The sequence below is a fragment of the Pseudochaenichthys georgianus genome, chromosome 6 (assembly GCF_902827115.2).
Source record: "Pseudochaenichthys georgianus chromosome 6, fPseGeo1.2, whole genome shotgun sequence".
Taxonomy (NCBI): Eukaryota; Metazoa; Chordata; class Actinopteri; order Perciformes; family Channichthyidae; genus Pseudochaenichthys; species Pseudochaenichthys georgianus.
Genome location: NC_047508.1, coordinates 11,261,397 through 11,322,918, shown reverse-complemented (window position 1 = coordinate 11,322,918; position 61,522 = coordinate 11,261,397). Strand labels below are relative to the sequence as shown.

The following is a 61,522-nucleotide window of genomic DNA, read 5'->3' as shown; positions in this document are numbered from 1 at the left end:
TATTGCAATGGTATAATTTTTCGAACAGAACATTCTTAATTAACCAAAGGACAAAGATCCCTTGTCATATGCAAATGTAGATTGAGACTGAGACATCATCACCCCATACATGAGAGTGTACACACACACACACACACACACACACACACACACACACACACACACACACACACACACACACACACACACACACACACACACACAGCAGCATATTTCAAAATCATCAAACCTTCTTCCCCTGGTGCCACACCTCACACTGGCACACACACAAACATGCTCACCCCATGATCCATACACAAGTGCCAGATACACACTCCAACAGCCAAACATGTTGATAATTAGAGCCTTGTTATCGGAAGGTGTTATCACAACAATTAACACCCTAATGTGTGTATGCATGTGTGTGTGATGGCGCTGATGGGAGGCAAGGTGCTGGTTGTCATCTTTGTGTGTGTGTGTGTGTGTGTGTGTGTGTGTGTGTGTGTGTGTGTGTGTGTGTGTGTGTGTGTGTGTGTGTGTGTGTGTGTGTGTGTGTGTGTGTGTGTGTGCGTGCGTGCGTGCGTGCGTGCGTGTGTGTGTGTGTGTGTGTGTGTGTGTGTGTGTGTGTGTGTGTGTGTGTGTGTGTGTGCGTGCGTGCGTGTGTGGTGTTGTGTGTGTGTGTGTGTGTGTGTGTGTGTGTGTGTGTGTGTGTGTGTGTGTGTGTGTGTGTGTGTGTGTGTGTGTGTGTGTGTGTGTGGGTGTGTGTGGGTGGGTGGTGTGTTTGAGCAAACTTTCATGTGACGCTGGCTGCTGAAGAATTGTAGGTGCATTCCATTAATTCTGCCACGCACGGACAGACAGACACACACACACACACACACACACACACACACACACTGTCACACATGCAGCGAGGGTTGGATATAACAATGAAACAGTTCCTCCGTTTGATGAAGTTCCTGTGAATTCTGACACAATGGCAGCAGGAATATTTGGAGTGATAGATTCTGATTGATATCCAGTGGGGAGAAGAGAAAGGGGAGGAGGGGAGGGCTGGTGGGGGGGGGGGTGAAGGAGAAGATGAGTAGGTAAAAGGAGACAGAACTATATATGGAAGTTAGGAGGAAAGCTGGACTATGCAGAACAAAAGATGGAGAAGCAGAGATCATTTCATTGTGTTTCTAATGTAGGGTGTGAAGTGTTTTCTACTGGTTATCTGGTTTCTACCTAAATGGCGCGGCAATGACTGGAGAAGTGAGGAAGTGGAGGAGGAATTAAACAATGATGAAGGTGCAGACAGAGGTGGGAAAACAGGAGGAACAGTGTTGGCACGGTGGGGAAGCAGAGGAGGGGATGGGAGGTTGGAGACAAGATGTGAGGGGGGGGAGATTTGGGGGTTTTAAGTTTCAAGACCATTGATTTAAGTGCCTGTTTTTAAAGGTTTGTTTATCCACACAAAGAAACATCCTTATGTGTTATTGTGATGTTTTATTTTTGTACATAATAACTGTCAGATTTTCTTCTTTTTTTAAAAGAACATAAATTGCTGCATTTTAGAAAAAAAATTCTTAATCATTTCCATTTTTAATCAAACTAATCTGCTACAGTATAGAAGATAATGTTCTGACTGGTTTAAATATGGTCTGTTTTGATTGAAACTCACTAATTAGGAAAATAAGTAAATGATTATTAAATGATAATTTGTATCTTCATTTGCTGTAAAATGAATTTGTGTCACATTATTTAGTTCTTGACAGGTCAAATCTGACGATGAGACGGTGGAATTAAGTACATTTCATTCCCTACATTTTTAGGGAACCATATTTTAGATTTGAGTTGAAGAAAAACACACTGTGATAGGGTCATATTCTAAGAAGAAAACACATGTTAATCACAAGGTAGCAATGCCCTTAAGAGTTTCCTGTGTTATCATCAATTGTACTCAATATTTCAACATTATATCTCAAATAAATGTCATGCCATGTTGAAGCACACCATATATATTCATTGAGAACATAAACTTGTAAGGGAATGTTTACTAAGTTACTTAATAAGGAGAATAGTAAGGTAATTATTTTCATAGACTTCTGTACAAACTTATTTTTGCACACCTTGGAGTTTCCCCTGCTGGACAATAGAGAGAATGCAGGTGTATAATGAATAATAATGAACGCCATGTTGGCTTCCCATTTTAGAGCCAGTTTGCTGCTTGGTTGTGGTTCAGTCATCCTGCCTGTCAACACAGTGACAGTAGGCATGCTGTTGGTTCGTAAGTGTATCAAGCAACTCTCTGAAAGTTGATGTTTGTTCCACAGTTAATGGAAAAACTCTAAAGAAAGTACAAATGTTCAAACAAAAAAGCATACCAAGTAAATGACAATAAATCACTGCCTGATGATTTAATCAACTTGAACGCTCATGTGAACACTTTTTTCCAAAAGAAAGATAAATGCTTCACTTAGGAATCTTACTTGAACACTAACGGTATGCTGCTGTTGTTTTACCCACAAACAATCCCCTCACACACACAGTGTCCAAGCAGAGAGTGTGTGTGTGTGTGTGTGTGTGTGTGTGTGTGTGTGTGTGTGTGTGTGTGTGTGTGTGTGTGTGTGTGTGTGTGTGTGTGTGTGTGTGTGTGTGTGTGTGTGTGTGTGTGTGTGTGTGTGTGTGTGTGTGTGTGTGTGTGTGTGTGTGTGTGTGTGTGTGTGTGTGTGTGTGTGTGTGTGTGTGTGTCTGAAGGCTGGTGTAATGAGGTGGAGACAGTTGTCCATTACTTCCTGAGTTGATGGGCTCCTCTCAGCAGTGCGCCCACAGCTGGAGGAGAGGAGGAGGCACCAACAAGGAGAGAATATCAGACACATGCACTCACCCTCAGTGTGTTTGTCTCTTTGACTCCCACTCTCGCTTAATAACAGCAATAATTATAATATGTATTTATGTTGCAGTTTTCAGAGAAGTTATTTAGAGAGAAAAAACATGGAAATATTATAGAAGTAAACTCTATGACACCAAATATTTCACTGCAATACTTTTATTGTTCCATAGTTGTTTACCATTGAAAATATACGCCTCCTTAAGGACACAAGTAAGCAATATCTGTATAAAAGTGCTTAAAATAAGAATGCTTAGACAATGTCTTAGTCGTGCAGCGTTCACACTTTTCTTCAAGTGACTCTACAGTTTAGAAAAAATATATTTTCATAGCTTGACTTGATAGATTGTTACTCCTATTACAACACTATAAAAAACGTTCAGCTAATATCTGGAAACTCGCAATTAAAACATTTCTAAAATGCAACAAAGATGTTTGCGTTATGGTGAATGACTGAGAACAATTTTGTGTTGAAGGAGGATATGATGCTTTTATTTTAGTTTGGGAAGCAGGATGGTAAGCAGATTGGTTATCTAACCCTAACCCTTTTTTTTAACGTTATCCCTCCTAATATAACACGATGAATTGATATTCCAAAGAACGGCTCCTTCATTAAACCTCTCAACCTTTTTTTGTACAGGCAAAGATCAGCATAAAAAAAGGTTCAAATATGAAAAATGTGAGATCCTGAAAATATGAAAAACAGTCTTATGTTTAAACGGATTTAGAACATTTAACAATTACATACGTGACATGTATGCACTTGTATATGTTACCCTATTAGTGTAAATGTAAAAAATGTGATACATCGTGTAAATTGTAGAATAATGTCTGTTTTTGTGATGCAAGTTATATTTGCTTTTTTTTAACAAAAGAAGAATGATTTTTTTTTTAAAGAATCCATACATAGGACAGAATGAGCAGTGTGAAATGTGTGGCTCCTTAAGTACAATACAAATAGACAAAGCCTCATTGGGAAGCTCAACATTTTGTCAGATTAACCTAAATGCAAAAAATTAAATAATCATTTAAATAAAGTGAAGGATTTTCCCCTGAAAAAAAACCTAAATTGTTTAAGTATAACCAATACAATTATCTAAATAATGATATTATAAATACAAATCATGTAGGGAATAAACTCCTTATACAGTGTGTTTACTTTACTTTTACATTACATTACATTGCATTTAGCTGACGCTTTTATCCAAAGCGATATACAATAAGTACATTCGACCAGGAAGACACAACCTTGAGGAAACTTAACTGTATTGTGACCCAAATACATCTTAACCATTATCTTATTTTGGAGATGTATGCATAACAATATATCAAGAAGTGGAGTTTACTTTAGTTTGATGGAGGATCCTGCTCACTTCAGTCAGGTCTAAGGAGTTGACGACATTATTAGCTGAAATGTTGAAATTCTGTCCGAGGTGTATAAAGCAAAAGAGCAGGTGTACGTCGCCATCTAGAGTTTAAAATGCATCACTTACACTGAGAAGCATTTATCTTCCGCCATCAGTTTTGAGTTCACTTTACCTGTAATGCCCTGTTGTCTATCAGATGGCAACATGGCATTACAGTGTTACAAGGAGTCATTTCATTAATACATGAAAAATATAATTTACAAGTAATAAAGTTGAGATTCCCGAATACTGGGCTATGCTCTCTTGATACACCCATACAAGGATTTTCATCTATTTCTGCTTGATCAGAGTTCCTCAGAGGAGGGTGTGTGGTTGTGTTACGAAATGTGAAAATTAAAGTGGCCACATCTTTTATTATTTTATGACACAGAAAAAACAACAATGTATGTCAAGTTGAAAACAAATGTCTACAACGGATACACGTTTTTTTAAAACACACTATTCCAACACTTTCACTGCTGTCCTTCACTAAATCTGTTTTTATGAATGTGTGTGTTTGTGATATGGTAGAAAAAGTGCTGGTACCTCCCATCATGCAGCTGGTGCTCTTTCACCTTTAGTCTGTGTGCCACTGCTTGTACGGACAGTTAGGCTTCCAGCCTCAGGAGGACATCAGGAAACTGGTTAAACCTGAGGGAAGTAACTTTTATCGCTCATATCTCCAACTGCTGGTTTGGTTAAGGATTGTTTGAATGCCACACTTGTCACAAATCCACCCCTACTTCTTGAAAAAAATAGGATTTCACCTTAATTTGACCATAAAAATTGTAACTGTGATGTATTTTCTTTTTTTTCAATATTTCATTATATACTTTGTCTGTTAATATTACATATTAGACCAGTCCTTTTAGAGCTTAAGCAGTTTTGTGAAGAATGTGAAAACCTAAGTAATTTCACTCACTCGTTTGCTGTCTAAAGTGTCTCTACTGAATACAAATGTGAAGGTGTACCGACTGTTGCCCTTCTGAAAACCCAAATGACATTCAGTTCCTTTCAGCATTGTAAAATGTTACATCAGTCAGTAATAAGGGAGTGTTTTTTTATAAATGTATTTTATAATTATTATGCTTACACCTGGCTTTAACAAAAGAAGAAAAACAAAAATATCTTACAACTATTTTAAATAAAGGTTCTTCTCTCAGATAAATTATTTCGGGTGTCTCATCTGTTGAGTTCTGCAAAGAAATAATCTGTAAATAACTTGTCAACACATTCACTAATGAATACAACATTTAAACTGATTTACAGGGTCAGGGAGATTAATGTAACTGCTGGATAGATGCTTAATGTGAACTAGTATTGCAAATTAATATTATCAATAACAACAAAATCAGCCTATTCTACAATTTCTAGTAATGGGTCAAAATCTATTAAGAAAAACAGCACAAAGGCAGAACAACTACAATATACCATTGTTTTTCTTCTTAACTAAAATAGGGCAGAATGAATCTAATCCCAATACATGACAAATCTCTTCTTTTATTTTTTGCTTTTACGGAAATTCAAACAGAAAACTCTGATATGTTGACCAACCAATATTTGTCTACTTAAATGTTGCAACAACTACTGACACAAATATTACCTTTATATTATTTAAAGTTCTCCTGTCAAACATTACAAGTGGCCTCTTTTGCTTTAATGGAATACAAAATGGCCAAGTTTTATTTTGGATGCCAAACGAAGTGTCCGTACTCTCACTTGACAATAACAATAACCCATTGGTGTGACTATAAAGACCAAACACGTGATGTGTAGTGACATTAAATGTAATAACCCATAGAAGATTCAACTATTTGTTTAGCCAAATATTGTAAAATGGAATTTCAGAAAAATATCATATAGTCTTTATTACCATCTTTTCAATTATGAAAGATTGATTTAAGACACTTTAATACCAATTAAGTCAATATCATATTCAACCCTGATTATACAAGCTCCACAAGTACTTTTTTAAAATCTTTTTTCATGACAAAATCTTAAGCACCATCTTGAAGCACCTTATACAGCTGGTAGGCTACTTGCTTTATTCATTATATACAAAAAAATAAAAAGTCAGTCGACGTGTATCCTATGCTGAACCTTAGACATCAAGTGTATGGAGTCCACAAGGGCAGACGAGATTTTTTTTTTTTTTGGGATTATAAAAAATTACATGAAAAGGGATAACAGAGGGATCTTGGGAACTTAAAAACATAAGTCATTAGAATATGTTGTCATCATTCAATCCACAAGTACCTAATATTTAACAATTACGACCATTTTAGCATCTAATCAAATATGTTTGTTAATTATTATTTAAAAAAAGATCAGGGCACGCAGCCGCCAGGAGTCATCTGGTCTCCAGTTTGGTGAAATGTTCAAAACACTGCTGGTACTAGTAGCCTCCGTGTGTAACAGTGTGAGTGGATGTCTATGTTGTTAGTGTCGGGGGCCACCAGGTCGCTGAAGAGGGCCACCTGATCAGGAAGAAAGGGGAGAAAAAACTAAATAATTGTTACATGATTAAATCAATACTTTTTTCCTATTTCGTTTTTCCGAAAACAAGACAATAAAAGCTGGACTGTAGTCTACTATTTAAACCTACATCTTGTAAAAAGTGACAATCATTTAAATTCTAAGGTAAAAAGAAAAAAGTCACCCACCTGGAGAAGCGAGAAGTGGAGGACGTGAACTTTTTAGAGAAGGCGGGGCTCCTCTGCCCATGTGAGTGCCTCTGGGGCCTTGGTGGTATGGGGGAACGTGGTGGAGAGGGGGCCCGCGAGGGGCAGAGGGGCCACCGTAGGGATTGTGTGAAGACAGCAGGCCTCGTGAAGATGAGCCCCCTAACGACGGACCGTTAGGTCGATGCAAGGACAGTAGAGGAGGAGGTTTGGTTTTGGGATAAGAGCCTGAGAGTAAGAGACAGAAGACAATGATTGAGAAACATAAAGATCTTTCTGCAAGGCTAATTCCTCGTACGTGCAAACCTACCTGGTAATAAAGCGGTTTCTGATTGATTTTCTACTTCATTGTAAAGTAGAAACAAGTTAACCAAGAGAAAAACATTTGGTTTTTGTGTTGTGCTTGTCGATTCCCACAGAAAATAAGAAAGTACAGTTTGGGCCTTGCTCTTTCCTACAGCCCCCTTAGCCAATTACATTTTTAAATAAACGTGCTTTCCTTTTATTCACTTTGCAACCAAAAGCAGGCTACATTTTAAAAAAGACCGATAGTTTCATTCTGATTCAGACTAGCTAAACAAGGTGGACAAAGTTATTTTTTTAATGAACAGTAATTTGGTTCCTCCACCCTTTAATTATTAAAACATTAAAAAGACTCTTTAAATAGTCAGGTAAGTGTTAACTCTGCCGACTAACCTGGTGAAGACAACAGAGGAGCGGGAGAGTGGTCCATCATGGGCCCTGCTCCGGCTGAGGACTGGGGTTGAAGCAGCCCCGGTGGAGTGGGGAGCAGAGGAGGGGGTTTCCCCAAACCTGGAGGCAACATGTTACCCCTCTTCCCCTCAGCGTGGGAAGCTGAAGGCAGAAACAAACATTTAAAAAACGCAAGAGACAGGAAAAGTGTGGCCCAAAGAAAACTCCACTCAGGATTAACCCGTTTCCTGATGAAAGAACACATCCCACACATTAGGGTTGCCAGAAACTGACCATGATCAAAATCGATTATTCGGCAGCCCTGGCGAATAATAATCGATTATTCGACCGTAAATACCGATACCGATACCGATTCGACCGATACAGTAAAACAAACTGGTGGTGTGACCAATGACCATTTACAATTATTAATACTATTACTATTATTAGCATATATATATTTTGGTTGAAACTAAGCCAGAAAAAAAAAAAAAACATAAATAATAATAAAAAAAATATATAAATAAAATCGATTTTTAAAAATAATATTCGATTATGGAGACTGTAGCGAATATTCGAATAATCGCTGGCATCCCTACCACACATGCAGCGTCTTTAGGGCCTACAAGAGGCTGGGTCTGTCGGGGGCTGGGTGTGTACTCTTGCCTCATTTCAAGGGCTACGAGGCAGTTTGTGCCTGACCCCGCTTAGAGACCATAACCAGATTACTCGCGAGACCGTATCTTCTTCCAGGCGTTGTTTTCTAAGTGTGTATTCAAATACTATCCATAAGATAGCAATGTGTTGCTGGGAAATGCTGTTTAGGTCTCTGCCATGTGTGTTTGCTGGACAAAAAGGTATTTGAAACAAGTTTCCAGAGAATATTAACGATCGTTTCACATTTTAGCAGCAGTGCTCATAAAATGTATATAGTGGAAACACTGAGCAGATCTAAAGCTATGGGGAACATTGGCCCTGCACTAACACGCCCCATCATATCGAATGTACGAAAGAAAGACATGACATCGGCTGGCCTGGCTGTGGTTAGCTGTTCTTCATCACATGATGAGAATTACACACAGGCAAGTCGCACTTCTTTCCACTCAAGCAGCATACTTTGCAAACTGGTCCAGCCGGGAAAATAGGCGCTTGAGAATGATTGCGCGATGGTGATGCTCTTGCCATTGAGCGAGCCTTTCGCGTGTCTTCATTAAAAAAAATGGGATTTTCAGGGTGCAAAGTGTCTCGGCATGTGTATGGCCCCCAATCATTCAAAAGGTCCATTCCGTCATATTGACGAGTACAAACACCAGTTCATTTAGCCGCCCACCTTGTGCGTGCTCCTGCCGGGAACGGACGTACTCCGAGATGGTTCCCAGCTCTTCGTGGTAGAGATGCACCCCGTCGGCCAACAGCAGGAGGAGCTGGCGGGGTTCAAGGGGAACGGTGTGGCGATCGATTTTTTCTCGTTCCAGGAAGTCATCCAGCAGCTGTGACGCCTGTGCTGCAGTCTCCGCGGGATCTCTTCCTGGGCGCTCTTTGACGAGTCCATGGCTGTACTCGGCTGTAACAAAGTCCATGGCCTGGTCTTTGGGCATGTTGCGATGGACTGAGTGGGGGGGAATTGGAATGTTAATGGTGGTGTGTCAGGAGACTGAAGGGGAATAAAAAGGTGACATAACAAGCCAAAAAACGTAGAAATAGCAGTAAAATCAATTATTTACACGCCAATTAGGATATACTGATATTCTGTTTTGTTTTAAAGTGATGTTGGGTTTAGCAAATTCAGCTGATACATTTGTAGTTTGATAGATAGTCATTTTAAATGCAGGTTGTGTTTTTTGTGCAAGAGGATGGGCATACTATGGGGCAGAAAATATCTGACTTGTAAGATTTGTTTATTTTTCCAAATGTGCAATCAGACACGAGAACAATAAGTAGTAATTAAATATATACATTTTATATATTTTTATTGAAATGATTGGTTGCAATAAATATTGCCTTTACTACATTAGCTTCAAAACTTTCAATTTCATTTTGGTTGCGTTGGCAATAATGTATTTCCTTTTTAGTTAAACAAAGTAACATTAAACCACTGCACAGTTTTGATGTTCTTGTTTCATTAAATGTGTATTTGTGCAATTTGTTTTATGCATAGGTTTGTATATTGTGGACTATTTAAAATATGCGGTTCTACAATATAGAAAACATAGTTCTGCATGCTATTATGGATTGTTTTTAATCCGTTTTTTGCATATCATGGTATAGATAATGTTTCAAAATGTGAAATACATATGGTTTATATAGGATCTTTAAAAGGAAATGCTTTATAACAACTAGGGTTCTTTTCCATAGCTTTGGCCATTAGGTATGATGGTATCCGTCTAACCTTAATAATTGCTGAGGCGAACTGTGTAGAATGAACAATGAACAGTCTGATGATCATGCGCTCAGACTTTTTCCAGATTAGAGTCATTTATTATCCCTCATTGAACAGGAAAACATAATGGTGCCTTAATAAGGCAACTATGATATATTTAGCTTGAAATGTTTACAACAGATAGTAAAGGTCACAATTCTTTAGTTTACCTTTTGAGGTGGACTTTGGAGGCGTTTACAGACCTCAGCAGCTACTTTCTTGAGTACAATGTTATCATACACAATAAAGGCATGGCTTAAGCTATGAAAAGAACACGTTGACCTTAACTTAAATGTTCCTTTTAATTTAAAGTTTGAACCTGTTTTACATACATTCTTTTTAACTTTAAGTTTGTTTATTGTGTACTGTTATGTAATGTAAATTAGTCATGTCAATGTAAGCCAGTAAATGAAGTGCCATTGACAGAATGAATATTAATATGTACTGTAGTATACTTTGTTTTCTTCAGTCGATTGAGAATTGTAGCTTTAGGATTTGAAATGTTTATGTTTTAATGGGTGTATTTCTTGTTTTGTTTTTTCTTTGGTTTCATGCTAAATGTTCTTCAAGATGTGAACTAACTGAGGTAGTCTGGCGCCGTTTGAAGATATGAGGGGCAGGGACTTACTTTTTAGGGATTCTGAAAATATGATAACCGTGCAGGAGGACAGAGCTACGTTTGTGTGCTCCACCAGAATACATAACGGCGAGCCGACTGCTCGGACATCCTGCAGAGCCCGGGTCAGGCCTGACTCCGCCTGAAGGTAGAGCATTTCCACTGACAGGCCACGCTCCTGCAAGCACTGGCTTAGCGATTTGGGGTAATCCCTTTGAGAGGAAGAGAAACATTTTGTTAACTTGACATTTCTATATTAAGTGACATGGCATGTAGAGAAACCGAAAGTTTAACTCCGAGAGTGTGATTGACCAAAATAAATGGATTTCATTACTTTTGAGCGGTGAAATCTGTTTGTGTGGAGCTTTAACTCGATGCAACCAAGTGTAGCGTTGCGTAAAGCTTTGTGTGGGACCAACATAGGCTTTAGGCTCTCTCATAGATGTATTTATTGTTGTAGAAGAATGTGTTTAGCTAAAACATAAGGTAAAACAGAGGGTCTTATTCATCTGGGAGACTTGAGTGAATTTGCTTTGAATTTGAAAAGAATGGTGGTACTTCTGTCCAAAAGTGTTGTAAAATACCGATGGTAACCCTAACCCATCAATCGACGAGTCGGGTGTTTGCGAAATGTTGCTCCAACATTCAAAAACCAAAGGTGACATTTGTTAAAAGAAGCAGAGAAACCATTTCAGGTAAATGTGGGGAAATAGTTATCGACATAGAAGTAGGGAAAGTTGTTTGAGAAAAATTGGGTAAACAAAGACAACAAAAACAATATTTGCATGCCATTAGCATTTGTTTTCACCGATATCCGTAGCTTGATAAAAAAAAGTGAGCATTTGGAATGTACCAAGCACAAAAAGGAAAGAGGAAAAGAGTTTTATGTTGCAGGTTATGTTTCAGATATGTATGACATAGTGATACCTTCATTGGAATCAGTCAATGCAACCAATCCAACACTTTTTAGACCTACAGAGGTTTAGTGTTAACAGTTTTCGAAAGTAAAATGCCTTTAACACCCGTTTTATATATTTGATTTTGAAGATACCGTTTTCGTATGGCAGGAAACCCTGGCTATTGTTCATTAGAGTGGCCTTTGGAATGAATACGCTCTGCAATGTTACTGTGTCACCATTGGAAAATGCAGCCACATTTGGCAGAGATTTGTAGTCCACATTTGCATATTAGTATTTTGAATGTGAATTATTTGTATTGTTGCATTGTGTAATCAGTGTAAATGTTTTATGCACGATGATCATTACATTGGTATCACCCTTTGTCAGTGAATTGGAGAAAGGTAGGTCACTTTAATGGGGTGACGTTATTGGTTTAGTACAACAGCTGAATCATTATCAAACATGTTGCTAACAGATCATGCTAAGTATTGCCTGTTATGAGGATAAAGTGTAACGTGTAATTGGTCCGTAATAATAGTAGACTTCCAAAGAATAACGTTGTATTAAAAGATTGTGTTTGTGTAGTTCATGTCATTCTTCATGTTCTGTAGAATTAATAGACATGTTGTTTAATGGCATTTCAAATCAGAATCCAATAACTCTGAAACTTTGGTGGATGTAAATACAATAATGATACACACGTGTGGATTTGACGTCAAGTATTAGAAGTGTTACATGTGAATAAAACTATAAAATGTTATTTATGAGAAAAGGCTGTTAGGCCAATGTGCAGAGAGAAAAATAAGACACAGCTCTTAATGTTTTACCTTCTTCATATGAGCATGAATGCCACATGTATTTTCAGACAAATAATTGACCAGCTCCCTGTCAAATCCCACAATAAGACCAACGGTTCTCAACACCTTGTGGACATAAACAATCCAATGGTTCTGATTGGCCAAAGTATCAAAGTGAACTTGGATGCAAGTGTTGCAGCAATAAACATGGACAAGTCAATCAAATCAGCATAAAGACTGGCAGACTGCAGATTAGACTAACATGTGGGAGCAAATCTAATTAAATATGAAAAGTATTATTGTTAAGATTAAACTTAATACAATCCCTGTCTCAGATAAGCACAGAAGCTTTCCATACAATCATCTCGAATGGGGGAAAAAAAGGGGGGAAATAGGTCCAGCTGTAAAATGACTAACTAACCATTGGTACTGTATGCACAAGGACATGTTTTGTCTTCTTTCATCATTAAACATTATATTACTACAGAAGGGTCATATGTCTCTTGCAGGTAGGATTAAATACACTTGCCGAATGCTAATGGTTTCACCAAACCCCCCCCAAAAATGGACAACTAAACAATATTCCGAAGTTTTGTCTCTGCGAAGTATAAACGCTGCCATTTCTACTTAAACTAGTTTATTAATCATTTGAATTGTCAGCAAAAACATTGTACATTTGAATTGTTGAGGTTTAGACCATTGTTATGAAGTACTCACATGCACCGGTTGGTGACAGAGAGGACCACGCAGTCGGCCGGCATCTTGTCCTCCTGCACCTGTCTGTAGAACTTCTGGTACAGGGCTTTGCGTCTGTCTGCTGGAGTGCAGCCGTCTGCCTTGGCTGCTTTGGATGGCTTTGCTATTTAAAAGTGTAAACCAATGGGTTACCGGTTATTAAGGAAATGCAGTTTTATTTAAAATGTGCAAAGTTGCAGCACACTGACAGAGCATGAATTATCATAGAGCATTTTTGTAAGTAATAATGAAAAATATATATATATATAGAAATGGTATCTTGTGCAAAGTTTCTGGGAGCTTCATTAAAACTTGTTACGGTGCTTTTTGTGATAAATATAAAGAAAATGTCTCACCATTTTGCTGATGCTTGTACCCCTCGTACTTCACATTTCCACTGTAGTTTTGGATTTGCTCTAGTTCTTCATAGCTGAAAGAGAAGCAGTGTCTTAAATATAGTAGTAGTAGTAGTAGTAGTAGTAGTAGTAGTAGTAGTAGTAGTAGTAGTAGTAGTATTGAGTGTTGTTGTGCTGTATGTTTCTGTCCATTATTTGTGGAAATGTTACTCTGCTGCCCATAATTTACTTAATTCAAATAAAGCCAGCTGGATTTTGATCCACGTAATATCCATCAACTACCACTAAAACAAGTCAGACTGATGTTATTAAACAGACTTTGTTTGAATGTTAAGGTAGGTACCTGTCCAGGGCATCCTTCAGCTCCTCGCCCCTCTCCTCTCTGGAGTAAGGTGTTGCTCTCCGAAACAGACGCAGTTGTTGAGAACTGCACAACACAAAACAACATGTACCGACGTTAACATGTATGTTGAGCCTACACCGTTTTGTTTTCTGCCTGCTACCTAGCATATCCGCTGCTAATGCTAAACTTGCTACAGAGAACACTCGGCTTACCTTCCATTGGGGTTAGCTGCTTGCCGTCGGGCAGCTGCGGACGACTTCGCCCAGGACGACATATTCTCTGGACTGCAACTTCAGCCAAACACACGTACGCTTCTTAAGCTTTTAATAACAGTGGGAGAAAAAAATATTATGCTATATCTACGACAACCCTCCCTGTAGTGGGGAGGAGACGGAGGAAGAAGAGGAGGAGTAGCTCTTCTTCTGGCAGTCGACTGTCCAGCTTCAGGCGCATCAGCGCCCCCTAGTGGTGCAGTGGACGTTAGCTGCGAATTTAAACAACAGACTGGTTATATCAAATCGATGCTCTCCCGTAATGCTGACTGAGTTCTCCCTGACCCCTAATTCTATACATTATATGTCACCCATCTGTTATTTCCCACAACCCCAGACACATGTTGGAAAAAAAGAGGTAACTGTACTTTATTTGAGTATTTTCACAACTTTGTACTTCTGCTTATGCTTCATTAATATTTATAGTAGGCCTATGTTGTACTTTTTACATTTGTTTTACGGATTCAGTCACTGGTCTCTTTACCGATTTAGATTATTAATACAACATATAAATCAAATGCCCCATATTACTGTATATTTTAAATAAACTACATTTCTAGAAATTGCCCCATTGAAGTGATGAAATTCTACTAGTAGGCTACTTTTACTTTTGGCAGGCTGCTTAAAGTATATTTTGATGTAAATACTTTTGTCCTCTTTCTAAATACAATTTTTAATGCAGGACGTTTTGTAACTGAGTATTTTTACACAGTAGTGTACTGCTCCGTTTGCTTAAGCAAATTCGAGTAGGCTACTTCTTCCACCTCTGCCAACAAAACGTTTTAATATCTCAATATCTAATCATTTAGTTTTTTGATTTCAAAAGCTGAAGTTTAGAGATTGTGTGGTCCAGCTTTCTGGAACCTAATACTAGAAGAATTAATGCTTAAAAAACAACCTTTTGTAATAGCCTACTGAGATCACTTGAGGCAGGACAGCAGCATGACTACCCTTTGAGATTCTGTCAAACCAGTGTTATAGGAAAATGTCTGGTATATGTAAGAGCATTACAGTGCACAGTCCAATGCCAAACAGAAAACTTAGGACATGAAACAATGCAATTGAACCCATAGTTATTTAGGCAGGCGTGTGATTTGTAAAAAACGACAAGGGATTGCTGTTTGCAATGGGAGTGAGCATATTTTGTCAAAAAGAGCAGATCATTCTGTTCAGCAACATGGGCAACAGCATGTCAAATCATATCCTATTGATTAAAGTTTAGAGCAACTATGGAAAAAGCTTAATTGGCGTATTTATCATGTATATTATAAACCTACATGTTGTTGTACTATAGCTTAGATTAACAGGAGATGTGCATGATATTTTAACAGTTGTTTCAAAAATGATGTGAGAGCTTATATCTATTTCATGTGTCATGCTAATGCATTTCATGTAAAAAAACAGTAGCACAAAAAAAATGTTGTCCTGTTGTTTTCCTGAATGTTACAAGGTTCATTTTGCGTTGGTATGAAGAAAAAACAATAAACATGATTGAATTTCATTATCTAGATTTAATAAAACACGACATTACTAGATTGCATGCAGCACTGACCCAGGTGTTTACTGCCGACAGTGCCGAGCACCTTGCGTTTAGGTCGCGCGGATAAGCTCACGCACTCTTCTCGAACTCGACCCGTGAGCGCGCCGCGGTGGTGACAGTCGCCATTTTATTTTGAAAATCAAACTGAACTGGAGGCAGAGCGACCCTTCCATTTCGTCAAGTTTGTTGTGCGAAACAAGAAGGGATGAACATCTGAATTACTTTCTTGGGAGCATGGTGAGATTTACAATATATTTGGTTAACAACCGTCGACATATCTATATTTAACACTAAAGTAACGATGTTGATACGGAGGATGGCCGTTAGCCACCAGTGCGGGGGGGTCTATTTGCTGAAAAGCAGCTGTCATATTGGTTGCATCAAAAAGTAATAATTCATTCATTTAGTAACGTTTCTCGTGCAAAGTTGGTAACGTACTTGTCTAAGACTTTAGTAGTCATATTTTTGCCGGAGAGAATATTCATGTTGACTCGGTGTAACATTTACGCGTCGTTACGGGATAGTTAGCACAGGCAACTAGCACATAGTGTTAGCAATTTCATATATTAGCCAGAGCCCGTTGAAATGAGCTAACGTTAACAAGGTTAATGCTAACGTTAGCTTGCACGATCGCGCAAAACCCATCCGCAATATTTGAGGCCTTCACGCTCACGACCAATGTTTGTGTAACGGCCATGAAACCTTAGTAATCGTATAGCTAGCAAAACTGACTATTAAAAAAAGTAAAAAACAGTGAAACGTATTGTTAATGGGTTTCACCAATTCATACAAACTAGCTTGAAACGGACTCATGTTGCTAATGTTAGCTTCACGTAAATGCTTAGTTGATAGCATTAGCTCGTAGCCTACAGGGAGTTGGTAACATTTCACAGGGGTTAATTTTAGATATTGACGACTTGGGAGTTATTTTGATAAGAAGATATATTACTAAAGTTTGATTTAGTAAAAGGCCGTGTGAAGCAGATTCAACCGGTAACTTTAACTAGTGCTTTTAATGCTTCGGTAAACATGTTTGCTAACGTTAACTCAAACTTCTCTCCTAGCAAGTGTTTATCAGCGTCATGGTAATGTTAGCTTAGGTAGCTAGGTTTCCCGATTTGCCACAGGAGGATGGTCTGCAAAAGGGTTGCTTTGAATCAATTTATTCACATAGCCAGATATCATATGGGTTTTCTGGTAAATATATGACTGGTAACACGTAGGTAACAGATCGCTTGCTGGTAATATTGCTAACTTACATTAGCTTGCTCTTTGTTTCAAGTGGTGATTTTAACTCTCAGTCCATTAGTCAATAGGAATGTCCAGTTGGCCGCTTTAAAGGCTACGTTCTTCTAAATTGCTTGACAAAACTGCGGCATTATTTATGCTTTTGTTAACGGTAATGTGAGTTAGTTCGGTAAGCGGAATCTGTGTACCACATATGTGGGTACACTCGAGGCCTAGTTACGTTATAAGCTATGGGTTCGGCAGGTTTGTAGTTCTACAATATCCCCGTGGACTTACCATACTAACCTATGTAGTTTAAGACTCGTGTGTTGACCCTATATTGGGATTTTATTAACAGATTTATATCTTGGCAACAAACGTACTTTTAGTTGTGCTGCTATGCACGTAGGCCTCAAAGCCTGTAACAAAACATTTTGTTGTCAAATGATTGTAAATATTTTTCTGCATGAAAGTAATACTACAGAACTCATATTTTAGTGCTTCCAACACAGGAATTCCCTTTTTGTTTGCCTTTTTTTTTTCTATTACACAACTGTGTCACTGTTTTTAAATCACATTTAACTTGTTTTTCCCTTTCATTACAGATGCTGAACTTGATTTTAAACTGAAGGACTTTACCTAGCACCGGGATCCACTGATCGGAAAACCCATTTGGACATTTATATATATTTTTACACTTTTGGGGGGGGGGCAGAATTAACCTATCACTGAAGTGACTAAAGGGGAATAATGGTGATTTTGCGCCGTGCTCGGCCGCCTGCTTCCGCCCCGAACAGCAATGAATCTTGACTCGCTTTCGCTGGCTTTGTCTCAAATCAGCTATCTAGTGGACAATTTAACTAAGAAAAACTATCGAGCCAGCCAGCAAGAAATACAGCATGTAAGTGATAGCGTTGGACATCAAGTTATTTTTGTTTATCATTTATCTTCTTGAAGTGTCCTAATATATCTCCATGTGTTCTGGATATTTTGCCTGTATTCTCCCAGATTGTGAATCGTCACGGTCCTGAGGCAGACAGGCATCTACTTCGCTGTCTCTTCTCTCATGTGGATTTCAGTGGCGATGGTAAAAGCAGTGGCAAGGACTTTCACCAGGTAATTTTTGATTAGAAACACATTGTTTTTTACAAAGATCTTTCTTAGTAGTACTGAGTCCTAATTTCCCTGAAAAGCAACAGATTTTTTTTTCAGACATTTGTGAATGGTTTCCTTAGAAATGCACTTTTAGTTTCCTAAAAATGTACAACGGTTGAACAAAATTTGGCAAGTGAAATTAGTTTAGCACTCTACGTGTCTCTCATTTCCCAGGATTTTCACGCAGTTGAGCTGCAGAACTTTCTAGAATTGAATGCTACCATTTTAAAAGTTAATTGGTATTGGACACTTTACCAGTACTATTAAATGGGCTCTCCCACAGAAGACCATTAAGTGAATCCTTTTTTTTAATAATAAGAAAACTGATTACTGTTGGATATGGTTGGAACAAAATTCTCTCTTTTCTGAAAAGGTCTGAAGCGTTCCATCAACTTAAGAACTTGTTCAATAAAAGCTATCGCATATTTGTGAATAACAATTACAATTGATGAAGGCTATACAGAAATAATCAATACATAGAAAGGTCTCATATCCTATGCATTTGTAGTAATATATATATATATATATATAATATTGAAACTTCCTATTGGCTTGTTTGTGGTCCTAAAATAAATCTTATTGAGCAAACACACATTTGTCTCCAACATTCAATATATTAAGATATACAACAGTAATTTTAGACTTTTACACACAAGCTGTGGTAGTTTCAGATCCGATTTCAAAATTGTGTCTGTTTCAGTGATACAAGATGATTACAAAAAACAAACCCTGGTTTTCATAAAAGCCCAATGTAGATTTTAAAATAATGTTAAGTTAAACGGATAACAAGGTACCACCCAGGAAAATATATTTGGTCAGATGTTTTTTTCCCTTAATTATCAAAGTGAAACATTTTCCTATTCACAATGATACATTGTAGTTGTCACTCTCTTGTAGATAAGGAGTACACAGACATGAATGAGCGTTCTATTCTTCAGGTCTTTGGACACTTTATTTTTGTAGGTTGTTTATCCTTCCCAGCTTGGCAAACAAATGATCTCCTTCAATTTCAGGGGACAACGTGTCCATTTAGCCAAGTGAGATAATATGCAAAAGATTGCAGCTGTTGGTATTGTTGCACTATTTTACAAAAAAACATAACTGATACTAGCCAGCTGATTCTTACTTTGTGAGGCCAATTTCAAACTATCATTTGGCTGAGTCTGCTGTTTAACAGAGTAGCCCAGTGTGTCAACTTGAAGTGTACGTGCTTATAAATCACTGGACTACTACAACTATGATCTCTGCGCTGAAATCTTTGAACCTCTGAGATATTGATCATTTTGCTGCCATCAGTTATTACATTTGTGTTGCTCTTAATTCTGGGATTTTTCTGATTGTTTGTATATGAAAAACAAGATGGAAACAAATTGTGTCAATTGGAAGTTTTCATTTCAGAAATGTTTTCATGTACAGAATGTTTTTTTCCCTTATCTTGAATTCATTATAATCTTAACATTACATTTTACTCCATACTGCCAAATGTTTCTTTTGGTTTTATCTAAAATACTTTCTTATCTTATTCTTCACCTGCCTCTGTTCTCTTTTCTCTCTCCTTCTCGATACGTTTCGCTTTTCAACTTGCCCAAGACACAGTTTCTGATCCAGGAGTGTGTGTCGCTGATATCGAAGCCAAACGTTATTGCTACTCTGTGTTACGCCGTTGACAATCCCCTTCATTACCAGAAGGTAAGGAGCAGAAGTCCGAATTTCTGTATAATTACTGCAGTATCCCGGATGTATGACAGATCTTATTGATAGATTAATTCTGAGTTACAAGTTAAGTTAAAACATACAACTTAAAGCAACTACTACCATATTGAGTCAAATGTTGCAATTGGTTGAATTAAAAATCAGTTTGTCAGTTATTAACTTTACATCCCTACAAAAATGCTCTCTTTAAAATGACACTTTGGGCTTTAACTTAGACATCAATGCATGAGTGTACAGACAATTTGCAGGGGTTTCACATATGAAAATGTGTTAATGTGTTTGACACACATTTTCCTTCAGAGTTTGAAGCCATCGGCCCACCTATTCACTCAACTGAGTAAAGTTCTTAAGCTCAGCAAAGTCCAAGAGGTAAGGCGGACCTGCAATGGGCTTCATTAATACATGAATTGGACAATGTACAAACAATGCATGGCTTACATTTGGGGAAAAGGGAGTATTGACTGTCAACACAAGTCACCCCAAGACTATCTGAAATACAAATGTTGATTTAATTAATGTATTTCCCAGGTGATATTTGGACTTGCTTTGCTCAACTCCAGCAACGCAGACCTTCGTGGTTTTGGTAAGTAACTCGAATAAAGCCAAAGATAATCCCAAACGTTGTTTTTAACTAGCTGTGATGTTTACTGTAAAAAGTACTAAACGTTATCAAAACATTTGATATACTGCAGATAAGTCTGACTTTAAAAAAGTAAACAAAAACTAGGATTGCCAAGTCTTTCTGCTGGCATGGTCTTGAAATAAACCATAGCTGAAATTTGAAAGGCACCAAACATCCATTTTTTCCAATAACAATAAGCTTTGGAACTTTAACACATGCCTGTTTTCTGGCATTCAGTTTAACATAATATCACAGTCTTTCTACTATGGGCAACGTATGATTTATTTTGTCCAACCATTACATGACATTGCATTTAGCTGACACTTTTATCCAAAGCGACTTACAATAAGTGCGTTCGACCAACAAAATACAAATTTGAAGAAAACAATCATATAAGTAAATCAGGCTTCATAGAGCAAAACAATTTCAAGTGCTACTCAACTGGCTTTAGATAAGCCAGCCCTTTATTAGTATATAAGTGCTTTGTTAGCAGTTCTATTAACCAGCAATAAATGAACTTGTAGATCACAAATACAAGGCATCTTGACAAAATGGTGCTGAACTCTGATAAATCCAGTTGGGATGTTGCATCCTCAAATGGTTTGCTATAACCATTTCAGTGTCATAATTATAAATTAAAGTTTTGAGTTTCAACCAATCAAATAAGTCAGTCAACTACTACTGACAACTAGTCTTAGATGAAGAAAACGTGGATTGTCTATAAAAGGCAAATATGTGGAAGTGACCAAAGCAAAGATGATAAAATAAACATAAAAACCTTGTTTTAAAGGTGTGCTAATTAATAATTGCATTACCAAAATAGTTGGCCCCCTTTTTTATTTTGGCATCCCTTTTTTGGAGGGAATATTGCTCAGTTGTGATAAAGATTGGTTATGGATGGCCACAACACTCTAGACACAATTGTGTTGGTTCATTATTTGTATACATTGTATAAAAGCATGTCTTTGTTTTTTTTTAACGTTTCCACAGCCTCACAGTTCATCAAGCAGAAACTCCCCGACCTCCTGCGGTCATACGTTGACGCAGATCTCGGAGGAAACCAGGAAGGTGGCTTTCAGGACATTGCCATCGAGGTCTTGCATTTACTGCTGTCCCATCTACTCTTTGGCCAAAAAGGAGCCAGTGGGTTAGGGCAGGAGCAGATTGACGCCTTCCTGAAGACACTCTGCCGAGGTACGGGGTGTCAACCCAAACGTATTCTTCAGAGCCTTAAGTTTATTGAATATGTGACAATGAATAGAAATGGTACAAGTCCTATACTAAAATGTTTTCTGTGTCTTGTATTTAAGATTTCCCCCAGGAGCGCTGCCCTGTGGTGCTCGCACCACTGCTGTACCCTGAAAAACGGGACATTCTCATGGACAGGATCCTGCCAGACTCGGGGGAGTTAGCTAAGACCATGATGGAGAGTTCTCTCGCAGAATTCATGCAAGAAGTCGGCTATGGCTTCTGTGCTAGGTGAATTTATGTTTAAATTCTTCAGTATGGTGTTAAATCTTCAATCAAATGTTTCTCGCAACATGATTTGAACAAAGGTTTGTCTGCCAAGAGCTAGAATGTCTGTGATAATCGTTTGTACTGAGTTTTTCTTTTTCTTTCCAGTCTGGATGAGTGCAGAAACATAATCGTCCAGTATGGGGTGAGAGAGGTGACAGCCAGCCAGGTGGCCAGAGTCCTGGGCATGATGGCTCGTACCCACTCTGGCCTGACTGATGGTATCCCACTACAGGTAAGATTTATTTAATTATATTCTTTCTTAGTTAATGCTTATGTTTAATATGAAAGAGATGTATTGACAAAATCATTGTGAAATATGGGTTCATGCTGGTAAATGTGCTGGCTTGTGGATTATTCTAAGCACACTAATGGTTACATTTTCTATTCTTGCAGTCCATCTCTGCTCCCGGTAGTGGTATCTGGAGCGATGGCAAGGATAAGAACGACGGCTCGCAGGCACACACGTGGAATGTGGAGGTTCTCATCGACGTTGTGAAGGAAGTGGTGAGTGAACCATCAGTTTCCATTTGATGACAAATGTATCCAACATTTCCCAGTATCACTGCATTTATTCTTGCAAATTCTTCACCACTAAATGGGCCAATGCATGCCTTCTGAGGTTGAACTTGTGTTTCCTTTGTCTGTGCCCTAGAATCCTAACCTTAACTTCAAAGAGGTGACCTACGAGCTGGACCATGCAGGATTTATAATCCGGGACAGTAAAGGCCTGCATATTGTGGTGTACGGCATTCAGAGGGGGTTGGGCATGGAGACGTTTCCTGTTGATCTGATCTATCGACCATGGAAACACGCAGAAGGACAGGTAACTGAACAAAATCCGGATCCTGGGATTGGCATGTTTTTAAATTGAGATGGGAAACATGATTGAAATTTTACCTCTTTTTTTTTGTAAAAAAGAGAAATAGATCAATAAAGATGAATGATAATGCAAAGTGGGAATTGTTCTTGTGTTGTTTGAGTGGTTAAGGTTGTATTCCCTCTTTAAATCTCCAATTGCTTTTTCTGTTTTCAGCTGTCATTCATTCAGCACTCTCTGATGAGCCCAGAAGTGTTTTCCTTTGCCGACTACCCTTGCCACACTGTGGCCATAGACATCCTTAAGGCCCCACCGGAGGATGACAACAGAGAGATTGCCACCTGGTATGGAGCTTGGCTTTTAAAACAATTATTTACATTTCTCCTGCATGTCACTCAGCTGTAGTTTGATCAATATGATGTGGTTGTGTTGATTTACTCAAGAGGCGCTTTCACACCGGAGTACTTTTCCCCGTACTTTCCCGCTTAGTTCCGATAGTTCCTGGGATTTTGCGTTCACACCAAAAAGAGAACTTAGTTCATGAGAACTTTTCCCCCCTTTTCAGTCCCTGCTAGAGAGCAGGTACTTTCCTGGGAGAAAAAGGTTCCACTTTCTGATTGGCTGGGCGAATTGCAAACCACGCCCCGCAAAACTCTGAAACATTTTGTGAAGCCGCCATTGTATTTGCTCGCATTAGCATTATTAGCCTTAGCATTAGCCCAGCGCAGAAACGCAGAGAGACTAACTTATGGCAACACAAAAGAAAACATGGGAGCGGTGGAGATGAGGAGATGTCGGCGTTCTGGCGATTTACTCGGAAGGCTTCAGTAGAAGCTGCTGGGACTCCCAGCAGCTTCTACTGAAGCCAGTCCCCAACTCCGGGGACTTCCGGCCGGGGACTTTGGGCGGCAGTATACGCCGTGAAGTTTTTTATGCGGCCTGCCAGTAAACCCAAAGCAGAAGAAGTGACGTCAGCGGCTTCATTTGCCTAATCCTCCCTCAGGGAACATATTCCGGTGTGAACGCGATCTGTACTTAGTTCGGGTACTAAGTGCTTGGTGTGAAAGTGGCTAATGTGATCTAGTGTTTTCGACTGATTTTCTGCTCATCTCATTACAGGAAAAGTCTGGACCTGGTGGAGAGCCTGCTGAGGCTGTCAGAGGTGGGCCAGTACGAGCAGGTGAAGCAGCTGTTCAGCTTTCCCATCAAGCACTGCCCAGACATGTTGGTGCTGGCATTGCTGCAGATCTCCACTTCCTGGCACACACTGCGCCATGAGCTCATCTCCACCCTGATGCCTATCTTCCTGGGCAACCACCCTAACTCTGCCATCATCCTGCACTACGCCTGGCACGGACAGGTTGGTGATACAGCTCTCTGTGCTTACTCTCCTGGTTATTTGTTTTCCTGGTTTATGTATACTCATAAAACCTGGCGTTCTTTTTCCAGGGACAGTCTCCCTCGATCCGTCAGCTTATTATGCATTCAATGGCAGAGTGGTACATGAGGGGGGAGCAGTATGACCAGGCCAAGCTGTCACGCATCCTTGATGTGGCCCAGGACTTGAAGGTTTGTCAGAAAATACTAAATGATCACCTACTTTGACTTCTCTTAAATTAGCCTTTAGGCATGTTTATGTATGTCTGTAAGTTGTTGCTATTGTCGGGACCCCCTTGAAAACGAGAGTGCATCTCAAGGTGTTTATCCCAATGAATAAAACATTTCTATATATAAGCAATAGCAGAATAATGACTCTTTCATTCAATAATGTTCCTCCATGTGTTTTTATTTTTTTCACAGTTTTAACACAACATTAAAATAAGACATTAAAGGATACAGGCCATTTTTTCTGTGCTTGTCTTCATGTAGTCGTAGGTATATTCTTCATGGTAAATAAGACAGTGTTTTTGTTTTTTATGCCCCTCAGTCTCTGTCGATGTTGCTGAATGGTACTCCATTTGCCTTTGTTATTGACCTTGCTGCACTTGCTTCTCGTCGTGAATACCTCAAACTTGATAAATGGCTGACTGACAAAATCCGAGAGCACGGGGTAAGTCTTCAAATTGATTAAAGTAGAGTTGTTTTAAAATATAACGATAAAGATTGTTGGGGTTCTTGTTTGTCTTGGTGTTTTACAATCCTTTTGTGTGTTTTGTCAGGAACCTTTTATCCAGGCATGTGTGACATTCCTGAAGAGGCGCTGCCCATCCATTATGGGGGGTCTGGCACCAGACAAGGACCAGCCCAAAAGCGCCCAGCTGCCCCCTGAGACCTTAGCCACCATGCTGGCCTGCCTGCAGTCCTGTGCGGGGTGAGGAGACATTAGGCTTAGCTTTATCACTGTCTGCCTTTTTAAGAAAACTGTTTGTTGATCTTTGGTTTAATAATGTTTTGTGTCACTCAATGGCATTTCAACGACAACAAAACATATGAAAACCGTGTTTTATAGACGCCAATCACAATATTTTCTAATTGTGTAAATATTTGTTCACATTTTTCCTCAGGAGCGTGTCCCAGGAGCTGTCAGAAACTATCCTAACCATGGTTGCCAACTGCAGCAATGTAATGAATAAAGCCCGGCAACCTCCACCGGGTGTGATGCCAAAGGGACGTGCCCCCAGCACCAGCAGCCTGGATGCCATCTCCCCTGTGCAGGTACATTCACATGACAGTCCTTTAATGCAACACTTTGTAATGCCTTTTCATATTGGGAATTGTTGTTGACAAAACGGATCTGAATAAATCTAAAATAATAATGTCTGTCTTCCTTTTTCTAGATGGACTCTCTCTCCGGCATGGGGTCCCTGAACCTGGGGGGCACAACCACCTCCCACACTCAGAGCATGCAGGGCTTCCCAACCTCACTGAGCTCAGCTTTCAGTAATCCCCAGTCCCCGGCTAAAGCCTTCCCCCCCCTCACCAACCCCAATCCCAGTACACCATTTGGGGGCATTGGGAGCATTGGGAGCCTGTCCTCGCAGCTTCCTGGCATGGACTCTGGTAATATGCCCTTTTTTAATTTGTTCATTTATAAACATCCACAGCACATGTCTAAAGTCAGGCTCCATTGAGCAAACTAAGGCATAGCTTGGGCTTGATCCTGAACTTCAGACAAGAAAAAACTTGAAAAGCATGTTGTAAAGGTTAACACATGGGATGACGTAGGTATGGATTGAAATGACTGATCTTATGTTACTTTCAGGTCCCCTGGGCACAGGCATTGGCTCCAGTATTGGCTCTAGTCTGGGGATGCCGACTGTGAACACCGACCCATTTGGCACCAGGAAGATGAGCACACCAGGCTTGAACCCACCAACCTTTCAGCAGAGTAAGATAAAAGCCTGCAAGTAGTGGTAGTAGTGTGACTGAGAGTGTAGCACTGTTTCCTTTGCAGTAGGGGTGTAACGGTACACGTACCCGTACCGAAATTATTCGGTACGGGCCCTTCGGTTCGGTACACATGTGTACCGAATGAATATAACGTTAAACGTAAAAAATTGAGAACGTGAACAACTTCTTGGAAGTAATCTCAGGTGCTGCGTCGCAGCATTCAGAGTAATTTGCTCCCATTGTGTTCAACGCGTCATAGAGCGAGCAAGTCATTTCATTGGACGAGGTGGTCAGAGGGATGCGTTCAAATGTAGTCAGTAATTTGAGGAACTGGCGAAATGGCGAACGCAGATAAAGTTGAGCTCTAAAATCCTCCAGCATCATTGAAGTCTCCGGTTTGGGAACATTTTGGTTTCGCAGTTACGTACAAGGATGACGGACAAAGACAGGTGGACCGAACCAAAGCTGTTTGTCGGCATTGTTCAACTAACATTGGTTACGCGGCTGGCAATACATCAAACTTGCACACTCATTTGAAAAGGCATCACCCGAACGTGAATATCACCGGTACCAAAAGACTGAAGTGCAAACCCAACTCCCGCTAGCATTTAAGCCTCCACCACTCGCAAAAACTTCAGACCGAGCCAAAGCTATTACAAACGGCAAATATCCTTATGTTGCCATGTTAGCAAAGCGCTACCTGGCTGTATCTGCTACCTCTGTCCCTAGCGAGAGGGTGTTCTCCACAGCAGGAGACATTGTTAGTGCCAGCTGATCTGCCCTTTCGGCAAGCAATGTGGACAAGTTCATCTTTCTTTAAACAACATGAAAATACAATGACAAGCAAGTCATAATGTCAAACTGGCTGCTTAGGTACTAGTACAGTAAAGTTCAAATACAGATTATTTCAGTTCATCGAAATGCTACACCTTAATGTTTATTTTATTATATTTTGCATTTATTTGAGTGAATACATTATTCACAGTTTAATAATAATAAAAAAAAATGTTATGTTGTTGTGATAATTTTATCTGGCTCCTAACCGAACCGTGAAGCCTAAAACCGAGGTACGTACCGAACCGAAATGTTTGTGAACCGTTACACGACAACACCCCTACTTTGCAGTGATGATTTCTGTGTTGATTTGCACGTTTTAATTCTGATGCATCCAAGTCAGGGTGCCTCACACATGCAGTTAAAAGGCAAGGTTCACTAGTATTCACCAAGAGCTTTTTAAGGATTCCTGCAGTGTTTAAGCTCTTGTAAACAATTTTATAAACTGTTTTGGTCATGCAAATCAGTCTTCTGTTCCTTGTCTGATAGCCGACAGCCCCACTTTAATGTAATTTTCAAGCATCAGACAGAGGTTTGACTTTAAATTGAGTACAACAATACTTTTCTCCACTAGCGTTTGATTACCACATTCAAGTAAAAACAGGCTCGGTTAAAAATGTTTTTTTCCTGCTCTTTGTCCCAGCTGACCTTTCTCAGGTTTGGCCCGAGGCGAACCAGCACTTTAGTAAAGAGATTGACGACGAAGCAAACAGTTACTTCCAGCGCATCTACAACCACCCACCTCATCCAACTATGTCCGTGGACGAAGTATGTGGTGCTTTTTTTCCATTCGTCTCTGCAGTTATTGGCAGAAGTTGATTCAACTATTCTCAGAAATGTTGCTCTTTGAATTAACCCAAGCTTCATTGGTACTCTTAGGTACTGGAAATGCTGCAGAGGTTCAAGGATTCAACCATCAAGAGGGAGCGAGAAGTGTTCAACTGCATGCTTCGGAACTTGTTTGAGGAGTACAGATTCTTCCCCCAGTACCCAGACAAGGAGCTGCACATCACTGCCTGCCTTTTTGGTGGCATTATCGAGAAGGGTCTCGTCACCTACATGGCCCTGGGCTTGGCCCTCCGATATGTTCTTGAAGCCTTAAGAAAACCCTTTGGATCCAAAATGTATTACTTTGGAATTGCCGCCCTAGATAGGTTTAAAAACAGGTATGGTGATGGTTTATTTTGGGAAAGGAATATTAATGTAACGTCAGTCATCTTATCTTAAGCTAACTTCTATCTTTTATACTTCTAGACTAAAGGACTATCCTCAATATTGTCAACATCTGGCTTCAATTGCCCACTTCTTGCAATTCCCCCACCATTTACAAGAGGTAATCAGGTTTCCTTAATTTCTCTTTGCTCCAAGTCTTATCTAGTCCCAACTGTGTGTAGGACGGGACTTGCCAATACAGATAAATTAAATCTCTCGCTCTGCTTCTTCCGATATCCTGTGCGTGCAGTATATCGAGTATGGGCAACAGTCACGGGACCCTCCGGTGAAGATGCAGGGCTCCATCACCACGCCTGGAAGTCTGGCACTGGCACAGGTCCAGTCGCAGCAACCCGGGGTCCCAAAAGCTCCACAGCCAGGCCAGCCCAGCACTCTGGTCACCACCACCACCACTACAACCACTGTAGCCAAGACCCCGACCATCACAAGACCCACACCCAGCACCTTCAAGAAGGATGTGCCGGTGAGTTTGGCTTGGTTGATCCCAAGACACCCTAATATGTCAATGCTTTTATTTGATGTTTTTTTTACCACATTAAAGAATTCGAATCTAGTTTCAAAGGTAATAGTTTGTTTTCCTTCCTGCAGCCCTCTATAAACACAACCAACATTGACACCCTGCTGGTGGCCACCGACCAAACGGAACGTATTGTAGAGCCTCCCGAGAATGTCCAGGAGAAGATTGCGTTCATATTCAACAACCTCTCTCAGTCCAACATGACACAAAAGGTAAAGTAAAACGTACAAAAGAGAACTGTAATTGAAGACTTAGTTCTTAGTTTTAAAAGGCAGTGAATTAATCTAAAATGAGACCTTAATGAGATTAAAATGTCTTGAATCAATCTTTGAAAAGTCCTAAGTCACAAACATCATAATGGTCAAAGAAACTTTAAACTATATTTGCTTTCTTCTCCAGGTGGAAGAGTTGAAGGAGACTGTGAAGGATGAGTTTATGCCCTGGGTGTCTCAGTACCTGGTGATGAAGCGTGTCAGCATCGAGCCCAACTTCCACGGCCTCTACTCCAACTTCCTGGACACTCTCAAGAACCCGGAGTTTGTCAAGATGGTCCTCAATGAGACCTATAGAAACATCAAGGTAAATGTGGGGATAACATAAGAATGTATAAATTAGGGATCGCCAATTTTGGGGCCGATCGTCGGAGTATCGGCTGATCCGATCGAGTGGGCGGGGCCTAAATGGAAGATTTAAACATCACTTTAAAACTTCCATTTAAAGTGATGTTTAAACTCAGTTAATGGGGCTCATTCACTGGAGCTTCCACAAACAACAACCAACTTAATTATTACATTCAAATGATGTACATTATTCAAGTTTACATTCACTTTGGAGAATAACACGGGAGAAATGAGCGGAAGCGCTCTCTTTTCCTCTCTCCCCCTCTCCCCCTCTCCCTCTCCTGACAGCCTCTCAGTATCTCACGCAGCTCACTGATCCAGTAATGAGTGACCCGAAGTATAAATATATTTATAATAACTAGTTTAGCTTGTTCCAGAGGTAGATAAAATAGCTAAGTGTGTTAGGTCTAACTCTTGTGTGTTTTGCTCTGCTCACCGGTCCGTCACAGCGGCGGAGCTGCAGGATTTCTGCTTCACACACGTTGCATTCCGCTATTTTACTGTCATTTTCACCTTAAAATAATGCCAGACCGGTGAAGCCATTTTGGCGAGCTTGTTTTGCCGCACAGAGAAAAGGCTCATGTATTTTACGTCATGCGATCGGCATGTTTAGATCGGTGGAGAGTGAGTATCGGCCGATCTCGATCGGTGACCGATCGATCGGAGCATCCCTAGTATAAATTATTGTTTGCCATTTTACACTCGAGTCTTCCATATTAAACCGCTGCATGTCAAGTTTACAGACATTACATCAAGAACTTGGAGTTTCAGGCTCTGCACTTTCCCTCCTCACCTCATACCTCAAAGACCGCACCTACAGGGTTACTTGGAGAGGGTCTGAGTCTGACCCTTGTCAATTAACTACAGGGGTCCCTCAGGGCTCTGTTCTTGGTCCTCTCCTCTTCTCCCTGTACACAAACTCGCTCGGATCTGTCATTAGCCCGCATGGTTTTTCATACCACTGCTACGCTGACGACACCCAATTAATTCTGTCCTTTCCCCGCTCAGAGACCCAGGTCGTCGCACACATCTCTGCTTGTTTAGCTGACATCTCTCAGTGGATGTCCGCTCATCATCTCAAGCTCAACCTTGACAAAACTGAAGTGCTTTTCCTTCCGGGAAAAGATTGTCCCTCTCTTGACCTAACTATCAACATCGGCCCCTCTGTTGTTTCCCCGACTCAGACTGCAAGGAATCTGGGTGTTATCCTAGATAACAACCTGTCGTTTACTGAAAACATCGCTGCTACAACCCGCTGCTGCAGATACACGCTTTTCAACATCAGGAAGATACGTCCCCAGCTGACCCAGAAAGCCACGCAGGTTCTGGTCCAGGCTCTCGTCACCTCACGCCTAGACTACTGCAACTCCCTCCTGGCTGGTCTACCTGCATGTGCCATCCGACCTCTGCAGCTCATCCAGAATGCAGCGGCTCGTCTGGTCTTCAACCTTCCAAAATTTTCCCACACCACGCCGCTCCTCCGCTCCCTCCACTGGCTTCCGGTAACTGCTAGAATCCACTTCAAGACACTGGTACTTGCGTACCATGCTGCGAATGGATCTGGCCCTTCCTACATCCAGGACATGGTTAAACCGTACACCCCAGCACGTGCACTACGCATCAACCAAACGACTCGCTGCACCCTCGCTGCGAAGGGGACCCAAGTTCCCATCAGCAAAAACACGTGGGTTTGCTATCCTGGCTCCAAAATGGTGGAATGAGCTCCCCATTGACATCAGGACAGCAGATAGCTTACACACCTTCCGGCGCAGACTGAAAACTCATCTCTTTCGACTCCACTTCGAGCGATAGAATGACTAACAAAGAACTGCTAACAGAGCACTTATATACTAATAAAGGACTGGCTTAGCCAGTTGAGCAGCACTTGAAACGATTGGCTCTTTGAAACCTGATGTTCTTATATGATTCTGTTTTCCTCAAGGTTGTGTCTTCCTGGTCGAATGTACTTATTGTAAGTCGCTTTGGATAAAAGCGTCAGCTAAATGCAATGTAATGTAACATCACCATGCCAGTTGCATTTGTTTCTTCCTACTTGCCACAGTGGAATAACTAAAATACTGACACTCGTCTGTCATTTTTCAATTCTCTCAGGTTCTGTTGACATCTGACAAGGCAGCTGCCAACTTCTCTGATCGCTCGCTGCTGAAGAACCTGGGCCACTGGTTGGGCATGATCACACTGGCCAAAAACAAGCCTATCCTATACACAGTAAGAATTTGAAACAATTCTTCGGTTGTGTTTAATTTTCTTGTGGGTCTCTTTAAGGCTAAAATGTGCTGTCCTTTTCCCAGGATTTGGAGGTGAAGTCTCTGCTACTGGAAGCGTATGTGAAAGGCCAGCAGGAGCTCCTTTATGTGGTTCCATTTGTGGCCAAAGTGTTGGAGTCCAGTCTGCGAAGCATGGTGAGTAAAATAGGTGTAGACTTGAGCAGTGTGTCAATGACATTTCCTTATACCTCAGCCCAGTAGTGTCATGAAGTCATATTTACTTTCAAAAAGAATGCAGAATTCTTCTAACACAGTAATGAAATTGGCTTTAGCTCACCGGCTGTCAATGTGTTTTCTGTGGTTTCTTCATAGCAAAGGTATTAAATGTGTGTCTGGCATTATAGGTCTTCAGGCCCCAGAACCCCTGGACAATGGCCATCATGAATGTTCTTGCAGAGCTGCATCAAGAACATGACCTCAAGGTAATCAATTATTCTTCTGTGGCAGCTCTTGGAAATCAGTTTGTGTTGTTAAAAAGTCAAACATAAAAATGCATTCAGTCATCACAAAAATAGAAGTCATTGATGCTTTGAATGTTAAAAAGGTTATTCCATACAGACCTAACCTGTATGAGTAAGCAGATACAAAAACAATTTCTCACATTGTCCTCTTGTTCACTGCAGCTGAACCTGAAGTTTGAGATTGAAGTTCTGTGTAAGAACTTGTCTTTGGACATCAACGACCTGAAGCCAGGGACCCTGCTGAAAGACAAAGACAAGCTGAAGAGTCTGGAGGAACAGCTGTCTGCACCAAAGAAAGAGGCCAAGGCTCCGGAAGAGATGCTGCCAGTTTCTACCGGTGGTAAATGCTCCTTTTTATACCCTTTCATTTTAATTTAGCTGCTTTCTACGTACGGTGCATCAAAACTTTGAAAGATTTGAGCTACAAACCAGATTTAAGTTCAAATTGTTCACTTTAAATGTATCGTCCTTCCCTCTACACCAGTAATGACCTGCCCTCTTCAATGATTAAACGAGACCTTATGGTCCCTAGTTCTTTCAGTTCAGCTACAAATCTAATGCCTTTTTTTTTTGTTTTTTTACTTTCTTATGCCGTATGAAGTAATTTTAAGAAAAGATGTTGGACTGAAATGCTTTATTACTTGTTCTTGTTGCTAATTTTTTTTCTTTCTCTTTAGGTTTTCTGGACTTTAATCAAATGCCTGTTTTGCGACCAACAGGGGACTTTGTTCCTTTCGCCGCCCCCCCCTCAACTCCAGCTGTCACTACCACCCCTTGCACAACCACCGGCCCCCCCACCCCTCAGTTTAGTTACCACGACATCAATGTGTATGCCTTGGCAGGCCTGGCTCCACACATCAATATAAATGTCAACGTAAGTGATGGGTGCCTGCAGACCACCGACAGAGACCTTTCTCTCTCTTGTTGCTTTTATCCTTTCAATCATTTTCTCCTTTCTTGACTGTTTCATCTCGTGTTCCCTCTTCAGATCTCGCTGCTGCAGGCCCATCCCCAGCTGAAGCAGTGTGTACGGCAGTCAGTGGAGCGTGCTGTTCAGGAGCTGGTGCACCCGGTGGTTGACCGCTCTATCAAAATAGCCATGACGACCTGTGAGCAGATCATCCGGAAGGACTTTGCTTTGGATTCGGAGGAGTCCCGCATGCGTGTGGCTGCCCACCATATGATGAGGAACCTGACTGCTGGCATGGCCATGATCACCTGCCGCGAGCCTCTGCTCATGAGCATCGCCACCAACCTTAAGAACAGCTTTGCTGCTGCGTTAAGGGTGAGCTGAATGTCCTTAAATACTAATGTTCCCTTGTGCACAAAGAGAAGTAATCATAGCAAGATTTCTCACCTTTTCAATTGCACTATTCCTGCTTTTTTTTACTTTAATGATGTGTTCTTTCAGGCACCAACCCCACAACAGAGGGAAATGATGGAAGAGGCTGCAGCCAGGATTGCTCAAGACAACTGTGAATTAGCATGCTGCTTCATTCAGAAAACAGCTGTGGAGAAGGCTGGCCCTGAAATGGACAAGAGACTAGCCACGGTGAGGCTTTAAGCACATTACCTCAACACTCGTAAATATACATTTATTTCTAGTGCACGAACAATGGCAAAAGTGTCCAATGCCTAACTGTTCCTTTGAACTCTTCTAGGAGTTTGAGCTGAGGAAGCATGCACGCCAAGAAGGACGGCGGTACTGTGATCCTGTTGTTCTGACGTACCAGGCTGAACGCATGCCAGAGCAGATCAGACTCAAGGTAATATCACTGTAACATCGAGACATGCAGTATATAAAAATATGATGTTACCTCACGTTATAGATCTGTCAAACAGACACAGACTCACACAAAGTGTAAAATTCTAACAAAATGCATTTTTTGTGTTTTTAGGTGGGAGGCGTGGACCCGAAGCAGCTGGCCGTGTATGAGGAGTTTGCCAGGAACGTTCCAGGTTTCTTACCCAGTAATGATCTCTCCCAACCCACTGGCTTCTTGGCTCAGCCCATGAAGGTGAGGTTAATTTCCAAGATCACCAAAACTTAAGAACTAAAAAGACTAGGGAAACCGAGGTTTAAAGTAGAGATTCATGGCGCTTTTCCACTGCAGGGCCTCGCTTGGCTTAGTACGGTATAGTTAGGCCTTGGTAGGCCAGGCTCACTTTATGCTGCGTTTCCGTTACAGTTTAGGAACTGGGGCAGTAACTATAGTAACGTGGTGGAGCCGTGACGTCATCTTCAATGCGAAACACAAAACCAACATCAGCTGTTAGCCCTCAGAGCTCACAGCTCCTCATATCTGTTCAGAAACTAGACAAAAGTTAAACGAGTACAAACCACAGACTGCCTGTGTCATGGTGAATACAGTCGCTGGTTTATTTATGTCTGTAGGCCGTTGTTGTGAGTGTGGACGGTCGGAGCATATACTGCGTTAGCTTAGCCGATCTCCATTCAGAAAACACGCATTTTAAAAGGTGTTTCGCCTGCCGTCTGTCTGCAGACTTGTCAAAGCATTAATTCATGGTTTTTACTAACCAGTATCAGTGTGTTGTTACTTCGGCATCATTTTGAAACGTGTATTACTATTAAATCACGGTCAAATATGTTCATTGTGTTGTAGTTTCCAGCAATTCTCTCACTAGTTTAGCATACTTAGCCCGGTTGTTGGCCCGGAAAGAACCTCGATATTGGAGAGCCAGAAAACTGTGAAAAAGTACCCGCTAGCCTAGTGGAAACGCAACCAAAAACGAGCCGGGCACGCTGTAGTGGAAATGTGCCATTAGATGTGTGAATCAAATACATTACACGATGAGGTCTTAAAATGTATGGAAAGGGTCTTAAAAAAGGTCTTGAAAGGTCTTACATTTGACTTCAGGAGTGTTTTTGGTCCATCTTAACCTTTTATTGACTTTGCTTTACCCTGTCATTTCTGATTTTATAAAAGTTTATAAGACACTAAAACTGCCAGAGCATGTCCATGTGTTCATGTCAGCAACATGGTGCCACAGATTGTTTTTGCCGTTTTAAACCTGCAGGACTTAATTTTGTGTATTTCCATTAACAGCAGCAAGCGTGGGCCACGGATGATGTAGCTCAGATCTACGACAAGTGCATGGCAGACTTGGAGCAACACCTTCATGCCATCCCTCCGGCCCTCGCCATGAACCCCCTGACCCAGGCTCTGCGCAGCCTGCTGGAAGCTGTGGCCCTGGCCAGAAACTCCAGGGATGGCATCGCTGCACTCGGCCTTCTGCAGAAGGTAGGACACTTTCACATTTAGTCTTCAGAAATGGTGTGAGGGAGGCAATGTAGAAGATTAATTAATGCATACTATTGCTTGTCTAACTTCAAGGCTGTTGAGGGTCTCCTGGATGCGACCAGTGGAGCTGATGCAGACTTGCTGCTCCGCTACAGAGAGTGCCACCTGCTGGTGCTCAAAGCCCTGCAGGACGGACGTGCCTATGGACCACAGTGGTGCAATAAGCAGATCACCAGGTGAGTCAGAACACGTCTGATTTGAAGCTGAGTTTATCTTCTCGGATCATAGAATCTTGTTTAGCCGGGTCAATTGTTTTAAATCTGGAAAAAAATAGATTGAAGTGATTGAACGTGTTCTGTGTAACTTCAGGATATTTGGTCATATTTTCCCCTGGTGTGTTGATTTACCGTGTTTGTTTACAGATGTCTGATTGAATGCCGCGATGAGTACAAATACAACGTGGAGGCGGTGGAGCTTTTGATCAGGAACCATCTTGTGAATATGCAGCAGTACGACCTGCACCTGGCACAGGTACATATCTATTTACTATTGTACTTATAATTTGGTGTGGTGTAAATTATTCCTATTTGGATCTAGTCAAGTGTTATTGTTTGTTTATCTCTGGTGCAAAAGCATGTTTTTTTTGGCTTGTCATTCTCGACCTTGATCAATAGATTTGTGAATATGTTTATCTGGCCAAGTACAATTTCATGTGCCATTACCATCTTAACGTTGATCCTTATCTTCTTCTAGTCGATGGAAAACGGCCTGCACTACATGGCAGTAGCGTTTGCCATGCAGTTGGTGAAGCTGCTGCTGGTAGATGAGCGCAGCGTCAGCCATGTGACTGAGGCGGACCTCTTCCACACAATTGAGACTTTGATGAGGACCTGTGCACACTCCAGAGCCAACGCACCTGAGGGGTAAGCCCATATAATGATGAATACAACAATATATGTTCATTAGGTGGTTATGTGGAGAGATTGTGGTGCTTTGACAACCAACATGTTATTGCTTTACATTAAAACAAATGTATGCCATAATTCACATAAATACACAAGTGTCCATTGTGTTGAATTACTTCAAGTTTTTTATTTGGCATTTGGAAGTATTTAATTCTCCACCTAGAAATCAATGTTAATCTTTAACACATTTTGAAAATGAAATGACTTATTTAATCTTGCTATGAGACGAGTTAAAACTGATTCTTCTCTTTTTGCCCCTCCAGCCTTCCCCAGCTGATGGATGTTGTTCGCTCCAACTATGAGGCCATGATTGACCGGGCCCACGGAGGACCGAACTTCATGATGCACTCTGGGATCTCCCAGGCTTCAGAGTATGACGACCCTCCGGGCCTGAGGGAGAAGGCCGAGTACCTCCTGAGGGAGTGGGTCAACCTGTACCACTCAGCGGCTGCTGGCAGGGACAGCACCAAAGCTTTCTCTGCTTTTGTTGGACAGGTAAATACCATTATCGGTTGTGCAAGTGATCAGAAGTCGCAGTGCCCCTTTTTTTCCTCATTTTGATCTCCTTTTTCTTTCTTCCAGATGCACCAGCAGGGCATCCTGAAGACGGATGACCTGATCACGAGGTTCTTCCGGCTTTGCACAGAAATGTGCGTGGAGATAAGTTACCGGGCACAGGCTGAGCAGCAGCACAACCCAGCAGCCAGCGCAGCCATCATCAGAGCGAAGTGTTACCACAACCTGGACGCCTTCGTCAGGCTCATCGCCCTGCTGGTCAAACACTCCGGAGAGGCCACCAACACAGTGACCAAGATCAACCTCCTCAACAAGGCACAGCAACAAAAAACACGTCTTCTGCACAAACAGCTGTCAGGCTTTTACAGGCCAGTTCACCTAATTCTGATTTTGCTCTACGTTATTTCAGGTGCTGGGTATCGTAGTCGGGGTCCTGATTCAGGACCATGATGTCCGTCAGACAGAATTCCAGCAGCTGCCGTACCACCGCATTTTCATCATGCTGTTGTTGGAGCTCAATGCTCCAGAACATGTTCTGGAGACCATCAACTTTCAGACACTCACGGCCTTCTGGTAAGACATCTGCATGGATATGAGCATGCCACCTGTGTTCAGTGTTGGAATAGAAAAAGCTCGGCTAGTGCTAAAATTGTGCTCAAAATTAAAATGTTTTTGTCTTTTTTTAACTGTAGCAATACCTTCCACATCCTGAGACCAACCAAAGCGCCCGGCTTTGTGTACGCCTGGCTGGAACTCATCTCCCACCGCATCTTCATCGCCAGGATGCTAGCGCACACACCGCAGCAGAAGGTAAGCAAGAATAAGACCATCTCAATTTGTACATACTTATTATACCTTACATGTAGTCTTGTTAAAGATCCCATGTCATGGCCATTATACTGATCATAATTCCATTGTGTAGAATAGATTTATATTGGTCAATTTTCCAAACTCACATTGGTTTCTCATACAGCATCTCTGTATAGTATGTGTATTCACTCTCTGTCCTAAACGGCTTGTTGGAGCTCCTGCCCCCCCCTCCCTGTGAGCCCACTGTGCTCTGATTGGCTGAGAGGCTCGTTGCTGCTTGCAGCTGTGTGAGCTTCTGCAGGAGCAGACAGGCTTTCCGTGTCGACGTCTCGGCGATACAGGAGAACAAGCTAAACTCATCCTGAGCATGCACAAACACTCACAGCCGAAGTAAAAACAATAAGTGTGGCTTGATATCGAGTAAGAAAAAGGTTTACAACGGTGTAAGAATGGGTCTGCGGAGAGCATTTCTCCGCGATCCCAACTTAGCAGCCTGTACCCATGTAAACAGTGTGGTAGATACCTTGTTTGTTTTAAACATCATAAATACACAAACAACAATGAATACTTACAGGTTGTGTAGCCGAATCTCCCGCTGGTCCAAACAAAGTAGGAACAGCATCGTTCTTCAGTGCCCTACGCTGTACATATCCGGCATGCATCGCTGAAAGGTTTGGGAAGCTTTGTTTCGTGAAAGGCTGGCGAGGGTGTGGCCATAGCTCTGGGCGTGGCTACTGGGCATCCCTATGTAGCTATACCCAGGAAGAAAATGAGAAATCAACAACGAGGCGTTCTGGGGAGGTATTTTCTGTTTTAGAGTTTTACTCGCTACAGGGTGTACTCTGAGGGTTTGTGACTCTGCAGACCGTGTACATGCATGGAAACCTTCATAACACACAAGGGGACGAGTAATAACTGGAAAAGCATGACATGGGACCTTTAAGACATAACTGTTGCTTTGTTCTACATTTGTTACAATGTTGTGTTTTTTGTAATGTTTCTCTAATAAACTGATTCTTCTCACAGGGATGGCCCATGTACGCACAGCTGCTGATTGATCTCTTCAAGTACCTGGCCCCCTTCCTGAGGAATGTAGAGCTCAACAAACCTATGCAAATCCTCTACAAGGTGCGTCTCAGTTGTCGTACATTAACTTGCAGAAAGTACTGCCATGTTTGATAACAGGGAAACTTGTGGTTATATCTGCGTGTGTATCATGACTCTGTCTGATAGCGTGTTGTTTTGGAGCATGACTTGGTAATTATGTGGCTATAGACTTATGTGTACATTTTGAAATAAAACAGCTGAACTTAATCTCTTCTCCCCCCTGTCGGCTGTTTCAGGGCACACTGCGAGTGCCTACTGGTCCTGCTGCACGACTTCCAGAGTTCCTGTGTGACTACCATTATGGTTTCTGTGATGTTATCCCACCCAACTGCATCCAGCTCCGCAACCTCATCCTCAGTGCCTTCCCACGCAACATGAGGCTCCCAGACCCTTTCACACCCAACCTCAAGGTATACACACACACAATTTAAGATCATCTGTTTATTACATGCGCCCTGGTGTTTCTAGGTGTGTTCGAGATCGGCAGAACCTCTTCAGCCTTGTTTGAACTTGTTAAGATTGATAGCTGTTCTCATAAATCTGTGTCTTTATTAACACCCCGGCTGCAGGTGGACATGCTGAGTGAGATCAACATCGCGCCCCGTATCCTCACCAACTTCACAGGCGTTATGCCTTCCCAGTTCAAGAAGGACCTGGACTCGTACCTGAAGACTCGGTCACCAGTCACCTTCTTGTCTGAGCTGCGCAGCAACCTGCAGGTAGGACCAGTGCAGACTGATTGCATTTAGTTAGTCATGGTCTTCAAAAAGGGCAATGTCATTTTCTTTATTGACCTTCTTTTGTCTCCCAGGTGTCTAACGAGCCAGGAAACCGCTACAACATCCAGCTGATCAACGCACTGGTGTTGTATGTGGGCACACAGGCAATCGCTCACATCCACAACAAGGGCAGCACCCCCTCCATGAGCACCATCACCCACTCTGCACACATGGACATCTTCCAGAACCTGGCCGTGGACCTGGACACTGAGGGTAAGGTGGTAGTGGACAAACCACGTCAGTTTCTGTCCAATGGTAGATAAGAGCTAGGTGAATCAAAGCTTTTCACTCATCAGCTTTCTGCTGTCATGTGTTTTTCAGGGCGTTACCTGTTCCTGAACGCGATCGCCAATCAGCTGCGTTACCCAAACAGTCACACCCACTACTTCAGCTGCACCATGCTCTACCTGTTCGCTGAGGCCAACACGAGGCCATCCAGGAGCAGATCACCAGGTAAAAGAATCTCTATATATAAGTAGGCCAGAAAAGAGTTAGCTTTTTACCACTTCTAGTTACCTAGTCTGGAAGCCCTATTGTTAGAGATAAGGTCTGGTTAACACAAGCTTAAGAAATGTTTACTTATTGTTCTACATCATACAAATATGTCTGTATTAGTAATTATTTGAGAAGAAGGAATACATCGAGTCGTCCCAAGGGAATCCTACTCCTAAATGTGCAGTAAGTTCATGCTTTGTCCTTCTCTGCCAGAGTTCTGTTGGAGAGGCTGATAGTGAACAGGCCTCACCCATGGGGGCTCCTCATCACCTTCATCGAGCTGATCAAGAACCCTGCCTTCAAGTTCTGGAGCCACGACTTTGTGCACTGTGCCCCCGAGATTGAAAAGTAGGTTACCTTCTAGACTGGTTGTTCTAGGTCATGGTTGTGTTGCTCTTTCAGAGACATTAACATTCATCTTCTCTCCGCAGGCTGTTCCAGTCAGTAGCCCAGTGCTGCATGGGACAGAAGCAGGCCCAGCAGGTGATGGAGGGCACCGGTGCCAGCTAGCCTGTGCACCAGCCCGCTCGCAGCCCATGGGAGAGATGCCGCGGCCTTGACCCACTCCCCCACCACACACCTCTCTTCACTGTCGGCACTGGATAAACTGGCAACCACAGTCATTTGAAATGTGGATGACTACTGCTCACGGATCTAAAGAGTTAGATTTTTGTTAATCCCTTTGGGGCTGAATTGAGATGGAGAGAATGGATTGGGACATGCTGTTTATTATACTTTTTTGAAGCTTTGATGTAAATATTGGAAAAAAGGGAGAACGGGAGAGTAGATGTGTGGCGAGCAATGCACAGGTCAAATAAAATGTTCCTGACATGTAAAGACATCCAAACATATTTTCACTCGCTACCAAGTCCTTGGTTTGCTTCCCTCCCACATAAATCCTCTTTTTCCTGAATTTTTTTTTGTGCTTTCAGAGGCTGAATGGTAGATTGAAGAAAATCGCTGCCTGATACTTTCATTGATTCCCTTTTTATCCCTGAGTGGGACAGGAAGACGAAGTTTAGTCCCCGGTTGGGGTGGGGTTTCTTCTCCCGGTGTGTCGGTGGAGACAGTTTGCTGGTGGTTTGTCCGTTTGAAACTGGCTCTGGAAGTCTCTCCCTGGCACTTGTATATTGTGCAAAGTGATGGCGACATCGTATCTTTACGATTTGTACAAAGATCCAAATTGAAGAACAACAATAGAAGGACCAATACAGCCCATTTTGTAACATTTTGAATGTTTTGTAAATGTATTGGTCCATGTGTTGTATTTTGTAGTCCTTTCTAGTTTGCCTTTAGTTCTTGCTACTTAACTGCAGTATGCATACATACAGGAAATAAAGCATTCAAACTGCAAAGCATCTGTGTTCATTCAGAGACTGCACTAGTAATGTGATGGTGCTAATATACCAGGTGTTTTAAAAGAACTCATTTGATTATACACATATAATCAAATATACCTTAGAACTGTACATACTGTAACATGAATTAGTTTAAATGTGTTTACAAATTTGTGCACCTACTTTGAAGCAGTGTACTTTTGTTTGTTTTTATTAGGAAAAGAAACCTTTACTTTTATAGATCCAGACTATTAAGTGGCCATGTCTTGAAAGCATTAGAGAATACAAATATATTGCATATCAAAAGATGGATGGCTAAAAGAGCCACCATTTTAATGTTCAACTAGTATTTGCATTGGTTAGTGTCTATTTAAGACACTCAACTTCTATATGGCATTATTTGAATGTTTGCTGTATGTCTGCATCAGGTTTAAATTTGCTCAAATGGGAAACGAATGAAATCATTGTGTAGGTATGCAAAGCATGCATATATATGTTTTATGTGCAAAACATCTATATAATATACACTACCAGTCAAACGTTTGGACACACCTTCAAATTCGAATGTTTTAATGTTGTTCTACTTTGTAGATTAATACTGAAGACGTCAAAACTATGAAAGAACACGTGGAATTATCTAGTAAACAAAAGTGTTAAAAAATCCAGAATAATATTTTTATTTTAGATTCTTCAAAGTAGCCCTGTTTTGCCTTGATGACAGCTTTACACACTCTTGGCTTCTCAGTCAGCTTCATGAGGTCGTCACCTGGAATGGTTTTCTATTAACACACGTGCCTTTGTGGAATGACTTGCCTTCTTACAGGCATGAGAATCACTCACCTTTCGGCGAAATTCGCCGTTTTGAATCCAAAATAGGTAGTTTGTGTGAATCATGTAGATCTGCAATAAAAATATTGTTGGGGTATGGGGGGGTCTGGGACCCGGAGTAATCTGCGGCCGCCAGCTGTTATGTGCGATCATTCATGACACGCATGGTGTTATTTTTTTATATATTATAATGCAGCGCGAGCTGTGTGCTCGAGTCTTCCTGCCTGTCGGCTCTGCTGCTCCGCGATGATGGTCTAGCTTCAGCAGCCACATTAGCTACGGGTGCGTTCGTTAATATTAACTGTGCGGTCCGGAGTCACTGTGGCACAGACTGGACCGCTGGTGAACAGCTGTTAGAACGGGCCGTTCAGAGCAGAGCTCCCTGTCGGAGCGCAGAGCGTGATGTGCACTGAAAAATGTTTCTGTCGCAATATTATCGTTGAGCTAGCTAGCTAGCATACATTGTCACTATCTGCTAACGTTAGCTTTAGCCTTCGTTTTCTAATAGTTTTTTTTTTCATAGGCGATAAACGGAGGTGGTATAAGTATAGATCTTGTACTTGAGTAAAAGTCGAAGCACTCGGATATTGTACTTGATTAAAAGCAGAAGTACTCAGGTCTTGTACTTGAGTAAAAGTAGAAGTACCAGAGTGTAGGAATAGGAATACTCTGTTAGTAAAAGTACTGCATTCAAAATGTTCCTCAAGTAAAAGTAGAAAAGTATTCTCATCAAAATATAGTAAAAGTAGTCGTCGTGCAGATTGGTCCATTTCAGAATAATATATATGATATGTTTTATAATGATTGATCATGAAAGTGTTCTCAATGCTGGTAAAAGTGCAGCTAGTTTGAATGAATTTGTATTCTGCAGGGTAGCTTGTGGATTTACTCCAGGTGGAACTCAAGTCTGATTCACACTTGATTAGAGTTTCACAATCATTCATCCAGATCTGTGAAGTAACTAAAGGTATTGCATACATGTAGTGGAGTAAAAGTACACCCATTTACCTATGAACTGTAGAGGAGAAGAAGAACAAAGTAGCAAAACATTGAAATACTTAAATAAAGTACAGTATCTCAAATTGTACTTGAGTTTATGAATTTAGTTACTTTACACCAGATGCCATAAAGATAGAAAGACTCAGCCTTGCACAGAGGCATGACAATATATTTTCAAATGCTCAACAGTGCTGCCAAAATTATAAACCGACTGCGACACAATTAAAATAAATGCTTTATATATTTCTATTAGATGTGACTCTTTACATTCTGTTGATATTATCACTGCTGCTTTAGTTGTTCTGACTAAATCCTCTTATTCCTCATTTTAAAGCCGATATTCTGTGGGCTCGGGTCCTTGTCACCTTTTCCATACCTGATGAGTTTGCATCCTGATAATACTTAGTAAGGAGGTCATAATATTTTTGACTCATGGCTGAAGTTAAGTTTCTCCAGCTCTCCCCAGGTTGGCAATAAAATGCATCTCATTGATGCTTTAAAAATATGGAATATTCAAAATGTTCTTCCGGGGGAGCATGCCCCCAGGACCCCCCTAGAGGGATAATATCCTTTTCACCCCTTACCCGTTTCATGCCTGCAGTATACATTTACAATGTAGAACTTTTTTTTTTAAATATAGATTTGAAGATGTGTCCAAACTTTTGACTGGTACTGTACATAAGTGTACAAATCATTTGGACATATGTCTTAAAAAAAAAATATTTATTGACAGGTTATTTTAGGAGACATTTTTGGTGTGCTTCTTGATATCAAAAGGAATTCCTCATGTGGTCTGCCTCACTGCTAGAGTCATGACTTGGTGAGCTCCATCAGTCTGTGCAGGATGCTCCTCTGTCCGCAGCGCACCTGAAGGGCACGCTGCTGCCGGCTGCTCAGTCCCTCAGGTGCAGACCCTCCCTCCTCCCAGTCTCCGTAGGAACTCGCAGTCAGACGGGCGGCTTCATGATTAGCCATTTCCACGAAGCATTTAATCCAGGGAGACCCTCGTAAGAGAAAGCAAGGGAAATATCCTCTTCCTCATCTTCCTCCCATCCTTCGTGGTCTTTGAACTCTGAGAACTCCTCCTCTGACATGCACAGCACCTGAAGACACAAAACGATTGTCCAATAAGCCGTTCCTCAAACTTCGTCAACAAAGTGCTCATGTTTTTACAGTTATGGTGTAAGCAAACTGCTCTGTTGCTCGTCTCACCTTGAGCACAGAACGCAGCTCTGTATCTGTAAGGCAGCCCTGCTTGCCAAACACAAAGGTTGCTTTCTCTTGCATCAACTCAAGCAGCATCTCCCACTTCTCCTCCACCAGCTGCTTGGGCCAGATCAGACTGAACACCTGGGGAAAGAAAAGGCAGATGAGGAGGGAGGGTTATCGTTTCCCTCAACGCTTCTTTCTTGTGATACTGTAGTTTGCAAACTCTTGAAATACCTTGTGTTGGCGACTTTGTAGAGGTTGATGATGGGAATGTCAACGGTGTCGTTGCTGTTGCTTTGATGTGGCTCCGTGAAGCCGTACATGTGCAGCAGCTGCCAGTTGGCCAGTTGCCCGTAGGTGTTAAACCCTCCTCGCCCTTATGAATGGGGGCGAACGCAGACCATCTTCAAACTGTCCTGTGAAAATTGAGAGTTCAGAACAATGTTAACGGGGCAGTTAATGCAAATGCTAAACGAATACCCAGGTTTAAAAAAAACAAAAAAAAGTTCGATGGCTCCTCACCAGTGGTAAACTCCAGAAATAGCATTGTGATTAGACACATGGTTAAGCATGTCAGCCATTGGAACCATCATCAGTTGGTATGGGGTTTTCTCCTCCTCCTCATCCTCATCTTTATCATCATCCTCCTCTTCCTGTGGCTCTTGGAAACTACAAAGAGGATCTCAGGGTTACATTTCAAATTTAGAAGGACAAAAAAGAAAAGATCTGGATACTTTACGTACAAGTGTTTTTCGGCTTGTGCTCACTAACCTGTAGGCCATGACAAAGGCCACCAGCTGTGTGTAGAGCTCCATTGTGTGTGTGCCGGGGTTCCAGAGGTCAGGGTGCTTTCTGATGAAGGGAAGAACCACGTTTGTGTATTCCCTCTGGATGTTCACCAGGTCTGTCTCTACAGCCTCTGGAATACCCGTTCCCCTCAGTAGTCCGTCCCTCTCCTCTTTAGACCTGAACGGATGAACTTTGAATTACTGTAAAGATAACTACAAATTAACATAACGTTTTTTATGCATGGTCCTTGTTTATAATAATATCAACTTTATAATGTAATGGTAGCTCCCTTAATTTAATTCATACCAAAAAAGTAAGATATTGTGGCAGCCCTGATCTTTACGATGGAGTTCAGATAGAGATTTAAAAGTTATTTTTTACCAGAACATGGGGTGGTCCAGTGTCTTGAAGTTGGCCCACAGAGACAGGTAGGGTTTCCATTGGGACTGTGAAGATGTATATTCATACAGCAGAGCCAGCAGCAGGGGAACCCAGCCCGACGAGCTCTCCAGAGATGACTTTTCTGTGAAGGGTAAGAGAAGGGGTTACAAACAGAGAGGAGCTTCAATCCTGGGAAAGCCTCTTTGTAATTATATATCACCTTTCTCCAGCATGGCAGAAACCTTGGTTGTTCCTGGTGGAGAACAGCTGATTGGGGATGGTGAATAAAACCTCCCCCTCCTCTATGTGTCTTTAGCCAGCATCCCATACTCTGGCCACTGTTCCCTCTTTACTCACACACACCTACACAGAGAGAGATGCTAAAAACACCTTGCCATGTAGATAATATGAAGAAAAGAAAAATCAGGGAATTAAACGGATCATATAGTTTGCCTGACTGTCAGTTGGCTCCAGAGCTTCACATACCTTATGGCTGAGTCTCAGGCCGAGCTGTGTTGCACCACTGTAGAAAGTTCTGCAGCGGATTCATCTCTGAACCGTAATCCACCTGTCAGCGCATGGATAGATCTTGAGTTATCAATATAAGCAGGTATGTGTGACCTAGTGATACGGTGCTTTTAGTTTGACTTCATACAGTGACAGTCATCTCTACCGCGCCAACAGTGTAAACATTGTAACTGCGTTAATAACTATGGCTAGATAACGTTATGTTAAGTCCATTGAACTTAACTTCACCGTACATAACATTATGAATAGAAAACACAACATGAACCTGAAGCAGCTAACGTTACTCACACGGGAAGCTTGCTCTACGTTGTATGATATCTAAGTTATACAGTTAACCAAACACACATGTACAAACAGCCCAAGATTAATCATCTTTGTTTTTTGGTTTGAAATGATTAAAGTGTAACCTTGGGTCGTTTGGCTCCAGTTGCCATCGTGTTAATATAGTTGAAAACCGAGTACTTGGTAAGCACTGGTCCTGCTAGTGAATTAGCCGAAAGCTACTGGCACATGCGCCTGCGCCATGCGGACAGTGAAACAAATAAAAATAGCGTGGGTTAAGGTAAGACCCGAAAGATGACTTGCAGGCAATTCATTTACATGACATGACAGGTAAACAGAATAGTTTTTACACAATTGTTTTAATGGGGAAGTTTGTATAATATGACAATTGGTATGAACCATCATGAACAAGGACAAGCATTGTAATGATTTCTGACTATTCCAAAATAATTTGATCAGTTTAAAAGCTAAACTGTATCCGTAGGCTATATCTGTACAAATACATGTTGTTTTGATATGCAATTTGATATTGGTCATTCATAAAATGTTTACATCATAGTTATGACTATTGATTCTGAAATGTCCAAGTGATAATTTGCTGTTTACCTAATGACCACAAGGACGCGCTGTTCAGTCAGACGAGCATTTGACCTACAATCTGCCACATCATGACATCATCAGCTGTTGACCCTAACTTCTGGCTCGTTGGTCTACTCAAGGGGTATGATTCTCGCTGTGGGTGCGAGAGGTCCCGGGTTCAAATACCGGACAAGTCCTGTATTTTGACGTGCTTTACTAATTCTGATAGCACACAGTCAGTTACATAACACAGCTTAACTAGCATTGTCAGATGTCAATTGCACAAGTTTAAAATAAGTATGCAGCTCTCAGATTATACAAAGGCACTATACATAGTATTTAAAATATTTTTTTTTACAATTTACATAAGTGCATAGTACAGTATTCAAGTAGAATGTATTGAACACTTTCATTTATGATGAGACTTTATGAAAAGGACAGGCAAAGCTAAAAATGGCTCTGACTTCCTCCTCAAAGGTGTTCCAGGCTCTTAAACAAAATGTGCCCTACCTTTAACATGCCTCCTCATGATATGCATTGGCTTAATTTGAATGGAGAACACATAAAACATTAACAGCATAAGAATTTGGTAAATTCTCTTACATTTAAATATATCCCTGCAGATGTCAATGTTAGTTAGACAAAACAAAATAAAAGATGAAGCACAGCTCTATTTGAGAATGCTGTGAAAGCTGAGAGGAAACAAATGCTGAATAGGTTTTAAAATGCTGTGCTGCTGAGGGTGCTCTTTCACCAAATACATCGTGGGTCTTCCAGCTGCCACATCAGCAGAGAGAAGTTATATTGCATGTCTGGAGGAATGAAGGGTTGAGGTTTTGCTCTTCATTCTTTTCTTCATGGAGAAGGTTCGTTGGTCTAGGGGTATGATTCTCGCTTAGGGTGCGAGAGGTCCCGGGTTCAAATCCCGGACGAGCCCTTCTTTTAAACTCTGGAGTTCAAAGTCACAAGAACTATGATGCAAAGGACATAGCCAACCGTTTTATAGATAGATAGATTTTATGCAACCTACACAATAAATAACAATGTGTTAAATATAAATTGTAACTCACATGAGCTAGTATACAATGGACACAGCAAACAGATTGATGCAGCTGACACAAGAAAATAAAATGTTACATTTAAATTACTCATTGGCAATTTAAGTGTGGGTATTTTTCAAAAATGACTTAAACACTTAACAAAGTTTCAAAGTTTGTATTCGTCCCATTCTCTGCATACATCTCTACATTGAAAAACGTGTTAGCCTCAAGTACTGTGCTTGAAGTATAATTATAATAATATATATAAGATAAGATGTACTTCAGTGATCCCAAATAAGCCCTGAGCCTGTTTTCCAGGTCTCAGGCTCGAAAATGACATTCCCAGAACAAATGAACATAACTTCACTACTAAAAGGGTTAAATTAATAATCGTTTTGCTCAAAGCACTAATAAACCTGTGAGTTGGATGTAGAACAGTCAGAATCAATATAGATTTTTTTTAATTTAAAAGTAAATTCAGATTGAACATAGTAAAAAAAATTAAATGATAGTGTCCGTCCAAAGAAAATAAATTGCTTATAGTGAAAACCACCCTTGAATGATGGGATAGCAGACTAAAAGCTTTAGGAATCCAAACTATAGTATATACCCTGTATCAAGATTGATGCAAAACAAGTGAAATGTGACCTTTTTAAAGAGATTTAGCACAAAAAAAACACTTCCGGGGTCATATGGGTGGATTTGAAAATAGGTTGATCATCCCAGTTTTCATTAAACTACATTATTTTTCAACAGAGTTTTTGATCTCAGCAAGTACTTTTTTGTAGCGTGTCACACAATAGCAAACAGGCCCGGCCTCAGCCTCTCAGCGACTTGGTTTGTTTCCTGCTGTCGCTATAGTGAGTTTGTGTTGTGCATTTGTGTGTGTATCCAATGCTCATTTTCAGGTTATAATAAGTATGTTGTGCCTCTAGTGACATGTTTATAAATATAAACAAAGGTTTTAGGTTAGTGACAGTTTTAGAGTATTAGTGAATTCCCTTTATGTTGGAAGTGTGTCACAAAGAAACTTGCACTGTAACATGTTTTAACAGGTTCATATCAGTATTTAGTGTCTCTACTTGAAAGAGTCCTTTCCTTCTGATGTTCAGAAAGATCTTAATGTTCAAAAAGCTCTTTATTTTGCTCATACTTTCTGTGCTGCAGCACCTCTTTTCACCCTCTGTCCTATTTGTCAAATTAATTACAAAAATTAAATGTTATAATTCGTATGTATATCTGTTGCATACTGTATATTTATGTTTCTACTTGAAAAATAAAAATATTTCAGCATCTGAAGTAACTTCAAGCCTTGATCTCCTTTTATACATTTGGGTGATGTTTAATGTTCTAAATTCAGTCAGTAAGAAGTTTAAGGAAGCTGGGGAACTTGTCATTATAATAAGAGTTAGAAATAGAAAACACCAGTTGACTTAAAGTGGACCTATCATGCTATATTTGAAACATATATTGTAGGGCCATACCTATATAAAGTATATAATATATATATTTTTTCAAAATACCAAACAGATCCTGCATTTTAGCCATGCCTCATTTCACTCTATTTGCTCTTTCCAGCCCTGTTTTTGCAGGGGGCTGATTCTATGAGCTGCAACTGACCACACCCCCCTGCAGGAGAGGGTAGTTGGCAGTTACTTTGGCATTAGGGCAGGGATATCTAGATACTTTCCAAGGTTTGACATAAGGAATTGTGCTACTTTTAAAGCAAGCAACGATGTTTTCAAATCTGTAATCAGAAAGCTCCTCAAAAACACTATCGAAGCAGTTCCTGCCGTTGCTACGTTAGTTCAAACAGTAACAACAGACTATTTTTCTTAGCTGATGCATGTACATTTAAATCAATACATACAACTATTTTTTAAATCAATAAAATCATTTTCTAAATCCATAAAAGCATTTCAATTAATATTGGGAGTCATATCGTTACTTTGTTGAGAATGTGGCCATGTAATAAGCGGGATAATGTGCAGCAACGCGGTCATTATGGGGAAAAGAACACCGACAGGCTGATCAGGAGCCCGACGCGAAGCGGAGGGATCTAGATCGGCATGAAGGTGTTATTTACATATGATTATATAGAGTCATTATTCATTTGTTTTAAAGCAGGAGGCGCAAACCCTTGCCTCGGGGAGAGAGAAAAAGAGCCACAGCGGAGAATAAACAGAAGGGCAACCATGGCAACCATTCGCGGGATGTCTTCTTCGCTGCTTTTGTGGCAGACTACAGCACCACTTACAGGCCTGGCATATGTACTACGGATAATTGACCAATAGCCGTAGCGCCACCGTCCTGACGTCAGGACAGTGTTCAAATCTGGATCAGTCTGTATCAGATCTGTTGCAGCCCCTTTTTTAGAGATTTTGTTATGGAGGAAAATAGAGAGGGTTGTGTTTTCTGACACTTGGTGAGTTCCCTGACACACCGGGGACACATATTCATGTATAAAAGAGGTACAAAAGTGCATTTTGCATGAAAATGTAAGTTCAATTGCTACATGAGTCAACATAACTTGAATTTGTCAGTTGGTATAAATATAGTTAAAGTTATCCTAACTTAGAATTGTGAGTTAAGATAAGGTAGAAGTTAAAGTTGATTTGACTAGATAATGAACATTTCTTGAATCAATAATGTAAAATGTTAAGTTTCTTTAACTCAAAGTATTAAGTTATAACAATGAATGATCATTAATAAAAGAACTTGTATAACTTAACATTGTGAGTTGAAACACAGTTACATTTAGACATTAAGTCAACTCATAAGGCAGCCCTTGAACTTATGTTTTTAACCCTCCGGTATAATTCGATTGGACGCAAATTAGTCATTCGAGACAAAAAGTCCACTGCAAAATACTTTGATAAAAACATTATATTAAAAGTTTTTTTTTTCTTTCAATCAACTTCAGTCCTGATCAAAAATACCAAATGTTAAATTATGTTCAGGATTTTAACCCTTGAACTGCCAGTTTGAAAACATGAATTTGCGTTTTCTATATGAAAAACATGCACAAAAAGGCAGTTATTTTCCATATAATAAATGTTGCGGGGGTCGGCTTTTTTTATCACAGTCTTGGATATGTCAAAGATTAGTAACAACATTGATTTTGGTGGATTATTAGTTTTTGCACAGAATCAGATTAAACAAACAAACTCACATTAGCACCCGCGGACAAAAATGTCCCATCCACTCCCATTATAACCACATCTTTTGATCTCTCCATCATACCGGTATAAAATCATGCATTTTGTAATGTTAGGGGTTTATATTGGAGGATAATAGTTCAATTTGTCCTTTTTACTGAATATCACCAGATGTGACATTTTACCATTGAATTACATGCTTGTCATTTCTTGGTTTCTTTGCCTGTTGTGTAATGGGGCCCTTCCAGCCATTGGAATACATGTATGCAACTAATATGATATAGGTGTGTTGGTATGGATGTGGAAGAGTGGTATCAGCTGAGAAATGTGTGTGGTCGTGTGTCTGGATGTACAGTGTGTGTGTACAGAGAAAACAATATACAGTAGATTTGGTTTACAGCAAGTCGCAGTTTTCGCCTCATATCTCCCTTTCTTTCTCTCTGTTTTTCTCTCACTCCCTCATTCCCAAACTCATACACACTCTTACATATTAAACCTCCTTATACCTTGTATGTGTGTGAGCGATTGTGTGTGAGAATGAGACAGGACTAAGTGTGCTTCATTATTAGGAGAAATCCAAATGAAACCTGTGGTGCAACGGTGCACCAGAGGAGGAAGCGGGGTAAACGAGGCGGCGTAAGATTACGCATGAGAAGGCAGCGGCTCCCTCGGATTCCTCTGCCCTCGATGATCCTGGGGAACGTTCAATCGCTGAGGAACAAGGTTGACGAGCTTCAGGGTAATGTTCGGTTTCAGAAGAATTTCAGGGACTGCTGTGTTTTGGCCTTCACTGAGACTTGGCTCACAGACTGTAACCAGGACAACGATCTGTTTATTGACGGTTTTGGAGCTCCCTTTCGTCTGGATCGAAAGGCGGAAGTGACAGGAAAGACTCAGGGGGGCGGAGTATGTTTGTACGTAAACAAACAGTACTGTAGCTCTGTGACTGTCAGAGAACGCATTTGCACCCCAGATGTTGAACTGTTATCTGTTTCATTGCGTCCCTTCTACCTACCCCGTGAGTTTCCCCAAGTTTTTATAACAATAGTGTACATCCATCCCAGGGCAAATGCCACCTCTGCCTCCAGCACTATCTTTGATTTGGTGCAAAAACTGCAGTCAATTTCACCTGACGCACCAAACTTTATACTTGGGGATTTTAACCATGTGACCCTCAAAAAGACACTCACTAACTTTGATCAATATGTCTCCTGTCCAACCAGGCGGGATAAAACATTAGACCTGTGTTATGGGTCAGTAAAGGAAGCCTATAAGTCAGTCCCATTACCCCCACTGGGCTCTGCTGATCATAACTGTGTGCATTTACTGCCCATATACAAAACAGTTTTGAAGCGAGAGAAAGCATTGACAAAGGACATACATGTCTGGACAGAAGAATCTGTAGCCTGTTTGCAGGAATGTTATGACTGCACTGATTGGGATATGTTCAAAGAGTCTTGTGGTGCCGACTTGGATGAAGTTGTTGATGTAACATGCTCATATACAGCCTTTTGTAAAGACATGATTATTCCGTGTAAGCAAGTTAAAATATACCCTAATAACAAACCATGGGTGACCAAGGCGGTTAAGTCCAGCATTCAGAAAAAGAAACACGCTTTTAAACAGGGAAGTGCCTCTGATCTGCATGATGCTAATAGGGAACTTAAAATAGAAATTCTGAAAGCTAAACAGAATTTTAAATCTGAACTACAAAATAAAATGGCTGCAAACAACCTTGGCTCCGTCTGGAGTAGCATGAAAACCATAACAGGCCTCCGGGAAACAAAGAATAGCTGCCATGTGACTCTGGATGGCTTTAATTCAGATGTTGAGTTTGCAGATGCCCTAAATCACTTTTTTTTCTCGATTTGACACATTTGATTTCAGTAATAATATATCTGAACTGAAGCTTAAACTTGAGACGATAAGCATTTAACATAGATCAGAGGGAAGTGGAAAAGGCCTTTCGTTTAGTAAAAATAAATAAGAGTCATGGACCTGACAACATCTGCGGTCGTTTACTTAAACTTTGCGCAAAAGAACTTGTGTTCCACTACATTTTTAATATGTCTTTACAGACACAGCATGTGCCAAAGGTTTGGAAGGATGCTGTGGTAGTCCCTGTTCCCAAATCCAGAGGCCCCAAAACTCTTAACGATTTTAGACCAGTTGCACTTACATACATTCTAATGAAGACATTGGAAAAACTAGTCAGAGCAGAAATCTTAAGGAAGACGGAGCATGCACTCGATCCCATGCAGTTTGCTTACAGGCCACACAAAGGAGTGGAGGATGCCACGGTCACCTTATCTGACTTACTTTTTAAACACTTGGAGGGAATTGGATCTCATGCTAGACTTTTATTTGTTGATTTTTCATCTGCTTTTAACACAATTCAACCTCATATTCTAATTGGCAGACTTTTAGAACAATTTGAAATAAGCAATAATCTTATGGGCTGGATTCTTGATTTTTTAACCAATAGGACACAAAGAGTGAGGGTGAATGGGACCTTATCTGATCAAGTCAGCTCCTCCACTGGTGTCCTTTCACCACTATTATTTATACTTTACACTAATATGTGTCAAAGTAGGTGGGAAAATAGGACTATTTGAAAGTATGCATATGACTCTGTAATTGTTAGTAGGCTCCAGGACAATGAGACCAGCCACGGCCCTGTCATTGACGACTTTGTCAGGTGGTGTGAGGAGTCCTATCTACAACTGAACATAAGCAAAACCAAGGACATGATCATTGATTTTAGAAGACATCCCCACATACATGAAGTCTTAACAATCCAGAATCAGAATGTAGAATTTGTGCAATCATATAAATATCTCGGGACAATTATTGACTCAAAATTGAGCTCTGATCCAAACTGTGAAGCTGTGTGCAAAAGGGGGCACCAGCGTTTGTACTGTCTTAGGAAATTGTCCTATTTTAACATTGACAAAACCATGATGATCATGTTTTATCGTGCTTTTATCGAGTCAATTCTGTCTTTGTCACTAATGTCATGGTTTGGTAACCTGACTTTGAAGAGCAGAAACTCTCTGAGTCAGATCATAAAGTGGTCCAGCTGGCTGATTGGTGAGCCACAGCTAAACCTGGAGACGCTGTACCTCAGGCAGTTACAGCGGTTATCCAGCTCCATATTAGACGATGACTCCCACGCTCTGCACTCAGAATTCAAGCTTCTTCCTTCGGGCCGGGGGTTAGTTGTCCCAAGGAGTAGAACGAAGCGGTATAAAAACAGTTTTATCCCAGCAGCTATTGCACACATTAACACATCATAGGAGCGTCACACAGATGCCTATTTTTATTTATTTATTTAATTTTGAATTGTGAATTTTGAATGTCCATGTTTGTACTAGTGTTTTCCTTCTTAAAATGTTTTTTAAATATTTTTGAGATTTGGTTGAGCAGGGTATACTTGTACTTTTACAAGTCCTTTATTAGAGATGTGTCTGTTGTTTGTGTTTGTTTTTAGTGTCAGGATGGAACCCTTGTATTTTTCTCTGCAAACAGAATCTACCTACGGGTACAAATAAATAACCTGAACCTGAACCTGAACCTGAGCTCTCATGGCGTTTTGTTTTTCATTTGTGCTGTTTCATGTGTCTTTGAGGTAAACAGATGTATGATCTTGACCCAGCTTGACCTCAATGTTTTGAATAGTTTGGAACTTCAAAGTCCTTTGATAATGTCTCTTGAGCAAACAGACATACACAGCCATACATACACTCCTTGAAGTAAATAAAAACACCTGGCTGCAAAGCCAAAGCTTCAAATGTGTAGTTTGGCTGGATGGTCATTTCATTCCTGTGATACGCAACAAGCAGTAAGATGAAGAGGAGCTTCTCTGTGGGACAAGAGGTCTCATGCAGCCCGTAACTTCAGCTGCAGGACTCATCCTCTGAAACAGAAACACCCTGAGAAGGAGAATCTGGTGTGGATCTGAACTGTGCTTGAAAGGAGTCAGCACAAAGATAAAACACTTTTTTGCCAAACAGTTCATTTATCAGATGGGGGCAGAGAAGAAGGAACAATTCTGCCCCGAATCCCACGTTGATACAGAGGAATCTATGAGGTCCTTTGCTGAGGAGGTTGTATTCAAAATGGCATTTAAAGGGTTAATATCCTGAAAATGATTACATTTTTGGTATTTTCTATTAGGGCGGAAGTTGCTTTAAAGATTGAACCCAAAAAAGTTGTGAAAAAATACCTATCACTATGCTGAGATACTTGTACTTTAGTATTTCATTTGTTTGCTACTTTGTATACTCCACTTCAATTCAGAGGTAAATGGTGTATTTTGACTACACTACATTCATTTAATACATTTAGTTACTTTACATATTTGGGATATTGATGTGAAATATAATCAACACTTAAATCAGACTTTAGTTACCCCTGGAGTAAATTGACAAGCTACCCTGCGGTATACAAAGTCATTAAAACTATAGCTGCACCTTTACCAGATTTGATAACACTTTAATGATCAATAATTATAATCAAAACATATAATATTATTCTGAAATGGACCACTCTGCATAATTAGTACTGTTTTGATGATAATACTTTTCTACTTTTACTTGAGTAATATTTTGAATGCAGTACTTTACTTGTAACAGAGTATTCCTACATTCGAGTACTTCTACTTTTACTCAAGTACAAGATCTAAGTACTTCTCCACCTCTGGTGATTTCTCATGTTCTTATAAAGCTTAGTTTATCTAAATGTTAACTCGTTGTAAACATTTATTTTTTATTTAAAAAAACGTTATAGCCTACTATTTTTGAAAATAGTTAAAATACGATTCTATATATATATATATATTTTTTTTTTACAACTTAATCGATTTTATAGTTTTTACTATGCACCTCTATATCTCAAACTCCTTATATGTGTTAACCTACTTGGCAGTAAACCGGATTTTTATATCTTAAATTAATGTTCATTTCCACTTCTTATCAGCTATAGGCTACTGATTAATTGTTAAAGGGCCTTCTGACTTGCTGCAGAAAGCAGGTAGGAACTAAATTCGCACGTTTAAGAACGTCCCGGGTTGTTTTTACTGTGACACCAAACGTCATTGATTTCATTGATCATATCGACTAGACAAGCTTGGTAAGTTTAAATAACACAGACATCATTCATCGTTATATGAAACAGTCATAGCCCTAAATACATCAGTTTTCTCGGTTGTGTCGCTGGCAGCATTGCTTTTGCATCATGACACAATGTTCGGCTGCTGACAACAGCCTGCATGTATGCTAACGAAGCTAACGCTAGCAGGGGGTTTGCAGCACACAAGGCATTTGCGTGTCCACAAATGTACCATTCCAGACATTAAACGTTTCAAGCAGTTAAATTGCATATTGGGTTATACATGCATGTATTGCTAGGATAATGAGTCTTCTGTCTTAAAAGGCGTACGTTCACTGGCTCCATGTCGTTACCGTCGCCTTAAGTAAGGGTTATTTGATCAACAGGGCCGATACAATCGAAAAGCGGTGCTCCATTCTGAAGAGCTCATATTTTACGCTATCGTCGCTTCATAGCATATCTGTTGTGCAATCCGAAGGGTTTTATTGGGCTCTGTTCGATGCCAAAAAGGGGTTTAAATTGCAAAGGTGTATATGACTTGTGATGATTAAAGATGACCACAAGGGAGAGCCAACACCTTACGGGTTAAGTTCAGTTAAGTTCTCTATTCAAAACAAACCCACACAAGCTGTTATATATAGTTACATGTGTGGTATGTTTGGCGACCTGTCATGAAACCAAACATATCATCATACAGCCTAAAAATAAGCCTCAAATTCACATTACATATCAAAGATGTGTTCATCTTGAGGATGTTAAGCCACCACACACGCACGCACAGTCGCACACACAGACTGTGCAATAACACTGCCTGCAAATATAACACATTGTGAATTATACACTCATGCAATTTATTCTTAATTTTTTTTTGTCAATTTACTTACAATTAATAAACAAGACCAGCTACTTCTTTACTTTTATATGGTCACTTTTGTGTAATATACTGCTACTTGGTAATGTATTTATCATGGTGTGCTTATCTTTGTTTCTACTTATTGTGTTTATTATTACCAATGTGTCCCTCCTTTTTTATATAATATTGAATCTACTCTTGACTTAATATGTAGTACTATACTTTTGCTGTTGTAATACCGTAAATGTCCCCGTTTCGAGACAAATAAAGGAATTCTGATTCTGAAGTGTGACATTGGTTCAACCAATGTAATTTCACTTTTTCCGCAATCCAACAAGAAGACATACACATAATATAGAGGCAAATATCAAAGAGTTAGAAAGTTATAACCCTCTCCATTGGGTTTTTGTTGCGCTTTGTGCAGAAGTCAATAGCAGTGGTTTAAAAAGGTTTTTCTCATGGGACTTAAACAGAGTATTATTGGCGTATTATCCTCCAAATTCACAGCGTCTGTCCCCAGACGAAGCCCATTAAATAAAACCCAAATATTGACTTCTTCATCATGTAGTCTTTAAGGGCCCAACAGAAATAGAATGTGCCAAGCCTTGAGTAAAATATATTTGGTAGAAGAAACGTACTAAGTAATGTGTGTGCTTGTGTGTAGGTGAGTTGCAATGGAAGAGGCAGCGGCAACGGCAACAGGTGTCGACCTCAGCAGGAAGTTTGTGTCGGAAACTGAGCTTGATGAGAATAGAAAGAAGAGACAGGAAGAATGGGAGAAAGTCAGGAAACCTGAAGATCCAGAGGGTAAGAAGAACACATGCACTTACACTCAGATGGATCCAAAACCAACCAAAATGTTTAAATACATCCACATGTTTGTTTGTTTACTCACCAGAGGCTCCTGAGGAGAAGTATGACCCACGTACTCTCTTTGAGCGATTGCAGGAGCAAAAAGACAAAAAACAAGAGGAGTTTGAGGAGCAATTCAAATTCAGTGAGTCACTTTTATCGTTACATATTTTGTTGCTTACGTGTATATTAGGGCTGTCCCGAATACCATTTTTCGGTCCCCGGATATTCGGTAGTCATCAGCAACGAATATTCGGCGCGTGCGGCGCTTCAACACGTGTATTTCGATGTATTCAAGGCATTCATTTGTTAATGTAACTAACCCAGTTTGTGTTCTTTGAAATTGAAAAGGATATTGCATTGTGTTTGTTACTTTCGTTGCAATTGTATATATGTCTTACATGGCTTCCTATTTTCTATGGACATGCTTTTATTTTGAAGGAGAGTTAGCGCTGTTGACAGGAAGTTGTTGTTGCTATGGAAACAACGTGACGGAGAAAAGGAGCGGAGATTAAGGGAGAAAAGTAATATCTACATAGAAAGTAAAGGATAACGTTTATGGTTAAGTGTTAGCACCCCCCGAAGAGGCACAAGCTCTTACTTTGATATTGGAGATTTCAATACATTCAATTTGGCAGCCGCAGTGCAGCACGTAAACCGAATAGTAGGCCAACGACCGGATATTCGGGTACAGCCCTAGTGTATATACATGTGGTATAGTGCTACACTCATCACAATGCATTTTCAGCAGTGATATTTAATTACGTGACGGTGTCAGCGTTCAAAACTAAAATCTCTTATGATTTGTTTTCTGAAAAATGCTATCACTCCACTGCCATGTGTTGAGAGCATGTTTGTTTCCATGGTGACAGGGAACATGGTGAGGGGATTGGACGAGGATGAGAGCAGCTTCCTGGACGAGGTCTCCCGGCAACAGAGCCTTGTGGAGAAGCAACGCAGGGATGAGGAGAAACAGGAACTGTTGGAATACAGAATATCCTTTATCACATGTTGGCCATGTAGAAAACATATTAATTTAATTAGCTGGTTAATTTGACTTACTATTCAAATCTGTTATCTCCCATAAAGCAAAAGCAAAGCTTTCCTAAGCACCAATTGTATCTAACACAGAAATTATTAAGTTTAGGCAAAAGATGTAATTCATACTGCCCAGTAACAAAAATGATCATAATATTATTGCAAATAAGACAGGCTATTTTGCCAGGGGGGTATACTACGAAGCAGGATTTTCGCTTAGCCGGCTAAATTCAGGGAAAACTCCGGCTTTCCGGTCCTACGAAGCTGGTTCTCTTTTTAGCAGGCTAGATCTCCATGGTAACTTATGCTTAGCGGCTAACCTGGTCGGGACCAGGTTAGGTTGCAGGCTAAGAGCTCAACTGAGTGAAAGCACTGCCTGCTTACCAATCAGAGCTCAGTGTGCGGAGTTTAAAGCGATCAAGTCATATTACAAGAGAAAGGAAATACAGAAAAGCTGCCGATGCAGGGAAGACAGCCGGCAAAAATCACCGACTGTGTGAACGTGAACATTAATAGAATATCACCTCCCATCTTCAGAGCAATCTGACTATTATAACATTAGCGTTAAGAAAGCTTACTTAAATATCTGCCACAACATAAGTAACCGGATCAGAGTAACATTAAGTAGCCTACAGTCCGCGGCACTGAGTGCAGACGTCGATGTGTCCCATTATCATTCATATCATATCACTTCATAATGTATCATATATTTTCTTATCTGAGTCAGCTGAGCCGTATCTGGCCGTGCAACACTCACAGTGTCACATAGGCCTACTGTTGAAGTATTATTTTAAGCAACACATTAAGTTGACGAAACACTTGAGTCAAATGTAATTAAAGTCAGATCCACTCGTGTCTTAGACAGGCAGTGATATCATAAACCTGTTAATGTACGCATTCAAACACTTTTTCTGTTACCAGCTGTATTCACCTTGCAGGTGGCTTTTATCCTGGATAAAGTGTTTAAGTCATGGATGTTTAACTTCTTCATATGTCTAATATTATAGTTGACTTTTCATTCAGGAAGTATGACGCTGCGCTGTCAGTACGCTTCTCCATGTTTGTGATTGGTCGAATGCTCCAAATACCACCCCTTTCATGTGAACGCGCACCTAACTAGATAGGACACGGCTGGCTTGAGCGATCCACTTGATAACCCGCGTCGTAGTACCGTTTAGCGAGAGTGCGTATGTTTTGGATTAGGCCAACCGGCTAACTCAAACATATCCAGGTTAGGTTGAACCAGCTTCGTAGTACAGGCCCCAAGTGCTGAGATTTTATTTCGCTATCCACTCAAACTCAAACTCAAGCCGACAAAGCAGCAGGTTCTGAAATCAACTTTTTTTGCCAACACATTTTCTTTTATCCGCCACTAGTAAGTAGAGATGTGTATCAGGTGTGAAAAACGTGACTACCGGTATATTGAAACATGGGGTAGAGAAGACATACAGTGACAAGTAGGCATGCATTCATGTGTGTGACTGATTTGTTGTAGTGATGGTTATTGGTCAGAACTTGGTGAACTACGACTATCAGTCAAAAGAAAGATGGTTCGGCTCTAACATCGTTACTATTTTACAGCAGTTGCAAGAGACTTTTAAATGTGTCTTATCCATCAAACTCTAACTTTCTGCAGATTTCTGTCAGAGTTGATGCAGTTACTACTTCTTCCTGATAGAAGTCACAGATTATCATTGAACTTGGGAAATGCTAATCATTCTCATACACTGAGATCATTGTTAGTTGTGGTAACCTTAGAACAGGATAGGATGTTTTAAAGCAAGAAACATTTTAAGTGTCGAGATATGAACAGATGAACCTCGGATGTTGCAGTTAAGATTGCGAATATCTGATGTTGTTTTTTTTATGCTGATTAGTTGAGGGTCGATTTAACTTTTTGACTTTAAAATGACTAATAATGAGATGCAGTAGACATGGACCAGCAGAAAACCCAACTAATTGATTTAGTTGACAAATGAAAAGTAACTATACAGAGAATATGGTTTTTTGAACCACGATGTAAACATGTTTATTTCTGCTGTAAAGTTGGGCATTTTAACATGGGGGTCTATGGAAATTGCTCCCTTCTGCAGCCTGCTCCTACTGGCCACTAGATGAACTGCAGTGTGTGGCACTTCCGTATTGGCGTCCCGGCTCTTCCCCAGAGTTTGCCGCTTGGTTTACACGTGTCCAGCCTCATATACCAACACTATGTTGGACACAAAATGTCCTGTCTATTATTTTCCCCTCAGCTTTATCTAAAGGATAAACATATTGCATCATGGTATTTGTGATTTTCAATCAATTATTTTAGCTTAATTCTGCGATTGACATTTATTTGAGTTTTTTTCATTTAGCCTTTCAGGTTTGCAGGCATTGCGTTCATGTTACATTGATTCCTTGTTTGGAGGAGGAATATTTTGTTTGCTTTTGCTCCAAAAAAATCAATCAGTGGTGATTATAAACATGCCGTCCAAGTCTTCGGTAACGGTTGCAAGGAACAGTTAACTTAATGTTTTTCACATTCATCAAAAAGATATACCACAGTATTTCTCCATGCCAACATAACAAATACAGCTGCATCAATCTAATCAACATTTTAGAGCTAGTGAAAATAATCTTACAGTGATGATAACATACACATATAACATAAATTAACAAT

The 61,522-nt window shown here is 40.5% G+C and overlaps 4 protein-coding genes and 1 non-coding gene across 5 annotated transcripts in view; 3 read left to right on the top strand and 2 right to left on the bottom strand.

The window, feature by feature from the left end:
• Nucleotides 1-5,737: 5,737 nt before the first annotated feature.
• LOC117448561 (nuclear receptor coactivator 5) lies at nt 5,738-14,208 on the bottom strand. Its single transcript, XM_034085877.2, has 9 exons — nt 14,009-14,208; nt 13,797-13,880; nt 13,454-13,527; nt 13,080-13,221; nt 10,679-10,878; nt 8,962-9,240; nt 7,635-7,793; nt 6,921-7,166; nt 5,738-6,734 (listed from the first exon to the last, which is right to left on the bottom strand). Exons 1-9 carry the CDS (start codon nt 14,068-14,070, stop codon nt 6,697-6,699), a joined length of 1,284 nt encoding a protein of 427 aa, XP_033941768.1. The 5' UTR covers nt 14,071-14,208; the 3' UTR covers nt 5,738-6,696.
• A 1,501-nt stretch (nt 14,209-15,709) lies between these two features.
• Nucleotides 15,710-41,233, top strand: cnot1 (CCR4-NOT transcription complex, subunit 1). Its single transcript, XM_034085677.2, is given in 50 exon segments — nt 15,710-15,845; nt 17,441-17,736; nt 17,844-17,951; nt 19,581-19,679; nt 20,004-20,072; nt 20,232-20,286; nt 21,316-21,519; nt 21,636-21,804; nt 21,949-22,075; nt 22,237-22,347; nt 22,496-22,666; nt 22,877-23,004; nt 23,780-24,020; nt 24,110-24,229; nt 24,588-24,710; nt 24,820-24,971; nt 25,165-25,315; nt 25,438-25,660; nt 25,863-25,988; nt 27,468-27,592; nt 27,704-27,990; nt 28,079-28,157; nt 28,287-28,520; nt 28,646-28,786; nt 28,974-29,153; nt 31,307-31,423; nt 31,507-31,617; nt 31,827-31,904; nt 32,106-32,283; nt 32,621-32,817; nt 32,932-33,228; nt 33,355-33,495; nt 33,605-33,709; nt 33,842-33,961; nt 35,012-35,206; nt 35,300-35,442; nt 35,629-35,737; nt 35,960-36,129; nt 36,435-36,666; nt 36,754-37,002; nt 37,097-37,260; nt 37,380-37,497; nt 38,524-38,625; nt 38,841-39,014; nt 39,174-39,323; nt 39,416-39,596; nt 39,705-39,806; nt 39,809-39,836; nt 40,092-40,226; nt 40,310-41,233. Coding segments are annotated over 49 exon segments (7,200 nt in total). The 5' UTR covers nt 15,710-15,845; nt 17,441-17,634; the 3' UTR covers nt 40,389-41,233.
• A 2,509-nt stretch (nt 41,234-43,742) lies between these two features.
• On the bottom strand, nt 43,743-46,464 carry setd6 (SET domain containing 6, protein lysine methyltransferase). The gene is given in 12 exon segments (XM_071203376.1): nt 43,743-44,010; nt 44,013-44,145; nt 44,255-44,368; nt 44,443-44,662; nt 44,774-44,920; nt 45,023-45,217; nt 45,422-45,563; nt 45,642-45,694; nt 45,696-45,784; nt 45,908-45,934; nt 45,936-45,989; nt 46,357-46,464. Coding segments are annotated over 12 exon segments (1,359 nt in total). The 5' UTR covers nt 46,384-46,464; the 3' UTR covers nt 43,743-43,852.
• A 1,211-nt stretch (nt 46,465-47,675) lies between these two features.
• Nucleotides 47,676-47,747, top strand: trnap-agg (transfer RNA proline (anticodon AGG)). Its single transcript has one exon. It is a non-coding gene; the product is annotated as a tRNA-Pro (tRNA).
• An 8,288-nt stretch (nt 47,748-56,035) lies between these two features.
• The window catches only part of psme3ip1 (proteasome activator subunit 3 interacting protein 1), a 10,628-nt gene continuing 5,141 nt past the window's right edge, over nt 56,036-61,522 (top strand). The window contains exons 1-4 of the mRNA XM_071203455.1: nt 56,036-56,138; nt 57,635-57,777; nt 57,869-57,967; nt 58,695-58,817. Coding sequence (XP_071059556.1) covers nt 57,645-57,777; nt 57,869-57,967; nt 58,695-58,817 — 355 coding nt within the window. The 5' untranslated portion in view covers nt 56,036-56,138; nt 57,635-57,644. The remainder of the gene's footprint in view (nt 56,139-57,634; nt 57,778-57,868; nt 57,968-58,694; nt 58,818-61,522) is intronic.

Excerpts from the sequence above, each read along its gene's own strand:
- LOC117448561 (XM_034085877.2), bottom strand. The coding sequence starts at position 14,070 with ATGTCGTCCTGGGCGAAGTCGTCCGCAGCTGCCCGACGGCAAGCAGCT. Across the intron at positions 13,881-14,008 it reads GCAGCTAACCCCAATGGAAG|TTCTCAACAACTGCGTCTGT; the intron begins GTAAGCCGAGTG and ends TGTGTTGTGCAG. Across the intron at positions 7,167-7,634 it reads TCCTCTGTTGTCTTCACCAG|GCTCTTATCCCAAAACCAAA; the intron begins GTTAGTCGGCAG and ends TCTTACTCTCAG.